This window comes from Capsicum annuum, chromosome 6 (genome assembly GCF_002878395.1).
Source record: "Capsicum annuum cultivar UCD-10X-F1 chromosome 6, UCD10Xv1.1, whole genome shotgun sequence".
Classification (NCBI taxonomy): Eukaryota; Viridiplantae; Streptophyta; class Magnoliopsida; order Solanales; family Solanaceae; genus Capsicum; species Capsicum annuum.
In genome coordinates this window covers 213,652,640-213,724,728 of record NC_061116.1, presented here as the reverse complement: position 1 = coordinate 213,724,728, position 72,089 = coordinate 213,652,640, and the positions used below count along the sequence as shown (strand labels likewise).

At 35.2% G+C, this 72,089-nt stretch overlaps 1 protein-coding gene and 1 pseudogene across 1 annotated transcript; both read right to left on the bottom strand.

Moving 5' to 3' along the window:
* Positions 1 to 18,340, bottom strand: part of LOC107853125 — a 29,496-nt pseudogene extending 11,156 nt beyond the window's left edge.
* Positions 18,341 to 43,060: 24,720 nt separating this feature from the next.
* LOC107853124 lies at positions 43,061 to 65,829 on the bottom strand. Its single transcript, XM_047414562.1, is given in 29 exon segments — positions 43,061 to 43,297; positions 43,386 to 43,446; positions 43,449 to 43,569; positions 43,677 to 43,761; positions 43,871 to 43,992; positions 44,387 to 44,575; positions 49,838 to 49,907; positions 50,010 to 50,103; positions 50,884 to 50,959; positions 51,486 to 51,507; positions 51,509 to 51,573; positions 51,643 to 51,744; positions 52,388 to 52,450; positions 53,116 to 53,186; positions 53,299 to 53,447; positions 53,502 to 53,566; positions 54,300 to 54,434; positions 54,949 to 55,035; positions 55,152 to 55,247; positions 61,130 to 61,193; positions 63,001 to 63,127; positions 63,253 to 63,331; positions 63,424 to 63,597; positions 63,726 to 63,869; positions 64,398 to 64,509; positions 64,600 to 64,673; positions 65,184 to 65,282; positions 65,573 to 65,608; positions 65,728 to 65,829. Coding segments are annotated over 29 exon segments (2,802 nt in total). The 3' UTR covers positions 43,061 to 43,179.
* Positions 65,830 to 72,089: the final 6,260 nt, after the last annotated feature.

Sequence of the window (72,089 nt, the reverse complement as noted above, 5' to 3'; positions counted from 1 at the left end):
GTCCCCTCTTAATACTAAAGCCAAGAAACTACTAAAGCCAAGAAATTTAATCCATAAGAAATTATTATACAGGCCACTTAATACACTGTATATACATTATAACAGGAAAAGATATAATCACAGGCATCTTGTAACACCCAATATTTTCGGGCTAGAGTTTAGACCATCGTTCCTACCTATATAGACCCGAACTAAATTACTCGTATAACGCCTCGCATTTCGTGCAACAATATAGACCATGATTCCGATGCGTTGATAATCCCGAAGCCATAAATCCTATACCAATATGGCATGTTAATTATTTTCATAGTATGTGAATCCATTCAAGCTTTAATTTAGACCATAGAGGTCCTTCAACTCAAGGACGAGTTGAAACTATTTCGATCGATTATGTTTTAGTGGACGTTGTAATTTGTGTCAGCTTCCATCAAATATAACTCTCTGTATATGTCGAATTAGAGAGGCTAATATGTTTCAAATAATAGCTCTTCGAGTTAGCTTTCCAACGATGCTAATTTTTAGACGGCGCCTATGTAAACATAGGCGATAGCCTAGGCGGCGCCTATGTAAACATAGGCAATAGCCTACGCGGCGCCTATCTGAACATAGGCAATAGCATAGGCGGCGCCTATGTAAATGTTTCAAGTGACTTAAACACTTCATTTTTGGGGTAAAATGGTCCTTTTCCACCCTTACTTAGCCCTAAAAATGAAATTCAGTTCCAAAGACCCCAAAATACACCTTTATTCATCAAAAGTGCTCAAAGATTCTCCTTAGGGTTTCAAAATAAAAACCCAAGCTACTCAAGATTCAACCGGGGGTTTTAGAAACTAATTGCATATTTGGAATCTCCAGAACGTAGGCTTCAAGAAGCACCTATAATATTCGTATATAGAGGTACGTGGGGTTATCTTAAGAATATCATGGGCTTTAAGAATTCATGTTTTCAAAATGGTGATTTTAAAATTACGAATATGATTATGTTTTAAACATTTTATGATATTGATTTGCTCTTTAGGCCTAATTTCAATGTCATTTGATATATCATATATGGATATGCATGTGTTTCATAATGATGATAAATTGAGAGCATGATTTACACGTAACCCCTTTCTTGATATGATATTTTTTAAGTTTTCACATAATATGAATCATTTGAAATCATCTTGAAATGCATGTCCTGAAATGTCTTAAAATGCCATGATTTGGATATGGTTTTTGACTTGCAAAGAGAGAGTTGTTTTTGTTCATGTTAAAATATGTTGCATATGACGATTGAATGAAGAGAATGATATGATACTGATGACTTGTAAGTCGGGTACGACGATACGCTACAGAGTATGACATGTGATTGATTTGAACAAAGTTTGAATGCATTGATTTTTATGAGAAAGGTGGATGGCCGAAGAAGGTGTTTGAGTGAAAGAGCTCATTGATGGAAACCGTAGTTGCCGATGCGGGTCATATGATATTGTATCCTACATAGGAGGGTAATAAAATAATTGGGACATCTCACATGGGGGGATTCTCTATGGTGTACTCATATGGGGGTATACCGGCTCCAAATCCTGGTGGCTACTTGGATTGGAGGCTTGGCCGCCGAGTACCAGAGGCAGATTCCACATAGCCGTGAAATTACAATTGTAGGGTATTCCACCTAGTTCAATCGCATTACAATGATACTGAAAACTATTACATTATGCCCATGTGTTTTCAAATAATTTGATATGAAACTGCTTTATAATGGCTCTCACCTATATTGTGTAAAAATATTATATTTTAGTTTTGATTTCTCAACGTACCAGTACTTTTAATGATCCCCTCCCCTCCCAGGTTTGGAGGCATAGTATAGGGGTCCAGACAACCAGTAGATTCCTACCAATAGATCGCAGAATTAAGTGGTGAGCCTTTTATATTTCGGAAGGCCTGATGTTTGCAGTTTAATTTATCATTTATTATTTTTGGGTCTACTGGGGGCCTTGTCCTAGTTTTCAGATAGACATTTGTTTTAGTCATGTAGTAGAGATTTCACAGACATTATAGAAATGTTGTGTTGAGATTGTGGGACATTATTCCCCATTATTGCTTTCATATGATTCCTGACCATGTTTCCATAATATTGTTTATCTTCCGCATTTTTTTTATCATATGAATTATGTGCATGACTACCAGACAGATAGGGGTGTTTCGGGCCTTTATGGTTCGGGATACTCATCACGTCCAGGGCCCCGGTTTGGGTCGTAACAAACTTGGTATCAAAGCATGGTTCATGGTCCCAAGGTATCTGCAAATCGCTTCGGGTAGAGTCTTGTTTATGGGTATGTAGCGCACCATACTTATAAGTAGGAGGCTACAAGGCATTTAGGTGTATCTCTCTTTCTTCATGTTCTAGTTCGTACAATAGAGTCAGAATGTTCCTCCTTCATACTCTAATTCGTGCTATGGTGATGTCCATATGAAAGTAAAATCATCCCAAATTCTTTCCTTACTCAGATGTTCGGAGACCCGTCATATTACTGGGGTGATTAGTATATTTATATTATGTTGCATTCTTCATTGGTGGTAGATGATTGATGCTAGACCATTGGCTTGAATTTAATGTAGGATGTGGATGTAAGAATAGTGGCATGAGATTAATGATGTATGTTTGTGGGAATAAATATTATTAGGCTTGATGTGTTGAAATAGTACGTGCTGTTATTTATATGAAAGTGATCTAATAAGCTTGAATGGTGTATGAATTGTCTTGAGTTTAAATTGATTCGTAATGAAGTATAATGTTGTCGGTATGGTGTAGAAGTATGCCAAGGTGATATGAGGTTGTGGTATTTCTCTAAGACTATTACATGCTGCGTGTGACTAGTGGTACCGTTGAGTTGCTAGTTGGAAAAAAACTAGTTAGATGGTATATGGTGTTCTAGATAGCCAAGTTAAGGAGCCTTGATTGATAGTGTTGATCCTTTTGATGTTATCTTGATTCTCATAGTAGAGGGATATAAATTTGGAGTCGCAATAGTGGTAGGCTATGTCGAAAGTGATATGGTTCATCAAAGGCTTGGTTATATCCATGTTAAGAGTTAGGATCTAAGTTTGAGTTTTGAAGGTTGAACCGATAGAAATAAGTGTGTAAGCATTATACTATGACTATTGGTGGCTATGGAAAAATAGAGTGTATCCCAGAAGGTAGTCATTCGGGTTAAGTTCTACGATACCTAGAGTGCAGTAAGTGTAGTTCAGTTAGAATCTGGTAAGGGATCTCCCAAACTCTTGATGATGACTTGAAGCTAAGGGGGAGATGATAGAACGAATGACCAAGTAAGGCTCTCAGATTCTAGTTGTGATGCAGTATGGTTTAGAACATCAGAAAGTGAGGGTGAATCTTAACCCATTCCTACCTCAGTATTTTTTTTTTAGTTATCCGGATGCTTACTCATACCTTACGATTTATTTCTGTGATCATAGTTCATGATTTCGGTATATGATAGAGAGTCACGTACTCTTCTAGTTCTGAGATAAGGAGTTCTAGTTCATTCAAGTAGTCAGAACCACATTCCTTATGTTATGAACTCTAGTTGAGGTCATGCAACTCATGACGCATGTACTCACTCTTTATAGTGTGCTCAGTCCCGTATAAAAATCTTTTCATGCTTCAGGGTCTTATGTTTTAACCTTCTAGTGACCCACCCTATTCAATGATAGTGGTGATGATGTAAATGTTCTTGGTGATGGAAGATCATAGTATGCTTTCTTAGATAAGGCCATAATTATAAAGTACGAGTTGGGGCCAAGTCTTTCATGCACGTGATGGATAGCGGAAAAGTTTGTATGTATGTCATAGGGTATCGCGTGGGAGTTATATTGACAATAGTTTAGAAACTGTGTGAAGTGTGTATCTATAGGTGGTTGCCTTGAAGTCAACATGTGGTTATAAAATAGGCTTGAATGACATTTTGGGATTGTAGTGGAAGGTCGCAATATGCATTAGCGACTTCATATTAAGAGTTCAGAGTAGTCATTGAAGTGATAAGGCATGTTATACTTAGGATGTGATCTTTAAAGGAGATATAGAAGATTGCATCATATGGTTTAGAATAATAGCGTGGTCTGGCATGTTGTATTTTTTGTGACTTAGAGTTAGGCTTGATCACGGCGAAGGGATTAAGTTATTTCGGACATTAGTAGAAAGATTTGTCAGTGCTCATATGAGAATTTTAAGCTGAGTTGAATGAATATGATATTTATAGGGAATAGTATAGTTAAGGGATATTCGGGAAGTACGCTAAGCCTGAAAGTAAGAAGTTGTATTGCCAAAGGTTTGAAAATTCTATCCTAATTTAGGAGTTATATGTCTATATTCCAGACTGCAAAGTAGTGTCAATGTTGTGATTTCCTCAGTTGGATGTCTTATGTAATCCATACCCAAGATTCATGGCTCTCTATTATAGCTAGAATTTCTTTAGAGAATTGCACTGAAGATATACTCTAGTTAAGTATGAGGGTGTAGTATAATTCACTCTGTATGGCCAATAAGTCAGTTTAGCAGTCAGATTCGCATGACTTGTTTTCTCGTCTTTGCACTTATTCATGCTACTCAAAATCTCAGACATGCTACTATTCCAAGATAGAGTATACCAGTAGTTACGAGTATAGCCCAGTTCATGCATCATGCATTAAATTCAGATTCCAGATGTTCAGTTACTATTCAATTCATAGGTTCCCTGTGCATCGCCTCAGTTTTCCGAGTATCTTAATGAATTGAGCATTCATAGGGGGACATAGGGTCCCAAGGGGGAGATACCCCATTCAGCTGCATGCATAGATTTTTATTACAAGCTTAGAACCAGTTATCATTGCATATTCAGTCATACGTTCATACGTCATTTCAGTCAGATACGCATGTATTAGAAATGCATGTCCAATAGAAAAAGTTCAGCTTATCAGTGTATTCAGTTCTGCTTTCATGAGAACAACTCAGTAAAAAATCCATCCATCAGGTATGCATGTTCATTATGAGAACTAAGCTTATGAGTAGCTTCAGTCGTGTATTTCATGCATCAGATATGCACGTCCGGTATAAGAATTTAGAACATCAATAGTTGCAGTCTTATAGTCATGTTTTAGATCAGTGTATTCTTTCTTAGAGAAATATATCATGTCCACATTATTCCATACCTCTAAGCTTCAATATGTTCCTACCCATCATTCAAGGATGAATGATCCCAAGGGGGAGATAATGTAACACCCCATATTTTCGGGCTAGAGTTTAGACCATTGTTGCTACCTATATAGACCCAAACTGAATTATTCTTGTAACGCCCCGCATTTCGGGCTATAATATAGACCATGATTCCAATGCGTTGATAATCCCGAAGCCATAAATCCTGTGACAATATGGCATGTTAATTATTTTCGTAGTATGTGAATCCATTCAAACTTGAATTTAGACCATAGAGGTCCTTCAACTCAAGGACGAGTTGAAACTATTACGATCGATTAAGTTTTAGTGGACATTGTAATTTGTGTCAGCTTCCATCAACCATAACTCTCTGTATATGTCGAAATAGAGAGGCTAATATGTGTCAAATAATAGGTCTTCGAGTTAGCTTTCCAACGATACCAATTTTACAAAAATCCGGCACCCGAGCAAGAGGTTATTGCCTTTCAAAGCAATATACGTCGCCTAACCAATCGCACATGGCCACTAGAAAGCATAGGCGATAACATAGACAGCGCCTATGTAAACATAGGCGATAGCCTAGGCGGCACCAATCTGAACATAGGCAATAGCATAAGCGGTGCCTATGTAAAGGTTTCAAGTGACTTAAACACTCCGTTTTTTGGGTAAAATGGTCCTTTTCCACCCTTACTTAGCCCTAATCATGAAATTCAGTTCCAAAGACCCCAAAATACACATTTATTCATCAAAAGTGCTCAAAGATTCTCCTTAGGGTTTCAAAATAAAAACCCAAGCTACTCAAGATTCAACCGGGGGTTTTAGAAACTAATTGCATATTTGGAATCCCCAGACGTAGGCTTCAAGAAGCACCTATAATCTTCGCATATAGAGGTACGTGGGGTTATCTTAAAAATCTCATGGGCTTTAAAAATTCATGCTTTCAAAATGGTGGTTTTGAAATTACGAATATGATTATGTTTTAAACATTTTATGATATTGATTTGCTCTTTAGGCCTAATTTCAATGTCATTTGATATATCATATATGGATATGCATGTGTTTCATAATGATGATAAATTGAGAGCATGATTTACACGTAACCCCTTTCTTGATATGATATTTTTGTAAGTTTTTACATGATATGAATCATTTGAAATCATCTTGAAATGCATGTCCTGAAATGTCTTAAAATGTCATGAGTTGGATATGGTTTTTGACTTGCAAAGAGAGGGTTGTTTTTGTTCATGTTTAAATATGTTGCATATGACGATTGAATGAAGAGAATGATATGATACTAATGACTTGTAAGTCGGGTATGACGATACGCTACAGAGTATGGCATGTGATTGATTTGAACAAAGTTTGAATGCTTTGATTTTTATGAGCAAGGTGGATGCCCAAAGAAGGCGTTTGAGTGAAAGGGCTCATCGCTGGAAACCTTAGTTCCCGATGCGGGTCATATGATATTGTATCCTACATGGGAGGCTAGTGAAATAATTGGGACATTCACATGGGGGGACTCCCTGCGGTGTACTCACATGGGGGTATACCAGCTCCAAATCCTGATGGCTACTTGGATTGGAGGCTTGGCCGCCGAGCACCAGAGGCGGATTCCACATAGCCGTGGAATTACAATTGTAGGGTATTCCACCTAGCTCAATCGTATTACAATGATATTGAAAACTATTACATTATGCCCATGTGTTTTCAAACAATTTGATATGAAACTGCTTTATAATGGCTCTCACCTATATTGTGTAAAAATATTATATTTCTGTTTTGATTTCTCTACGTACCAGTAGTTTTGTATTGACCCCCTCCCCTCCCAGGTTCGGAGGCACAGTCTAGGGGTCCAGAAAACCAGTAGATTCCTTCCGACAGATCGCAGAATCAAGTGGTGAGCCTTCTATATTTCAGAAGGCTTGATGTCTGCAGTTTAATTTATCATTTATTAGTTTTGGGTCTACTGAGGGCCTTGTCCCAGTGTTCAGATAGAAATTTATTTTAGTCATGTAGTAGAGATTTTGCAGACGTTATAGAGATGTTGTGTTGAGATTGTGGGACATTATTCCCCATTATTGCTTTCGTATGATTCCTGACCATGTTTCCGTAATATTGTTTATCTTCCGGATTTTTTTTTATCATATGAATTATGTGCATGACTACCAGAAAGATAGGGGTGTTTCGGGCCTTTATGGTTCGGGATACTCGTCACGGCCAGGGCCCCGATTTGGGTCGTGACACATCTATTCTTGGGCATTATGATCTGAAAATACTATCTCCACCTTATGATCATCTGAATGAATGTGAGTCCCATTGATCACAATATTATCTGGAATCTTCTCAAGCCAACTTTTGTACATTGAATATGACACTGAATTTGCTGCCTTAGTCTCCTTAGCATCTTTCATGAACAATATGATTGGGGAATTTCTGCTTTCTCTGATTAGAACCTGAAAAAGTAGAATGAAAGGTAAAGACTAAAGTTTACAAAAAAATACAAAAAGAAAGGAACAGAAATCCCACATATTAGTTTTCAAACGAACTTATTCTTATTTGTTGAAAGAAATCACACCTCAAACAATGTGTTAACGAGTAAATTTTCCAGATCATCCTGTCCAGTGCCTTCTAAGCGCAGTTCATCGACTGAGAGGATGTGATGGAAAAATGCATTGGAAGTAAAACTATGACTGCTTACTTAAGAATGATGTTAACTTAATATATAAACTAAAGGAAAATAGTTAACTGGAATTCAAAAAGTACCTTTGCAAAAGAATCCGTGATCATCTTCGCAAAGACCACCTAAGTTAATGCCATGTGGGATGGATTTATCAAATTGGACGCCAACCTTTGCCGATGGACTATCTTTGAAAGACAATACAATCTTCCCTCTAGTTCCAAATGCTGGGCCCCTGGAACAATGGAACAAGACAGAGAAGGTTAAAAATAAGAGACTCAGATTGTACTAAAACATATGAATGGGCAGTTGCAGAACAAGATGTGGTACAGGAGATGAAGTACAATTCACTGCCTACAAATACAGAAAAATAAAGATTATGTCTTAACTTTATAAACTAAACAAATAAAACAGGAAGTAACAAATACTCCTATCCCAATTTATGTGAAGGTGTTTGACTGGCACAGGAGTTTAAAAATGAAAGGAAGATTTTGAAACTTGTGGTCTAAAACAAATTATAGATATTATTGGCTTTAAACTATCTCATCAACGGTAAAATGAAAAGTTTAATGGTAAATTATTACTCTCAGTTTCAATTTGTTTGTCATAGTTTGACGTGACATGAAGTTTAAGAAAGTAATCTTAATCTAAAGACATGTATAATGTATTTAGAATGCCCTTTATGTTGTGGTATTAACACGTCATGTGAGATGGTGAAACTAAAGAGTTGCCAAATTAGGAAAGACACATTTTTTTGAAACATGCTAAAAAAGATAGTAAAGCAAACAAATTGAAACAAGTGGGAGAACTAAATATAGAAATGCATCATTCTTTTTGGGATGACTAAAAGGATCAAGTGTATATTAATCATAAAACCATTAGTTACTAGCAAATGCATCAAGAGTGATTCTTATTTTTTTCCTGGATAAAGCAGTTTCATCGATGACATTAAGAAATATGGATCAATAATGATTATTTTCTTTTATGAGAAACCGGAAGGACAAAATTACTAGGGACCATCACAAAATAACATCAGAAATTTGTTTAGATATAAGATACAGATCATTTAATAGTGCAGAAGAGTTGGTGTTGAGGTTCGTAGGAAAATTAGAATTTACCTGATGGGAGTCGAGTCAAGTGCAGAAGTAGAACCAATAAATCTGACTCTATCACCTGAACATCTTCAACATCATTTATTAGTACAAAGAACAACAACAACATCACATGCCTAGTGTATTCCCACAGAGTGGGATCTGAAGAGGGTAGGTCCCCAACTTTTATTTCTATATTTTTTTTCTTAGTAAAAATAAAATCTGAAGAAAAAAAAAATGCAACTCCTGAATATTCAAAAACAAGGGACTAACCAAAGGGCATTCAATACCTGTCATAAAGACGGTGTTTTTCGATGGCACGGCTAAAGAGGATATACTGTCATTAGCAGTTGGGGTAGATGATGCTTCAATGCCTTCCATTGGCTCAGCATCCTTGACAGATAGTCTCTGAATGATATGAAAATGTATCCATGATTTGCATCTGAGTCTACCACATCAATAAAAATGTAAGAGCGACAAAGGGAATAACAAAGTCTAAAAAATGACATGAAAGATTTTAATAGGTGACTGACTCTAGATTTAACTGAAAAGAACTCTAACTTGTAGAAATAAGATAGATGACATGCAAAATCAACCCCAGGAAAGAAGAAATTTCATAAATTTCATCTACTGTCTTTGCATCCCCTCAATATGTCTATAGCCCCTTTATAGGTCTATAAGACAAAACTCGAAGTACGTCTTAAATGCTAGGTGGCCACTAGTACTACTTCAAGGGGGGTCAAGAACAACAAAAATGGAAAAACAATTAAGGTTAATTATGCAATGTTCCTCAAAAGCATAGTAAGTAATTTCATCTTACAAAAGTTTCGCTATCAAAAATGAGCAATTTGGCACCATAAAAATGTGCAAGTGCCTTGACCAGAATCTCCTGATATATTTCTGATCCTGGAAAACAAAAGCAGAACTGGTCAGTACCTGTAGATTAATATCGATCAAACGCTCCAATGAGAAAAATGAAATAATAACAATACAAAATTTGTTAAATAATTACTGAGAAAATAACAAACCTGCAGGACTAGAAAGCAAAATTCTTGGGTTGACTGCAGGAAGCTCATTGATATATTTAACTTGCTCATTGTGCTATAGGTGTAAATATGAAGTGGCAATCATCGCATGTTTTGTGTTCTCACTGCAAATTCACAGATACAGACATCTTCACCAAACCAAGGCTTATTTAAAGCACAAAGCTACATACAATATGAGATAGCTATATAACTGTTGAGGAATGAGAATAGAGAAAGAAAAAGGAGGGAAAGTTAGTAAAAGTTTCAAGAAGTTAGTTACATTGTTGAAGCCAGTTATTTAGTTGACACCACACTGTTAAGCTATCATCAAATCTTGTTAGATTCGGACAGAATAAATCAAACCACAAGTACAATAAAAACAAGAACAACACAACAGATTTACGTGGAAACCTTGCGGGAGAAACCACGGGCAGAGGCAGAGAAATTTCACTATAAAAGGAGAGGAGTACAATGTGGAGAATGTGCGTATTTTTTGAATACTCAAAAAACCCCACAAAATGCACTTATATAATACGTGCATACAGATAAGTCCTAGGCCCAAAAACATAAAGGTGCATACTGGCTCCGAGATCAGGCCTATCCTACGCTACCACCACAAACCCCATTAAAAATCACAAACATGAGTCACACCGCGAAACTTTCAGGGCCGAATCAATAAAATTCTGGTCACAACTCTAATAATCTCCACCTTGACACGAATTTTAATTCACAACTCAAATCTATTTCAAGACAAACTCTCTACCTCATCCACAAAAGGCCCTAAGGGTACATCTTAATAGCTAACACCAACCAAGTCCAAGCAATGCTCAAACTCGGCACTTGGTAGTGTCTTGGTCATCATATCAGTAGGGTTATCATGGGTACTAATCTTGCTCACCACAATATCACCACGACCAATAATTTCACGCACAAAATGATATATCGATGTGCTTTGTCCTCTTGTGAAACATCTGATATTTCATAAGGAAGATAGCACTATGACCGTCACAAAAGACCGTAGTAATCTGTAAGTCTTTTCTAAATTCACCAAACAGACCGTTCAACCAAATTTCTTCCTTGAAATCCTCTGTAATAGCTATGTACTCTGCCTCAGTAGTTGACAAAGCAACCGTAGTCTGTAAGGTAGCTTTTCAACTGATAGCACAACCACCAATGGTGAAATCATAGCCTGTAAGGGATCTCCTTTTATCATGGTCTCCTGCAAAATCAGAATCAACATACAAGATTACTCTATCTCTATTTTGCCCAACCTGCAAACAAATATCAGTAGATCCATGCAAGTATCTAAAAATCCACTGAACTGCTTTCGATATTCTTTGCCAGGATTTTTCATGTATCTGCTAGCTGCACTAATGGCATAAGATAAATCTGGTCAAAAACACACCATCGCATACATAAGAGACCCAATGGAACTAGAGTATGGAACTCGAGACATATAGTCATGCTCATCATCTGTCTTTGGAGATAACGTGGCCGAGAGTTTGAAGTCATGAGTTCTAATGGAGTACTTACAGGCTTGGTATTTTGAAAATCACAAACATGAGTCGCACCGCGAAACTTTCAGGGCCTAATCAACATAATTCGGGTCACAACTCTGACGTCTCTATATATAGTCAACTATGTACTACTAACAATAACAAATTTCTAAATACATCAATACAATACAATGATTTACTCTTGTTTCTTCTCTTTTCTTCTCTGATTCTAAGATGGTTGATCATCTCCAATCTCTTCCTCAATTTCTCTCATACAGTGATTTACTGTTAGTGTGAGTTACTGCATTATTCTTCATGGTATTAGAGATTAGTAAATTGAATCAGTGCTCTTGTCGATCCAATAATTTTTGTTTTAAATTTTTGGTGTTCATCTACACATTCAAGAATTTCTGAATTCTGATAATTTCTTGGTTACTCTGAAAGTAACTGCTAGACTAAGTGAGTTGGTCTAAAAGGAACTCTACTTTCATGAAGATGACTTTTGATGCGCAAAGAATTGGATCAATTTCAAACAATAGTGGATCAATCCCACGGCCACTACAGCCTCCATTAAATTATAATCATCCTCGGTTCTTATCTACGACAGATGTATCAAGTACTTCTCTGGTGTCTTTTCAATTAAAGGGAAGTGAAAAATATGTTGTATGGAGTAAGGTTGTTTGAATTGCACTACCAGGGAGTAACAAATTTGATATAGTTGACCTGGGAAACGAATGGGAAAGAGTCAATGCCATAGTACTTTCTTGGCTTATGAATGCAGTTTCTACTGAACTGCTTGGAGGGGTACTGGTCTATGTCTCGACTACATATTTTGTATGGTTAGATCTTAAGGAAAGATTTGATAAAATAGATAGTTCAAAAACTTAGAATTTGCACCAAGAAATTGTAACCATGACTCAGGGAGTTCAATCTGTGTCTGTATATTTAACTAAGCTGAAAGATTTATGGGATAAGTTTGAATCTTTTGAGCCTACGAAAAATCAAGAGAGTTCTTGCCTTATCTTCAAAGACAAAAGTTATATCAGTTTCAAATGGGCTTAAATGACACATACTCCAAAGTAAGAAGCCAAATTTTGTTGATGACACTACTACCAACTATCAACATGGCCTACTCTATGATCATAAGTTATGAGAATCAAAAACTTATGGATCTGTTTGTGCATGCGATGTGTCTTCTTGGTCCTGCTCCTAATACAGCTGATACAGTTGCCATGTACTCTAAGAATAGCTATCAAGGTGGTAGTTATCAAGGTAACTATCAAAAGGAGAAGAGAAACTATGTGTCAACATATAATCCTAGTGGTGTGTGTGATTACTGTAAAATAAAAAGTCATTACAAGATAGATTGCTACAAACTTGTTGGTTACCCTCCAGGACATCCTTGACATAGAGAACAAAAGATTCAAAATGAAGCTAGAACTGGCTATGATCACAGTACAAGTAGAGGAAAGTTGCTTCTAGTGCTCACTATGTTGTAGTTGAGGATTGGGTCGGCACTATCAAAACCAAAGTCCTGTACTTCTATCTTTGCCCCCAAGGTTCACACCTGAGCAATATTCTTAGATTTGCAAGATGCTGGAACAACACAATCAAGTGACATCTTCCATGCCATCTGCTAGTGCAGCAAATATATCAGGTAGTGGCAGTGACTTAATGGTTTGCATAGTGGGTTATTGACACAGGTGCTACAAACCATATGACTGCAGATATTGATCTTCTAAAATAAATTCAATATCTCAATCCAAAAAGAGTAATACTACCCAATGGTAATGTGTCACTAGTGACACACATGCAATGTAGTGATATATCTAAAAATAGTACTATCCAGAATGTTTTTCATCTACCTCAGTTTAAATACAATCTGTTATTAGTCTCAAAGTTTACTAAGCAACTTAGCTACTCAGCTACATTCTTCCCTAACTTTTGTTGTTTCAGGATCTTTAATTTGGAGTGGGAAGGTGAAGGAATTGACATAGAGAAAAATGGACTATACTTCTTATTGAGATAAAAGCTTCCAGGACATGGCAAAGTTGCAGGCTGTGTGTTCAATACTCAAAGTACAAAATCTAATATAAGGTTATAGTGTAGTAGGCTTGGACATGTTCCTTTTAGGATACTATCTCACATGTTTTGTGTTTGAAAAACTCATGTAAATGACAATATAAATAAGTGTGAAGTCTGTCCATTTGATAAACAAACTAGGCTAGCCTTTCTGGCAGTACATCTAGTGTTAAATCTTTTGACTTAGTACATATGGATCTCTGGGGTCCTTATAAGGTTCCTACTTGTGATGGACACAAGTACTTCTTAACTGTTGTGGATGATTTTACTAGAATGACATGGGTGTTTTTACTCAAGCTGATGTCATTATTGTTCTTAAGTATTTTTTGTCTTACATGCAAACCCAGTTTAATACTTGTGTAAAAGTGATTAGAATTGATAATGGTACTGAATTTGTCAATCATATATGTTCTGAACTCTTGGCAAATCTAGGCATAACTCATCAAACTTCTTACTCATATACACCTCTGTAAAATGGTGTAGCTGAGAGGAAACATAGGCATTTGCTAGAAATAACAAGAGCTATTAGGTTTCATGCTAATATACCTTTAAAGTTTTGGGGACACTGTGTGAAAGCTTCTACATATCTAATAAACAGGCTTCCTTCTTCTATATTAAGATATATCACACCTTATGAAAAACTGTACAACAAGAAACCTGCACTAGATCATCTAAAGGTCTTAGGTTGTGCTAAGGTAGTACATGAATTGGATAAACTTAAGCCTAGATCAATAAAAGCTATTCATATGGGTTATTCAGAAATAGAGAAAGGTTATATCCTTTATGATCTTACTGACAAGATATTCTTTGTTATCAAAGGATGTCATTTTCTTAGAAGATATATTTCCATTCAAGGATACTATGATAAGCTTCACAATCGTTATTTCCTATATGTGACTTGACAGCAGGAAGTAGTAATGAGTTAGCTATTGATATGATAGGAGTTGAGACCGGTTCACAGTCACAAGCACCTGCTGGTAACAACTCACAACCACAACCAACAATTGAGAATGACTCATAATCACAATCTCATGCTGAACAACTATAACATACAATTAATACTACCCTAGTCTAGTCAACTACAGTTCCTGTTGCATAAATTCCTGCTATAACAAGATACTACACAAGAAGAATAACTAGACAAAATGCTGCTGAATTGACTCAACAAGATGCTACGTACCCTAATCAAAGAAAATCCACCAGGGGCACACATCCACCTAGATGGATGAAAGACTTTCTATCATTAACTATAAATGACAACATCTTATATCCTCTCTCAAACTATGTTTCTTTAATTTTTCTGATAAGTATCAACGCTACTTATGTAACTTCTCAAACCTTATTGAACCAACCACTTATGCAGAGGCAGTCAAAGATGCTAGGTGGGTAGATGCTATTCAATTTGAGATAGCTGCTCTTGAAACAAAAATACTTGGCAGGTGCTCACTCTTCTGGAAGGCAAGTATCCTATAGGGTGCAAATGGATTGACAAAATCAAGTGCAAAGCTTCAGGACAAATAGAACGATTCAAAGCAAGGTTGGTATCAAAAGGGTTCAGTCAAAAGGAAGGGATAGACTATCAAGAAACCTTTAGCCCAATGGTAAAAATGGTTACTCAGAGGACTGTCTTGGCTATTTTGCAGCACCTAGGAATTGGCATATCCATCAAATGAATGTATACAATGCCTTTTTACAAGGTGTTCTGGAAGATGAGACTATATGAAACTTCCACAAGGTTTTAAATGTCAGGGGGAGAGACAGGTGTTCAGACTTTCAAAATCCTTATATGGATTGAAGAAAGCACCAAGACAATAGAATGAAAAACTGCATCAAGCCTTGATTAGATATAACTTCAGACAGAGTTAGAATGATCATTCTCTTTACATCAAAGATACAAGTGAAGGAATAGTTGTTGTACTAGTTTGTGTAGATGACATACTAGTGACTGGTAGCAAACTTGATCAAATAAGTGAAACCAAAGAGGTTCTTCACAAAGCTTTTAAGATAAAGGATCTTGAGAACTAAAGTACTTCCTAGGCATTGAATTTACAAGGTCTAAACAAGGAATTGTGATGCATCAGAGGAAGTATGTAGTGGAATTAATCTCAGAAACAGGTCTCAGTGCTGCTAAACCACCACCTACTCCACTTGATACTATAGACAAATTAACAACTACAAAATATGATCAACATACTTCAGATGATGCAAGGTCAAAAGATAAAGTATTAGCTGATCAAGGATGTAACAAAGGATAATAGGTAAGTTGTTATACCTCACAGTAATAAGACCAAACATAGCACATAGTGTATAGATATTGAGTAAGTTCTTGCAGCGTCCAAAACAGTCTCACATGAATGCATCACCTAGAATAATCAAATATATAAAAGGAAAATTGGAATAAGGTTTTCTCATGTTTAGCTCAAAAGAAGATGTTTTTATAGCTCATTGTGATGCAGATTGGGTTGCATGTGCTTTCTCTAGGAAGTCTATTACAGGCTTTACTATTAAACTAGGTGAATCTGTAATTTCTTGGAAGTCAAAGAAACAATGAACTGTTTCTAGGAGTTCAGCTGAATCAGAGTATAGAAGCTTTCCTTCAACAGTTGTAGAACTTACATAGCTAGTTGGTTTGATCAAGGATCTAGGTGTTCAACTAAAACTACCTCTGACCATCTTCAGTGACAGTAAAGCAGCTTCGTAAATAGATAAAAATCCTGTAGCTACCATGAGGAGACAAAACATATAGAAATAGACTGCTACTTTGTGAGGAAAAAGATCCAACAAGGGCTGATCAAGACTGAATATATATTCACTCATGCCCAACCCGCAAATTCATTCAATAAAGGCTTAACCAAGGTTCAACAAAAATACTTAATATCCAAACTTGACCTTGTCAATCTCTTTGCAGTGCCAAGTTTGAGGATGTGTGTTGAGGAATGAGAGTAAAGAAAGAAAAAGAAAGGAAAGTAAGTTAAAGTGTCAATAAGTTAGTTACATTGTTGAAGTCAGTTAGTTAGTTGACACCGCACTATTAAGCTATCATCTATTATATATGTACTACTAGCAAGAACAAAATTCTGAATACAAAAATACAACACAATGATTTACTCTTCTTCTTCTCTTTTCTTCCCTGATTCTAAGATAGTTGATCTTTTCCTATCTCTTCCTTCATTTCTCTCTGCTTACACTAATTTACTCTTAGTGTGAGTTACTGCATTATTCTTCAATAACCATCAAAACAAGATGAGGCATGGCTAACCCTGGGTAAACGGCAACATCTAATAAAAGAGTAATGTCCATTGTATGAACCAATGTGATCCATTCAATACCCTGTTGCACATCTAAAATTGGATATCTAGTGTGTCGACAATACAACAAGGGGGCCTTGCATTGTTTAAATCAAGAACGAGAACGAGTATGGCTCCGATACTAAGTTGAAATGTGTAATCTATCTCATCTAAAAATTTAAATTGTTAAAATGAACACACTTTTAATTCATTGATTAATTAATTTTTTTATGACCGAGAAACTCATCTAAGGCCAACCCTTAACCAACTGTAGCTGTGAAATTTGAGAATAATGGGACCGCGCCTCTACTCTTCTCTATGTAAATACCAATACAAGGCTTAGTTTGCATGGCGCAAGGTTCAAATATGTGACCTGAGTATAGAAAGAAAGTAATAACCTAAAACCAAAATTACACATATCATACAGAAACAAGATTATCTTAGATAAAAACATAGAAGTAGTCAGTTGGAACTGGATTAGAGACCCTTCCACATTCACAAGTGATTATTTTTCTTATATAGAAATGGATCGGGGAGACCACTTTTTCTTCATCCCACAGTTGTGGAACTTAACATTTACATTTAACCACTTGAAAAAATATTGTAACTCACTTGAAAAATTCGAACCTATTTGACTACTTTATCCTTTGCTTACATCATGGTCATGTTTTGTCTAAGGGATAACACTTACTATAGACCCCATTTTCAATTTTGGAAAGAAAAAGAATAGTTAATTCAATAAACCAAGTACTTGCACTATTTAATGATAATTTATATTTCCTAGCACTTCAACAAATTCTTAGACTAAAGCACAGGGGAACGTTTTCATAATACTATATAGAATTTGTGAATGTTCTTATATATATCTTACTATTTCAATAAAGTTTGTCTTGCATTTTAGGTAATAGTTGGGAGTTGGGACCAACAAAATTACTATATTCTTTTCCTTTTTATGAAGTCACTATTTAAATTGATCTGCATTAGCTCAAAGGTCTCAAATTTTTTTGTCTAACATAAATATTACATACCAACTTCTTTTTTCTTTTTGCAAAATTAATTAATTCACTAATAAGTTAACATGAACAAAAATTAAAACCTGTCTAACATATAGTGAAAATATTTTTATAATGAAAAGAAAATATTTTTATTTCTTAACTAGAATATAAGAAAATATAAGAAGTATCAGGAAATGCCCGAAAGACCAAAGAACTCAAGAGAAAAAAATAAAGGAAACTAAATAGATTTCCAGATATACAATGGTAATTGGATTATGCTATGTGATCTAGTTGCCTACTTGACTAACTTAAGTAATATGGAAAGTCATCGAATGATACTTCTATATTTTGTCCGTCAATGATTGGAGCATAAAGTTTTTCCATAACTGCAGCAGATTTTGAAGACATCTCTGAAGTTGAAGCAGGCATTAATCCTGTAATCCACCATCTTTCCTCCAACGTCTGTTAATAAATAAGTTTTTTAGTTATGTATGGATCAGTTTGCGAGCTCATAGCAAGAAGGCCAAAAGAAATGGTTCAGCGAATTACTTAGCATTGCCTGTACCAATGGATAATTCAAAATCAGAATATCATGACTAACAAGGGAAGGAGGCATGCAGCTCATTTCTTTGGTGTTTTTTACCACTAACCTGAGATGTCGGTTTCAAAGAAAATAGATCTCGACATTGGTTTGAAAATACCAACAAATCAAAAGCACGAGCAATAGATAAAGCATCTTCTACCTGGTTTTCGATAGTCAACAGTTTTCCTTTTCCGGCACTGGTCCCAACATCTGAAGGCGACTCCAATAGTAACTAAATAATCTATATAGAACAATGTCAAGGATATGCAATCATATAGATGACAAATAGTAAAGAATCACAAAAACCGTAAGGATTGAGCAAATACAAATGGAATCACAATAGCTCCTACAGCAACATGTAGAGGATGCGTAAGCATTATTTTTTGCTTGACTTAAGATAACTTCATCGCTTGAATTGAGAAAGCAAAAAAAATATTTGCTGATGGTCTTTCCATTGACTTGCACATGGCCGCTTCCTTTTCTATCAAGCAAAGCCACCCACTTGCCTTGATGCTGATCATGTCCACAAACAATGAGTAATCTATATACATTATGAAGTTCACAACCTTAGCAAATAGTCAAACAAATGTCATGCAGTCCATCGATATGCGACCGGGCCAGTCATTGGAACGGGCGGTAAAAAATTATATTATTTATATATTATTAAAATTATATTTTACGTATATATAATAGATGTCAACCTCTTCGATTATTGTTTCTTCAAATTTTGAACCCTTTTCGTTGAAATCCTGACTTCGCCTCAGTATACAACATGTTCATATTTAAATTTCTATATATGATAATCTCTCAGGAAGAAAAGTGCCTAAAGATAGTTTGCTCCAACTGCCTGAAGAAATTCCAATAAATATAACAGTGCCCAAAGAGAATTTTTGAAGATACTACAGATAATTCTAATCCAGAAAAGATCTGTGCATCAGCATTGAAAAGAAAAAATCATTTCTTTTAATTTGTTTCGAAAAGCATCTTCATACTAAAATTTTCACTAGCAGACAGCGTGTTTCGAATTATGGCAAACAGGCTTAAACTGTTGAACAAACAGGAAAGTCAAGGCAGTCCAAATTTAGAGCACTATATTTACAAGCCTTATAAAGCACGTCATCGTAGTAACAGGAGTGTCTTTGTTCGCACTAACCGCCAAAAGTCTTATTTAGAGGAAACAGGAAAGTCAAGGAAGTCCAAATTTAGAGCACTACATTTACAAGCCTTATAAAGCACGACATCGCAGCAGCAGGAGTGTCTTTATTCGCACCAACCGCCAAAAATGTCTTATTAACCTCTACTGTTGGGTTCTGCAGGGTTCTGCAGAATATACATTCTATTAGATATCAAATCTATAAACCAATATTCAACAGAAAAATAGTTAAAGGAAAACAAATACTACTAATATAAAATCTCCGGATACTCTGATGTGAGTCGGTACCAAGGCTTGTCTGATACAAAACCTGAATGACATCAAAGACTCTCCTAAGAAAATAGAAAAGATAAATAGAGTGTTTCCTACATCCATTTTTTGTTTGTCCATTATTGATTTGACATCAAAGACAATTTTATTATCACCTTTTTCAATATAATAAATCTAATAAATATATTGTGAAGTGATTATAAATAATAACAAGGGTAAATTAGGAATTAAAAAGATAAATTATTTTTAACCTAATAAGAACAAATTACGGATAAATAGATGAATTATTTTTAAACTGGATATGTAAAAAAGTTGACGTTATATTTGTAATATACCTTGCCTTTTGTAAGGTGTGACTAAAGTGGAGGGACTAAGGAAGTAAAAAACAAAAAAATACTTGCCTACTGGGGCAGGTGTGAAAACTCTACCGTCCACTGCAGCTTCACCTTTTTCGTCAGTCGCAGCATCAACTTTTTTGTCAGCTGCAGCCTCGATTTTTCCGTTAGCCGCGGCCTCAGCCTTTGCGTCAGGGCTGTCGTTAAAGTTTTTGTCAGCTACGTTGCCAGCTTCAAGTTCTGGTTGATCAGTTGAGTGTAACTCCTTTGAATTCTCAGATGGCAGCATCGATTTTTTTCCAAAGTATCCACATTGTCATCTCCCTAAAAAATCAATTCACACCAATCAAAAAGAACCAAAAATGAATCAATTTACTCATCAAACGCTTAACAAAAACCCCAAGAAAAAAAAAAGATAAGTAGAATTTTGAGTGAATCCTTAGACGTTTTAGAAAAGGAGGTATATCACCTACCAAAAATATTAATTTACTAACCAAACACTTAACAAAAACCAAAAAAAAAATGAATGAAGTAGAAATTTGAGTTCACCTTTAGACGCTTCGCAGAAGGAGGTGCATCATCCACCTTAAAAAATTAAATTTGATACCATCAAGGAAGTGAAAAAAAGAATCAATACTCATCCAATGCTTGACAAAAAAACTAAAATAAAATAACTGAATGAAGTGAAAATTTATATGAACCTCTGGATGCTTCGAAAATGGAGGTACATCATCAGACGACGATGATGGCCTCTTGTTTCCGGTGGACGGTAAGGAACCAGTCGGTTGTTTTGGCGATACCATTTTTGTTGAGTGAAAGAGAGGAACTTCTTCATTTTTTGGCTTGTTGCTTTGTTCAACTTTGCTGTTGATACTTCAGTAGTGTTGGTTTTTTGAAAGCTATTAGAGTATAGACAGGTAAGCACAGTTGGGCAGAAGAGTAATTAACCAAAAAAAAAATATTTGACTTTTTATATTTCAATGATTACATTAATACGGAGTATTCTACTGCATAAGTCATTTATTATTGTATGAAAAAACATAAATATCCTTAAAGGACCCGTTTGATAATGAAAATTTTTTCTCTTTTTTCCGGAATTGAACTTCAGAAATGTTTGGTCATAAAATTTGGAAAATTATATTTTTAATTTTTGAGACTTTTTAAAATTCCAAAAACAATAATAAAGCTATCACTTTGTTCACTCCAAATTACCCATTAGAATTCAAAAATAACTCAAATTTATTTAATTGCCAAGCACAACTTTAATTTTCAAATATCATTGTTCACTTTGAAAATAAAAATTATTTTTTTCTATTTTCACAATGAAACATGATTAAACGCTAACTTTTTTTTTGGAGGGGGAGGGGGAGGGGTTATTTATTGTTTATTAATCAAGTCAAAAGCTTGTCCTAACAAGGTTAAGTGATTGTTGTAATTATAATTTGGTTTTTAAGACCGGAGTCAAATTCTACAGTGAACTAAGATTCGTTGTTCAGTATCGCAAAGAAAATAAATTGGAACAATTATTTGATTTTCATGATTAAGATTTTGGTTTTAAACTATATAACCAATAAATCAAACTAACTATAAAATGGGTTGATACCATGATTAAGAAGCCTAAAGTTATGATTTCTTTATTTGCCGGATTCATTCTAACTATGTTATATAATCTAGCCAAATTAATCTCTACCAGTCATGAATCTTTTTTTACCACAGATAACTAGTCTGGACCAATAAGTTTAGTAATTTTCGAGTGTTATTCACTCGAACTAACCCTAGCAAAACCAATTAATCTATTCACTTAGATTGCATCAAAGCTTCGTTATCCTTAACCTCCACTTTTACCAACATGGGTTGTGGTGCAGCGGATGATGTTGCTTCACCCTGAACCAGAGATCGAGGGTTCGACCCTGGGCATGGAGAAAACTTTGTTGGGAGCGCTACTCCCGAATAGGGCCCTACCCGGCGCGAATCCGGATTAGTTGGACTCCAATGAGGGTACCGGACACCGGATGGAAAACCAAAAAAAAAAAAAAGAAACCTTCACTTTTAAATCCCAATCATTAAACTATTAAGGGAAAAAGCTCAAATATGTCATTGAACTATTAGAAATGGTTCATCTATGTCATCCGTTAAAAGTTTGGTCTCGTTTATGCCATTACCGTTACAAAACAGGCCCATTTATGTCATTATTTTGTAACGGTGATTTTGTAAAACCACCTTTGCTATATGGACTCTTATTAGAGGTTGACATCACCAAACTAGACACACTGAAAATATTACTCAGTTAAAAATTTAAATAGCATAGCCATATTTGATGATATCAATCAAATCAAATAATCAAAAAATTGAAAAAAAAAAGTTTGAAAATCCAATGAAAATCGTTTATAAAAAAAATCCCCAGATACTGAAGGGATGAAATTGAAATCTGCAAGTATTGCTACGTTTTGCATATTGTTCATTATCATTGATGAATAACTTGTTTTTTTCTTTTTCACAACAAAGCGATTAATAGGTTGAAGATTCTGCCATTCAAAACAAAAAAGAAGGCAAGATAAGTAAGTAAACATAACAAGTGAAAGTAAATCATCCCCAAAACCTAAGTTCAACCCTTGAACAATGTATCCTTGTCATAAGCCAAATTGTTCATAGAAACAAACTCGTGTTGACTAAACTCCAACATGCAGGCTCTATAGAAGCCATTAGGCCATGCACATCCCTTCAATTACACAATATACACTTCTGATATATTGAACAATAATTAATCAATGATATGAGCAATATGCAAAACAATCACAATACTTGCAGTTTTCACTTTCATCGAAATCAACCCCCACCCCACCCACCTACACAGAAAACAAAGCAGTATTTGTAGTATTTTTATAAACGATTTCGTTGCATTTTCAAACTTTCATTTTTTTAAAGAAAAATCGGTTATTGAATTTGATTGATATAGGATAGAATAATATGGAATATGGTTATGTTATTTAAAATGAGTCTTTTTTAAAATGAGTAATACTTTTACTAGGTCTAATTTGGTGATGTGAACCACATAGCAAAGGTTATTTTACAATACCATCGTTAAAAAATAATGGCACAAATGAGCCTGTTTTGTAACAACAATGACATAAACGAGCCAAACTTTTAACGAATCGCATAGATAAACCATTTCTAACAGTTCAATGCTTCAAAGTGACATTGTTCAACTAACACCTAATCTCAGAGTCGCTTTCGAGAACAACAAAATATGATAGCATTGTTAGCCGGCGGCCAGTCAATTAACTAGCTAGTATCATTGTGTAGTTGAACAAATAAAAATAAACAGAATGACTCAATAATATAAGAAGATAAGAAGAATTGACATCCTACAAAAGGCACGTCAAACTCTAGATAAGGAACCAAGCTACTCATAATATTGTTTAAGAACATGCATAGTATAGAATTCCATAACAACAAGTAAAAGAAAGGAGAAAGTGAAACACTAAGTCAAATATCTCTTCGCTTCCACCTCTCTCCGTGTTCTTGCCTCCCAAAGAATCTTTGGCGTTTTTTGTTCCCCACCTCCTCAACATGCTTTCTAGCCTTTTTTTATGACCTAAGATGTGTGGAAATTCAAAATTCACAGGATCAATTTTTTTTGACTCCTCTAAGCTCACGCTTTGTGGGGATTGCAGAAGAGCCTGATCAGCTCTAAAGTTGCTCTTTTTTTCTGGCTCTTCTTTTAGTCTCACTTCATGAGGTCGTGGTCCTTAGACGAGTACGGCAATTCTTATTCCTTCTTTTGCTTCAAATCAAGCCAAGATCACTTTAGTTTGATCGTGTTCATCTAATGCATTTTCTATACACATAAAACTCTTATAAATAACATTCCATAGAAGACAAACAACTTAGCAAGGTTAATATACACTATTCTTTTTTTCTAAGATCATGATGTCTGAATCAACTTTTGTGCACCTCAAGATATTTCACGGGATACCTGTAATAGATGGTTCACAAAGTGCTGAAAGTTGGAAAGTACTTAATAGGCCCCTATTCATAAGTGTCTATGCATGTTGAAATCAGTTCTTCATTAGTCAAATGTATGTATGAGAGATTGTTAAACATCTTTCCCAATAATTTGTAACAACTTAGCCTATTCCAAATGGTTATTTTAGTATCCCATGAAAGACTATACTAACTAGCTGTCCCATTTGTAACTACATGCTTTCAGTTTCCAAAAAAAAAAAAAATAATTAATTAATTAATTGTGTCAAACTTTTCAGTTTTAGAATAGTTATGAAATCTCTACAAATAGATTCAAATTTTATTCCATGTTGTTTACATGAGGATGTTCCTCTTATTCCATTATATGTGTTTCATATTTGACTAGTTTAGACGGCTACTTTACACGCTTGCCTTCTGTGACAGGTGTGACAACTTTTCCATCAGCGGCATCATCAAATTTTCCATCATCAGCCCCACGTTCAGCGTTATTCAGGGGTGGCTCAAAGGTATGGCTGTCAACTGGGCCGGGCCAGCCCGGTCCTACACGGCCCACTTAAATAAACCAGCCCGATAAGCCCTAGGGATTTAGGGTTCCGGGTCCTGGGCCGGTTATTTTTTTAATTTGGGCCCGGTTAACCCGGCCTGGACCTAGCCTGGTCCAGGCCCGCCGGCTAACCGGCCCTGCCCGGCCTGGAATCTTTTTTGTTTTGAATAATTTATTTTTGTGTATAAATTAGTATATAACTATACAAATATATATTGTAATGTATATATATTATAGTAAATTTCATTTAAAGTATTACATATACATAGAATGGGGTGTATATATATGAATAATTCTTCTATAGACGTGTATATTTAACGTATACATGAGTACATATTTATAAATTAGTATATAACTATACAAATATATATTGTAATGTATATATATTGTAGTATATTTCATTTAAAGTATTACATATAAATAGAATAGAGTGTAGATATTGGAATAGATCTTCTATAGATGTGTATATTTAACGTATACATGTGTATATGTTTTATAAATTAGTATATAACTACACAAATATATATTGTAATGTATATATATATATTATAGTATATTTCATTTAAAGTATTACATATGCATAGAATAGAGTGTATATATGTGAATAGATCTTCTACAAACGTGTATATTTAATGTATACATTTATATATCTTTTATAAATTTGTATATAACTATAAAAATATATATTGTAATGTATATATATTGTAGTATATCTCATTTAAAGTATTACATATACATAGAATAGAGTGTATATATGTGAATAGATCTTCTATAGACGTGTATATTTAAAGTATACATGTGTATATATTTTATAAATTAGTATATAACTATACAAATATATATTGTAATGTATATATATTGTATTATATCTCATTTAAAGTCTTACATATACAAAGAATAGAGTGTATATATGTGAATAGATCTTCTATAGGCGTGTATATTTAATGTATACATGAGTATATGTTTTATAAATTAGTATAGAACTATACAAATATATATTGTAATGTATATATATTATAGTATATTTCATTTAAAGTATTACATATACATAGATTAGAGTTTATATATGTGAATATACATATACATAGATTAGAGTGTATATATGTGAATAGATCTTCTATAGACGTGTATATTTGACGTATACATGTGTATATATTTTATAAATTAGTATATAACTATACAAATAGATATTGTAATGTATATATATTATAGTATATTTCATTTAAAGTATTACATATACATAGAATAGAGTGTATATAATTATATATATATATATATATATATATATATATATATATATATATATATATTGTGGTATATTTTATTTAAAGTTTAAAGTTTAAAGTAGTACATATATATTTGGATGGTGCGTATATATGTATAATTGTGTATATGTGTTTATATTTTTTAAATTCTAAATGTAGTATATACTATATATATAGTGTATGTATATTGTTTAACGTATTTATAAGGTATATAGGTGGGTATATATAATGTCTATTAAAATTTATTTTTTTTAATATTTTTTGACCGGGTTTGACCGGTTTTTGAATCGGGTTTGACCGGGTTTAGGTGGGTTGGACCGGGTTGGGTTAAGTGGGCCGGGTTAGGATGGTTTTTGATTTTTTTACTGTTGGGCCCGGACCGGCCCGACGCACTTAGACCCCAACCCAGACCCGGCCTAGCCCTCAACTCGGTTAAATAACACGGGCCGGTTCCGGATTGGCCTGGCCCGGCCCACTTGACAGCCATGGTCAAAGGTGAGGCTAATAAAACATTTACGTTAGGCCCATAAAATTTTGAGGCTACAAAATTTTTAATAGTAATTTTATGATTTCAACTTCAGTTGGAATAATAACAAAAATTCTGAAATTTAAAAAGATTATCTAAAAAAAAAAAGAAAGAAAAAGGTTTCTAATTTTTACCATAAATATTTTAGAACTTTGAATTAAACAACTCAAACTTTATATTAATAAATAAAGTTTTAAAAAGAACATCCAAGTTAATGCATTGCAAGTAAAACATTAACATCTTATTAGCTAGAACTAATCCTTACTTTTATTAAAATCATATTATTACGTGAATTTGAAGGTTATGTATCTTTTTAAAATATAGAAGAAGAAAAAAAGATAACTCTAAATTATTATGCTATTATTTTTATATATGCTATTATTTTTATATTAATATAGATATATATATATATATATATATATATATATATATATATATATATATATATATATTTAGACGTTTTATTAATGGTTAGCTACTTTTATTGAGACATCTCTGGCCGAATTCTGGTTGATCAATTGAGCATAACTCCTTTGGCTTCTCTTATGACGGCACCAATTTTTTTTTCCGATGCCGCATTGTCATCTACCCAAAAAAATTTAATTCACACCAATCAAAAAATCTATTTACTAATTGACCGCTTAAACAAAGCAAAAAAGAAATAAATGAATGAATAAAGTGGAAATTTGAGTGAATGTTTGACGCTTTAGACCATATACTTAAAAGATCAATTCACATCATCAAAATCAATTCACTCACAAAACACTTAATAAAAAACAAAACAAAATAAATGAATGATCGAAGTGAAAAGCGCTGAACCTATGGACGATCATTGACGATATGATGATGTATGATGATGGTATCGTCTTTGACAGTAGGAAACTGGTCGTTCGTTTTGGCAATACCATTTTTTTTGTTAGAGTGAAAGAGAGGAGCAGTTTTTTGGCTTCTTGCTTTGTTCAACTTTGCTATTATACTTCACAAGTAGTAATTAACCCAACAAAAATTGATTTTTTATATTTCAATCAAATTACATTAATAATGAGTATCCCTAGGGAAGTTTGGCAAAAGTCCACTTCCCAAACCTTTTTTGACATTTATCCACCAAGTTTTTTTAATTTGAAGAATGGACACTTTTATGGGACCACAAAAATAAAATACAAATCTAACACTCAACTTATAAAATCTACATTTTAGCCCCTTTTTCCATTTCAGCCCTAATTTTGTTAAAACTACACTTTAGTCCATCTTGAAAAATATAAATATTGGATAAATAATTTTTAAAAAAATACCAAATCTACTCAACCAATCCACTAGCAACCACCCTATTTTGGCGCCATTTCCTCAATTTTTTGACCATTTTTCGGCCATTTTTCGTCGAATTGTCCGACATCCATCGGAAAGTGACATTATCTCCATTGTTATAAATCTTTTTTGATTATTTTTAGCTCCAATTTTTCTTCCATTTTCATACAAAATGCTCAAAATTCAACCCCACTTTCGAAATTGATTCTTCGATCAATAACAACATTACAATACTCCTTAGGTTGTTTGTAAGCTAAAATTCGTTGAATTATTCCGGTGGTCGTCAGAAAAAGGTCAATCGTGCACTATACAGCCAGTAGCTAGGAAGAAGACGTCTTCATTCTATTAAGTCTAGGTGCATAAACCACTATTCAAGTCTATTGAATACTATTATTGAGGTATATTATATCTATTATAGATTACGTGGTTGTTGGAGGTATATTTTCTAGTGAATGGGAGGAGAGTCCTAAATGTTGTGTTTGGAAAACTACGTATAAGGATACAGTGTCCATTACCCTTCGTCGCAACAGTACATATGCCGACATGGTTAAAAGCGTAATGGAGTGAATTAAGTTGTGATCAAAACGAGGTGTTAATTAGTTACTTAATGAACGGGAGGGAGAAAATCCATCCAACATTCATAAGGAATGATAGACACATGAAATCATATATGCTTTACGTTGATTCTGATAAATCTAGACCTATATTGAGGGTTAAATTTTTTGAAAGATCCTGGAAAGAAGATTCCACATCAGCCCTACCCCCGCCCTCACCCCCACCCTACCACCAAATATGGATGATGCGTCAATGGAATACGATTTTGTGGGTTGAGATGAATGGGATAATAGTAAAGATTATAAAGAAGAGGAGTGTGGATGAGGTGAGGATGGGCAGCTTGAACCACAAAGAAGCCACTCTTTCTCGAACGGCACCAATCTTTTTTTAGGACAAACGTTCAAGGATAAGGAAGCATTAAAACTTTTGTTAAAGCAGGCGTCGATGAAAATGTCATTCAATTACACAACTCTGGAGAGTAGTAAGAAATACTTGAGGGTGAGGTGCGTAAATCGTACTTGCCGGTGGATGGTGCGCGCATGTGCTATCGAAGAATCGGGTTGGTTTCATGTCCACGAGTACGTGGGAGAGCATACTTGTGGCGTTGATCATGTCACGGGAAAGCACAAGAATGTCACTGTGGAGGTCATTGCCTCACATATTTTAAACTTTTTCATCATATTTAGGGAGCTACATTGCAGTCCGAGCTATTGGAAGTATTGGATGGTAGGTGTCATTGCGAAGAACATAGTTCGAGGTACGCTCGAGCATGGATACGAAGTGCTTCCCGCATTTTCATATATTTTCAACAGCCTCAACCTTGGGTCTATTAATTTTCTCATGGTCGATGAGGATTTACTACTTTATGGCGTTTGGGGCTTCCATCCGTGGAAATGTACACATAAGAAAGGTTGTTGCCGTTGATGGCACGTATTTTTTCAGCAAGTACGAGGGTGTGTTACTGTCCACTATCGCTCAAGATACGCAGAATCATATCTATCCCTTAGCGTATTATATGGTGGATAAGGAGAGTGATGCGTCGTGGGGCTTCTTCTTTGATAAGCTTAAGGCCTTTGCCTCCGAAGAACCAGAGCTGTGCGTTATCTTTGACAGACATGTAAGCATAGCCAACGGCCTTGCAAGTCATTATCCACTTGTGCATCACGGTGTTTGTATGAGGCATCTGGGTGAAAATCTTTGAATTAAATCACCATTGTTCCGATTCTCTCTATTTATACTACCATGCGGCCAAGGCATACACGTTGGAAGAATTTAATTACTACTTCAACACCCTTAAATAAAGACACCCAGTGCAGCAGCTTGCCTCAAGCATGAAGTAGGATTTGAAAAATAGAGCTGGGCTCACTTTCCAGGTAATCGATTCAACGTCATGACCTCGAAGATCGCCGAGTCACTCGACTCAATGTTGGGTGATGAAAGATAGTATCCAGTGGCGGCCATTTTCAATTCAATTGCAAATATATTTGGAGAAATATTGAGGAAAAGGTATGCGGAGGTGGACAATTCAAAGACAACCTTCGTTCCCGTAGTGTAACACCCCGCATTTTGGGCTACAATAAAAAAATGATTTTGATGCTTTGATAATCCCGAAGCCATAAATCCTATGCCAATATGGAATGTTAATTAATTGCGTAGTAAGTGAATCCATTCAATCTTGAATTTAGACCAGCGAGGTCCTTAAACTCAAGGACGTGTTGAAACTATTTCGATCGAGTAAGTTTTAGTGGACGTTGTAAAGTGTGTCAGCTTCCATTGACCATAAATCTATGTATATGTCAAATTAGAGAGACTACTATGTGTTAAATGATAGGTCTTCGAGTTAGCTTTCCAACGATACCAATTTTGCTAAAATCCGACACCCGAGCAAGAAGTTATGGACTTTCAAAGTAGTAGGCGGCGCCTAAGTAAACATAGGTGATAGCATAGGCACCGCCTATGTAGAGGTTTTAGGTGACTTAAACACTCCGTTTTTGGGGAAAAATGGTCCTTTTCCACCCTTATTTAGCCATAAACACGAAATTCAGTTCCCAAAGACCCCAAAATACACCTTCATTCATTTAAATTGTTCAAGAACTCTCTCTAGAGTTACAAAATAAAAACCTAAATAGTTCAAGATTCAACCATGGGTTTTCAAAATAAATTGAAGATTTGGAATCTCCGCAACATAGGTTTCAAAAAAAACCTATCATATTCGCATATAGAGGTATGCGGGGTTATCCAAAAATCTCATGGGTATATTTTTTATGAACATGCATGCTTTTAAATGGGGCTTTTCAATAAAATGCTAATAACTTGCTTTCAATATGATTTCTAAGTCATTTTCTTTATGTCATGGGAATTTGTTTGCCTATATACTTCAATGGTTGAAACCACACATATGTGATTTGAGATTTTTCATGGAATTTTGATAAATACGAATGATAAAAAAATTTCAAATTCCCATGATAATATTTCGATACTCCATATTATATTGTGATCAACAAAAGAGAGTATGAATTTGAAATAAATATTGTTCACCGTTTGTAAATGATGAAGAACCTTGGTTTTTACATGATTATGCATATGTGGATGTGATATTGATGAATTGCAAGTCGGGTATGACGATACCCTTCAGAATACAATATGTGATTGAATAAGATGGAATTTGAATGCATTGATTTTACATGAGAAAAGTGGATGCCCGAAGAAGGCGTTTGAGACACAAGGGCTCATCGCTAGAAAAAAATGTATTTGCCGACACAGAATATTGGTACCAGGCTAAGTGATGTTGTGAACTTGACTTCATGTCATTCCTAAATTGGGACTATAGGTAGGAGCCCAGGCTAAGTGATCTTGGGCACTACCATTAGATCGAGACACTATGCTTGTGATCTTGTGTGTCTTCCCCTCACGTATACTCTAATCTCGGCGGTAACCAGGCTTTGACAGTTGGTGTAAATTATGTAGGGTATTCCACCTATCTTAGTTGCATTTCATTGTTGTCGAGAAACTATTGCATTACACCCATGAGCTTTCAAATGATTTGATACGAAATTGCTTTATAATGGCTCTCAACTATATTTTGTAAAAATATTATGTTTTGCTTTGATATCTCTGCGTGCCAGTACTTTTGTGCTGACCCCCTCCCCTCTCCAACCTCTCAGGTTCAGAGGCCCAGTCTAGGGGTCAAGAGAATCGATAGATTATTCAGATAGAGTTGCAGAGACAAGTGGTGAGCCTTCTATGTTTCGGAAGGTCTTATGTCCTGCAGTTCTTTTATCTTATATTCAGTTTTGGGGGTCTGCTGGGGGCCTTATCTCATTTTTCAGATAGACATTGTTTCAGTCATATAGTAGAGATTTCGCAGACGGTTTTAGAGATATTGATTTAGATTGTGGGATACTATTCCCCATTTTCGTTTTCATATGATTCTTGACCATGTTTCCATTCTATTGTGTTTCTTCCGCATTACTTTGATCATATGAATTCGGTGCATTATTACCAGACAGTAGGGGTGTTTTGGGCCTCCATGGTTCGAAATGCTTGTCACGGCCAGGCCCAGGTTCGGGTCATGACAAATTTGATATCAAAGCACGGTTCATGGTCCCAGGGTGTCTGCGAAATCACGTCGAGGAGAGTCTTGTTTATGGGTGTGTAGCGCGCCACACTTATAAGCAGGAGGCTACAAGACGTTTAGGAGTGCCTCTCTTTCTTCATGTTCTAGTTCATGTAACAGAGTCAGAATGTTCCTCCTTCATACTCTAATTCATGCTATGGTGGAATCCATGCTAAAGTAAAATCATCCCAAATTCTTTCCTTACTCGGATGTTCTCAGACCCATCACATTACTGGGGTGATTCAAGTGCAGAAGTTTATAGTCTAAATGGTATTGTCCCTTTGGATCGCGTCATATAAAATCTTAAAATTTTGCAAGGACTTGAGAAGAGTCCTTTATTGCTTCAGAATGTATGGGTTCTAGTGTGAACCTTGATCTTGACAAAATCGTGCTTTTCATCCTTCTGTATTGAATATATTTGGCCCTTTTCAGAAATTTATGTTGCAGATGTCATGCTTAAGGGAAAAGATGTGTAGTAGGAGTGTTGGAACTATATTTCCACCCAAATAGTAGTATAAGTTAAAGTATCAGTGTCATGACCTATTGGTAGCTAGTAGCGGGTGTGGATTGTATCATAATCTGTGGGGGAAATATTTGACTCAGATTTTTATCTATACAAAGATGTGTATTCTCAGATTATGGAATATTGTGTAACAGGTTTCTATCTCTTAAAAATATTTTATCATTGTGTTGATGAAACTAAAGAGTCTAGTGAAGCCGTGTGGGGATCTTTTGATTCACTAGCATAGTTGACTTGTCATTCATCCCATTTTCTTATTCAAAGTACAAAACCAAAGTCTAGTGAAGCCGTGTGAGGCCTGTTTTGATTCACTAGCAACTTGTTGTCCAACTTGTTGTTCTTTCGTTGGCTTAATATATGTATGGCGGAATCTGTTTGCATGAGATAGAGTTGGTAATGAAGTGATTCGTCCTTGTGTATTATTGGTAGAAGGTAGAGAAGGAGTTGTTGGTCAGGGTGATTTGTTGGTTTCTTGAATTTGAAAATGGCTATATTAGCGAGTAAGTTATGATGATAGACTCATGGTTGTTTGAGGAATTTGAAGGTAGTGTAAATGTATGCTTGGGTAAGTAATTGTAAAGCGAGAAAGCAGTATAAGTAGATACGATTGTACGGGGTTATAATATAAGGATAAGGTTGACCATGTCTATTATGAGGCTTTAACCTCCTTGACCCCCTTTTCATTGGTAGTTGTAAACTAGTGCTACTTGTGAGAAGGTATGTAGTAGATTTTTGAGATATTTGGGTAGAATGTCCCAATTTGATGGATTAGTATATTTATATTATGTTGCATTCTTCATTGGTGGTAAATGATTGATACTAAACTATAGGCTTGAATTTAAATGGTGTGGTGGTAAATAGTGACAAGAGTTTAATGATGCATGTTTTGTGGGATTAAATTAGTAGGCTTGAGGTGCTGAAATAGTACATGCTAATGGATTATGATAAGGAAAACCGTTAGGTCATGATCGATTATTGTGGTTATGAAGTTCTAATGCACTAGTGTTTCGTGATGTTTATTTATAGTTTCCAAGTGAAAATTTTGTGTAAGGTTGGGTTGTAAATCATGCATAGCACTAGATATTAAGTTTGAATACTTGATGTCCATGAAGTTGGATGTGACGATTTCTTGATCAATGATGTTAGTTATATGAAAGTGGTCTAATAGGCTTGAACGGTGTCTAAAATGGCTTAAGTTTAACTTGATTCATAATGAAGTATAATGTTGTAGGTATGGTGCGTAAGTATGCCCAAGGCAATATGGAGTTGTGGCATTTCTCTAAGACTATTACTTGTTGTGTGTGACTAGTGGTACCATGGAGTTGCTAGTTGGAAAAAGACTAGTTAGATGGTAGATGGTGTTCTAGATAGCTAAGTTAACGAGCCTTGATTGATAGTGTTGATCCTTTTGATATGATCTCGATTCTCATGGTAGAGAGATATAAGTTTGGAGTAGCAATATTGGTATGCTAGGACGGAAGTGGTATGGTACATCAAAGGCTTGGTCATATCCATGTTAAGAGTTAGAATCTAAGTTTGAGTTTTGAAGGTTGAACCGATAGAAATAAGCGTGCAAGCATTATACTATGACTATTGGTGGCTATGGAAAGATAGAGTGTATCCCGGAAGGTAGTCATTCGGGTTAAGTTCTATGGTATGCGTGTACTGTCATTTTTTTTCCAGACCCTAGAGTGCAGTAAGTGCAGTTCAGTTAGAATCTGGTAAAGGATCTCCTAAACTCTAGATGATGACTTGAAGCCAAGGGGGAGATGATAGAACGAATGACCAAGTAAGGCTCTCAGATTTTAGTAGTGATGCAGTATGATTTAGAATATCAAAAAGTGAGGGTGAATCTCAACCCATTCCTACCTCAGTATTTTTTTTGTTATCCGGATGCTTACTCATGCCTTACGATTCAGTTCCGTGATAATAGTTCATGATTCCGGTATATGATAGAGAGTCACGTACTCTTCCAGTTCCAACATAATGAGTTCTAGTTCATTCAAGTAGTCGGAATCACATTCGTTATGTTATGAACTCCAGTTGAGGTCATGCAACTCATGACGCATGTACTCACTCTTTATAATGTGCTCAGTCCCGTATAAAGATCTTTTCACGCTTGAGGGTCTTAAGTTTTAACCTTTTAGTGACCCTTCCTATGCAATGATAGTGGTGATGATGTAAATGTTCTTGTTGATGGAAGATCATAGTATGCTTGTTTAGATAAGGCCATAAGTATGAAGTAAGATTTGGGGCCAAGTCTTTGATACATGTGATGGTTAGTGGAAAAGTTTGTCTGTGTATATCTTAGGGTAGTGCGTGGGAGTTATATTGACAATAGTTTAGAAACCATGTGAAGTATGTATTTATGTGTGGTTGCCTTGAAGTTAACATGTGGTTATAAATTAGTCTTAAATGACATTTTGGGATTGTAGCAGAAGGTCGCAATATGCATTAGCAACTTCATATTAAGAGTTCAGAGTAGTCATTGAAGTGGTAAGGTATGTTATACTTATGATGTGATCTTTAAAGGAGATATAAAAGGTGGCATCATATGGTTTAGAATAATAGCGTGGTCTGGCATGTTGTATTTTTTTTGTGACTTAGAGTTATGCTTGATCACGGCGAAGGGATTAACTTATTTCCGACATTAGTAGAAAGATTTGTCAATGCTCATATGAGAATTTTAAGCTGAGTTGAAAGAATATGATATTTATAGGGAATAGTATAGTTAAGGGATATTTGGGAAGTGCTTTAAATATGAAAGTAAGAAGTTGTATTGCCAAAGGTTTGAAAATTCTATCCTAATTTAGGAGTTATACGTCTATATTCCAGACTACAGAGTAGTGTCAATGTTGTGATTTCCTCAGTTGGATGTCTTGTGTAATCCGTACCTAATATGCATGGCTCCCTATTACTGCTAGAGCTTCCTTAGAGAGAGTGTTGAAGATAATACTCCAGTTAAGTATGAGGGTGTAGTATAATTCAGTCTGTATGGCCAATAAGTCAGTTTAGCAGTCAGATTCCCATGACTTGTTTTCTCGTCTTTGCAGTTGTTCATGCTACTCGAAATCTCAGACATGCTACTATTCCAAGATAGAGTATACCAGTAGTTACGAGTATAGCCCAGTTCATGCATCATGCATTAAATTCAGATTCCAAAAGTTCAGTTATGATTCAATTCGTAGGTGCCCTGTGCATCGCCTTAGTTTTCCGAGTATCTTAGTGAATTGAACATTCATAGAGGGACATAAGGTCCCAAGGGGGAGATACCCCATTCAACTGCATGCATAGATTCTTATTACAAGCTCCGCACCAGTTGTCATTGCGTATTCAGTCATACATTCATATGTCAGTTCAGTCAGATATGCATGCATTAGAAATGCATGTTCAATAGAAAAAGTTCAACTTATCAGTGTATTCAGTTCCGCATCCATGAGAACAACTTAGTGACAAATCCATGCATCAGGTATGCATGTTCATTATGAGAACTAAGCTTATGAGTAGCTTTAGTCGTGTATTCCATGCATCAAATATGCATGTCCGGTATAAGAATTCAGAACATCACTAGTTCCAGCAATATGGTCATGTTGCAGATCAGTGTATTCTTCATTAGAGGACACGTCGTATCCACGTTATTCCATACCTCTAATCTTCAATATGTCCTTACCCATTAGTTGAGGACGAATGATCCCAAGGGGGAGATAATGTAACACTCCACATTTTGGGCTAGAATAAAAATCATGATTTCGGTGCATTGATAATCCCGAAGCCATAAATCCTATACCAATATGGCATATTAATTAATTGCGTAGTATGTGAATCCATTCAATCTTGAATTTAGACTATAGAGGTCCTTCAACTCAAGGACGAGTTGAAACTATTTTGATCGACTAAGTTTTAGTGGACGTTGTAAAGTGTGTTAGCTTCCATCGACCATAACTCTCAGTATATGTCAAATTAGAGAGCCTACGATGTGTCAAATTATAGGTCTTCGAGTTAGCTTTTCAACGATACCAATTTTGCTAAAATCCGACACCCGAGCAAGAAGTTATGGCCTTTCAAAGTAGTAGGCAGCACCTATGTAAACATAGGCGATAGCACAGGCACCACCTATGTAAAACATAGGAGATAGCATAGGCACCACCTATGTAAACATAGGCGATAGCATAGGCACCGCCTATGTAAAGGTTTCAGGTGACTTAAACACTCCGTTTTTGGGATAAAATGGTCCTTTTCCACCCTTATTTAGCCATAAACACGAAATTTAGTTCCCAAAGACCCCAATATACACCTTCATTCATCCAAATTGTTCAAGAACTCTCTCTAGGGTTTCAAAATAAAAACCCAAATAGTTCAAGATTCAACCATGGGTTTTCGAAACAAATTGAAGATTTGGAATCTCCGCAACGTAGGCTTCAAAAAGCACCTATCATATTCGCATATAGAGGTACGTGGGGTTATCCAAAAATCTCATGGGTGTAGTTTTTAGCATGCATGCTTTTAAATGGGGGTTTTCAATCAAATGCTAATAACTTGCTTTCAATATGATTTCTAAGTCATTTTCTTTATGTCATGGGAATTTGTTTGCCTATATACTTCAATGGTTGAAACCATGCATATGTGATTTGAGATTTTTCATGGAAGTTTGATAAATATGAATGATAAATTGTTTTCAAATTCCCATGATAATGTTTTGATACTCCATATTATATTGTGATCAACAAAAGAGAGCATGAATTTGAAATAAATATTGTTCACCGCTTGTAAATGATGAAGCACCTTGGTTTTTACATGATTATGCATTTGTGGATGTGATATTGAAGACTTGCAAGTCAGGTATGACGATACCCTTCAGAATATGATATATGATTGAATAAGATAGAATTTGAATGCATTAATTTTACATGAGAAAGATGGATGCCCGAAGAAGGCGTTTAAGACACAAGGGCTCATCGCTGAAAAAATGTGTTTACCAATACGGAATATTGGTACCAGGCTAAGTGATGTTGTGTACTTGACTTTATGTCATTCCCAAGTTGGGACTATAGGTAGGAGCCCGGGCTAAGTGATCTTGGGCACTACCATTGGATCGAGACACCATGCTGTGTGATCTTGTAAACCTCACGTATGCTCTAATCTCGGCGGCAACCAGGGTTTGACAGTTGGTGTAAATTATGTAGGTTATTCCACCTAGCTTAGTTGCATTTCATTGTTGTTGAGAAACTATTGCATTGCGCCTATGAGCTTTCAAATGATTATATACGAAATTGCTTTATAATGGCTCTCAACTATATTTTGTAAAAATATTATGTTTTGCTTTGATATCTCTGCGTGACAGTACTTTTGTGCTAACCCCTTCCCCTCTCCAACCTCTCAGGTTCAGAGGCCCAGTCTAGGGGTCAAGAGAATCAGTAGATCATTCAGACAGAGTTGTAGAGACAAGTGGTGAGCCTTCTATGTTTCGGAAGGTCTTATGTCCTGCAGTCCTTTTATCTTATTTTCAGTTTTGGGGGTCTACTGGGTGCCTTCTCCCAGTTTTCAAATAGACATTGTTTCAGTCATGTAGTAGAGATTTCGCAGACGGTTTTAGAGATGTTGATTTATATTGTGGGACACTATTCCTCATTTTCGTTTTCATATGATTCTTGACCATGTTTCTGTTATATTGTGTTTCTTCCGCATTACTTTGATCATATGAATTAGGTGCATGATTACCAGACAGATAGGGATGTTTTGGGCCTCCATGGTTTGAAATACTCGTCATGGCCAGACCTTGGTTTGAGTCGTGACACGTAGCCGAGATGATCTTGAGGGAAAACATGACCTAGGGGGACAAATTATATGTGAACAACGTAAATGGAAGCACCCACGAATTCACCGTGCTTGGCTACGGTCGTTTCGCAAAAGTTAATCTTTCGAGACGGTCATGTTCTTGTGGAAAGTACGACTTGGTGTAATTTTCATGAGCTCATGCAATGGCAGCATTGCGTTAGAAGAACGGGAACGAATACGGCAATAGCATTTACAACTACTCTTCGCAAATATATTCGAAAGAATCATACCTCCTTGCATACTTGGAACCTATTTGTGCAGCACCACTTGAGTGGGAGTGGAGTGTGGCACAAGAGTATCTTGAAATGCAAGTTCTTCCACCCGACTTCGATCCCAAACTCGGATGGAGGAAGGTGAAACGCGTTAAGAGTATGTTGGAGCCTTCAAGATACAAGAAAAAAACCAAGTGCTCCAAGTCCAAAAGGCCATGACATAAGAGAACAACATGCAGCCTTAACGTAGGATAATATGATTGGCATTGTATTGAATGTTTTTGTTTGTTCAAATGCACTGGACAGTATGTAATGTGTATTCTATTTTGAAAACTACTGAACTGTAGTTACAATCAATTTTTTTTGTTGTGCATTATCGATTCCTGTTCATACATTATATACTACGTACTAAATAGATTCTAGACTTAATTAATTGACAAGACTCATAATATATAATATATCAGTGTTTGGTCTACTAGGTAAATGTTCAGTACGCAGTGTATAATAAACCTACCTGGTTGTCTATTGAACAAACTTTTTTCTTCAAACAATGTTGAATTATAAATAATTACGATGCATTGGAATGGGTGGCAATTCAAAAACTGTCTTTTCAAGTTTAGAAATCGACTATACACATTACACATCGACTAGACTTAAAATATATAATACATTGATGCATTGTCTAGGGGTATAGTGTAAAATACATAGTCTATCATCGATCAGTCGTGTAGTCTATTACAGAAACCCAATTCCTCATACATTGAACCTTTCAATGTAATTATTACACTTTACAAAACGACAGGATTTTAAATGCCTCGAATGCCACAACCGCCGCGACTTTTCGTATCTTATTCTCACACGCCTTCTCCCCTTCAATCAACATGTGTAAAGCTTCTATTGGTCGATTTTCTCATGGTCTGGTCTATTTAAAGAGACAATGGTCAATTTTGAACACAATTTCAGAAGAAAAAAGACTTAAGGGAGAACAAGATGGCTAGGAGGATGCACCCACTACGGCCATTGCACAGAATGTCAACAATAAACAACATAGAGTTGCTAAGGCTTCGGAGTTACTTGAATTTCCTTTTTGAGGGTCTTGCCACTGATCAACGATGGCTGGATAGAGAGCTTCACCGGATCGCTTATTTTCTTCGAGCCATAGCCGAGAGGCTCAACCTGGACCTCCGTGAACTCATCACCCCCCCCTTCGTCCCCCTAGTGTAGTGTTATTTTTTTGTTCGATTTGTAGTTCATTGCTTAATGAAGCTTTCATGGTAGGTTTATGTAAATGAAAGTTTCATTTTTGACTTTTTTTGGGGATTTTTTTCCCAAAAATTGTAAATATAGATGCAATGAACATTTATATATCTATAAACAAGTTTCAAGTTTCAGTATTCATGATGTTATCTTTATCTATAGTGATTTGTTACTGTTTCTTCAGTAGTCCCTGTTTAAGATTTGCAAACTTTATTTACACTCTGAGTACAGTAGGAATAAATAATCGACTACGATAAATACACATTCTATAATCGACTGTGTTACGGGTGAATTGTAGAATGAAATCAGTGTCCGTGATCCGGTATATTGACAGATTATCAACTTATAAACGAGTCTATTACTGAACACTCATATAGTCTATGATCAAATTACTGAATCTATTGACGGCTTAAAATAATGGTAAAAAAAGGAGAAATTAAATAAAATAAAATTAGAGTATGTCAATTAACACCATTAAAACATTGTAAAGAAATTTGATGCATCAATTGTGACTCCCAATTACTTTTGGACGTGATCAAGTGTTATCTTAGACACGGCATAGTCATAGATCATTGAGATGAAATAAAAAGGAGAAGAAATAAAATAAATATTAATCATCCAAGCACTAATGAACGACCACTTATCATGACAAGAGATTAGACTTGTGTGATGACCATAAGGATGAGTGGTGGTTGTTACTTGTGAGTGTTCAATGGACAAGTAGTGTATGAGAAAAAGGAGTCTTTCTCAACAAAGACGCTTGTTCTAGGTAATTGGTTATTACTACCATTTCCCTCCACTATACCCATTTGATTGTAATCTTATATTATGATATTTAGTCATTTTACGTTGCGTGAGTGATGTTAATTTAGTTTATTTTATTTTATTTCTCCTTTTTATAATCTAACCTATTTTGAAAATAGACTTGTTATGATATCTTGAGTATATTATAGATAAATAGTTTTATCTATACCATAATTTATTATTAGTCATGTATCAATCAAAGAAGTCTATTTTCAAATGATGTGAAATTAAAAAAAGGGGGAGAAATAAAATAAAATAAAATAAATTAAAATCACTCACACAATGTAAGATTACAAATCAATTGGACACTCGATCAAATTGGTATAGGGGAGGGCAATGGTAGTAACAACCAATTACCTAGAACAAGTGTCTTTGTTGAGAAGGACTCCTTGTTCTCATACACTACTTGTCCATTGAACACACACAAGTAACAACCACCACTCATCCTTATGGTCATCACACAAGTCTAATCTCTTGTCATATTAAGTGGTCGTTCATTAGTGCTTGGATGATTAATATTTATTTTATTTTATTTAATTTTTTCTCCTTTTTATGTCATCTCAATGATCTACGACTACGTCGTGTCTAAGATAACACTTGATCACATCCAAAAGTGATTGGGAGTCACAATTGACGCATCAAAATTTCTTTACAGTGTTTTAATGGTGTTAATTGACATACTCTAATTTTATTTTATTTAATTTCTCCTTTTTTGTCCCATTATTTTAAGCCGTCCATATATTTAGCAAGTTGATCATAGACAGTATAAAAGGTCATAATCGACCGTAGTCTTAATCGATAATATTCTAATACACAGGATAATCAATACTGACCTTAGTATATAAGTCGTAAGTCACCCAGTCGATAATAGAAGACATATACATTCGTTAGAGAACCTTTGAAGTAAAAGATAATCTATTTAAATTTTCTCCAACAGGTAGAATTTTCCAACGGTCAGATTTTGTTAGCCTTACTATATTAATTAAAGGGACCCTTTTGGACTCCTCCATGTTTATTTTTTCATGACTTTCTAGTTTTGCATCAACAATAACAATGTCGCAGTCATCTCAAACTTCTAAAAGTTCTTATATTTGCCGTAGTGGTAATCCTGCGGTGTTGAAAACATCACGCACCGACAGAAATCTGGGGCAAAAATTCTACAGTTGTGCAATTGGAAAGGTTTATTTTTGTTTAAATAAAAATTTATTTGTGTTCATCTCATAATTAAATTTACTAATTTATCCTCGTTATTTTAGGATAATGGTGGATACTCTTATTTCAAGTGGATTTCCTCCGATTTCGAGGTGTCAAAATTTCAAGGCATTGCAAAGTTTGAAATGTTTGAAAAGCTTAGAGATTCCGAAGAAAATAGGGATCTTCTAATGACATTATATTGAGAATCGGAATACAAGATTGATCACTTAAAGGGATTGTTGAAAGATGTCAAAATTGAGATGATCAACTTAAGCATAAGTTGGCTATGGCTGAAGAAAAAGAAAAGGGCATGAAATTTATGGTCTATGATTTACTATTAGTTTTAGCTTTTTGGAAAGGTGTAATGGGGGTGTAGTGGGATTGAATGTATTCTGAATGTTTTATAAATCGACTACTTGTTAATTATATTATAAATGGTTTACCTTTTTCATTCATCGGCTACACATCGCTCTACTGTATATGCTTTACCTTTTAATCAGAGTCTATAATCAACGATGACAATTCATGTAAAAGCAATGATACGTTGATTATATAAAATGAAAAATATTTATCATAAACTATAAAGGCAGTTTAGAAAATAAAATTGTTCAGTTCTACGCATCCCGAGCTGAAAGTTAGAAGTTAACATTATCTAGTCAAATAAAAATAATCATCAGCCACAAATTAAAATTTAATAGTTGTCTAAAGATTCAACATTTTCGGTTTCCACCATCATCTTGTCGATTTCCTGACTAACTTCATTAAGAAATTCATCCAAGTTTGGAAATTCATTCTCGTTATCCTTCTCTGCGATGCCTCCTTTTTCTGGTGTATCACTTTTTCCTTGTTCGTTATGTTATTCTTTCTCTACTTCTTGTGCATTCTTCTCTTCTGTTTTCTGTCCATCTCCTTCATTATTTTCTTCTTCACAACCACTTTTTTTTTTATCATCTTCATCCTGTCCGCCTTTGTCATGATCCTCCTTCTCCACACTAGCTGATCCATTAGCTTTATTTTCTTCTTCACAAACAACTTTTACATTTTTTTCTTCTTCATCTCCTTCATCCAGATTTGCCTTCTCTACAATAGCTGCAACTTAGGGATCATCACCTCATCAACATTGATGGAGTCATGTTCCAAAGCTGCCACCTCAAGGAGAGCTTCTTTGATGCCACTGTCATTTTTAAGGCCCCTTGACTTTGAGAATTTTTTAAAATTGGTCTTCCTGACTCCAAGATGTTGGTTTTTGAGTTAATTCATGTTCAGGGATGTAAGGAGCATGTCTCGGAGAAATTTTGAATTTTTCGAATCAGGATTGGGTCATGTTTGGTTCACGATTCCAGCAGCTCATCTCGGCAGCGTCGCATCGCAGTGGGTATAGCGATGGAGTCCTCATCGCGTCATACTTGCAACTGATTCCAGATCAACATCCTGAGACAAGTCTTCTTTTGCGAGTATCACTTTTAGAATTTTTGCTCTGTTTGGAGCATCTGGTAAATTGACCATCAACCTGTACAGAAAAGGCATGAAAAGGGCATTAAGCAAGTGTTAAAAGAATTTCTTCAATAATATCTGCAAATTAGTCATTCCTCTTTTACCTGCGTAGCAGTCGCCTTATAACAGCTTCATCAAGGTCAAATGGCCTGTTTGTTGCTGCAGTACCAGAACTCGTTCAGTATCCTTTGTGCGTAACCCATCCCAATTCAGCATGAATTCATTTTTCAATCTGCACATTGCCTGATGTTCTTCTGGATTTTCCCTTCTTCTCAGCATACTATCAACCTTGAGAAAGCCGCATAAACAAACAGGAGACTAAATGGATCAGAAAAAGGATCGAATTTTAAAGCATGAAGGATGAAAGAAACATGCTAACGTCTAAGGAATCATACTTCATCTACAAAAATAATGCTGGGATCAATTTTATTAGCCAGCGAGAAGATAGCTTTTATGCATTTCTCACCCTCGCCAGACCACCGCGGCATTGGAAAAGAAAAATATTAAGGTTGTTCTAATGCTAAGAAACTAGTATGAACAACATCACCTATACTCAATAGACCACAAATAAGCTCCAACAAAACGAACCTTTGAACTGATACTTGACATTGAAATATTAATAAAATTTGCTCCCGCTTCAGTGGCAACGACTTTTGCCAGCATGGTTTTCCCAGTTCCAGGAGTACCAAACAAAAGTATTCCTTTGCAGGGCTGCGAATGAAATTGAAGAGCAATATTTTCTTAAATAATCACAAATCTCTAGATAATGCTTGAAAATTCAAGTCCCAAAAGGTGAAACAACAGTTGGAGTAACATTTTTCATCAAGCACAAACTTCTTGTCAAACTGCTCAGATGAAACAAACCCAAGAGTAAGAAATATAAGTAACTATCTTTATCTTCAAGTTTAACTGTGGAAGTAATGTGGTCAAACTTAAACCAACATTATTAGGTAATACTAATACTCTTATTTTAGTGGGAAAAGAAAATGGATAATAACAACGCTGGAGTAATTGATTCTTGAACAAAAAGGTCAAATACTTCCAAACTTTTATACAAGCTAATCTACTTAGACGAGTAAAATATGGATAAATTGCAGATGTAAACCTTGGTTAGTTGATTCTTGGAGAAAAGTTCAGGTCTTTGTAATGGAAGCATGATCAGCTCTTTTAATGTATCCTTGACACTTTCAAGTGCAACGATATCATCAAATGTCACCCCAATATCACTGGGGGGGGGGGGGGGAATGACATCAGCTAAAAGTGCCTTCTCAAACCCATTGTCTGTCTCAACATCCTACGTTGGACAAAAACTAGTTCATCAGTTCCTAAGTCAGTATCTGCCATATCAAATCAAGGAGCTTTTTATACAAATTTCGCAAAGCATCTGTTGAGAGTCAGCAACAAGCAAGGGTAGTTTAGTAATTATCTCAATTATACAGTCACTGTATTAGCAGTTAGTTAAGGGGTTGATCAAGATTAGTTAAGGCAGTTAGAAGTAGTTACTCATTGAACTAGTGTATAAATACCTTCCGAGTGTACAGTTCAATCAAGATAATCAATACATTCTACATGCTTTCTCTTAATTCTCTTCTTCTTCACTATTTCCTACTATACTTTCTTCATCAGTTATCCCTTATAGGGAGTACATAATCTACAGATTACACAGATTACAACATGGTATCAGAGCCTACTAGGCGAAGCTAGTCGATTCTGCTCAACTAATTTCTGTGACGATGCTACTGATTCTTTCCATCTCTTCTCTTCGCTGAAGCTTTGTTGAAAATTCTAGCAGATAACAATAGCGCCTCCTGGATTCAAAAATGCCTCATGTTCTAGTAGTGATCAAGCCTCTACCATGGATTACAATCACCCACCGTTCCTTCAACCCTCAGATGTAAGTGGCTCTCAGATAATTTTATTTCAATTAACTGGGGTTGAGAATTATGCAATATGGTATAGATCTATGAGAATTGCATTGTTGGGTACAAAAAAGCTAGGGTTGGAGGATGGTTCATGCCTAAAAGAAAGATTCTAGAATTGGGAAATCATTGGGAAAGGGTAAATGCCATAGTTCTATCTTGTCTTATGAATTCTGTGTCAAAGGGTCTGTTAGGAGGTATAATGTATGCTTCAAATGCTCAATCCATTTGGGAAGAATTGAATGAAAGGTTTCACAACATTATTGGGGCAAAAACTTTTAACATTCATAAAGAAATAGATACCTTGAGTCAAGGAACTACTTCGGTGACTGTGTATTATTCAACGCTAAAGGATCTTTGGGAAGAATTTGAGTCACAAGTTCCTGCTCCAGCCTGTAATTGTGGAAAGTCAAAAGAATATGTGCAACACATGCAGAAGATGAAATTGTTCCAGTTTTTGATGGGGCTAAACGATTCTTATATTCAGGCTAGAAGCCAAATCTTTTTAATGAACCCTATGCAATCAGTTAACCAGGCTTACTCTATGATCATCAGTGATGAGAGTCAAAAAACCATGAGTGCTAGTTCTGAGATATTAGGTTCTAATCCTACTGTAATTCAAGGGTCTTATGATGCTGTCATGTACTCAAGAACTGGAACTAGTGTTAATCACCACACCAAGAGGAATTATAATCGTGTGTGCGATTTCTGTAAAATGAAAGGGCATACCAAGGATGTTTGCTACAAACTGGTTGGGTATCCTCAAGATTCAAGAAAAAAAAGGAAGAAGTCATCTAATACAGCCTATAGTGTTCAAACTGAGGAGCCTGAATTTGAACTTCTGAAGAGACAAAATTGGTCTAGTGGTAGCCAGGCTACAGAACAAGCTGGTACACTCACGCAAGGCTCTCAACTAACTCAGAATCAGAAACACCAACTGGAAAACTGCACTATTTCTAAAGATCAATATCAGCATTTCCTCCAGTTCCTGAATCACATAAACAAATCAAAAGACATCTCATGTTCAGCTAATACTGCAGGTATTTGCACTGCATCAACGACATGTAACACCACCAAGAAGTGGATAGTGGACACAGGAGCCACTAACCACATGGTGTCTGAGTTGAGCATGCTTGACGCTCAGTCAATCTCAAAATCTAATCATCCAAGAAAGGTGTTTCTTCCAAATGGAGATATATCTATAGTAACACATACAGGAGCAAGCACTTTAACCAAAGGACACACCATCACTAATGTTTTGCATTTACCTCAGTTTAACTATAGCTTACTATCTGTTGCAAAATTAACTAATGAACTCCAATGCTCTGCTTCCTTTTTCCCTAACATCTTTGTATTTCAGGAGCGCTACAGTGGAAAGGTGAAGATAATTGGTTGACAAGAAGATGGCCTTTACTTCCTAACAAATAACTCTGCTATAGATGACAAAGACTTACATACTGCATCTAATGATTTAGCTGCTAAGTTTTCTGGTTATGTTACTGCTGATTTAGATATAGATACTTGGCATAAAATTTTTGGCCATGTCTTATCTACTGTTTTGAAGAAAATTCTAGTTGTAAAGACTAATGATATTGCCAACATACTGAATAAATGCCAAATTTGTCCCTGTGCTAAACAAATTAGACTCCCATTTCCTGCAAGAAGTATTAAAAGCATGTCTGTATTTGATCTCATCCACGTGGATTTGTGGGGACCTTACAAAGAACCTACATTTGCTGGAAATAGATTTTTCTTAATCATTGTTGATGATTTTTCAAGAATGACATGGACTTTTCTGCTTAAAGTCAAATCTAATGTATAGGAAGTCCTCAAAAAATTTCTTGTGTATGTTCACACTCAGTTTAACAAAATGGTGAAAGCAATTAGGACTGATAATGGGAATAAATTTGTAAATTCTGTTTGCACCAACCTATTCTCTTCTTTGGGAATCATACACCAAAGAACATGTGCTTACACCCCTCAGCAAAATAGTGTTGCTGAGAGGAAACACAGACACATTCTTGAACTAACTAGAGCTATAAAGTTTCAAGCATATATTCCCATACAGTTTTGGGGCTGTTGTGTACAAGCTGCAACCTATATTATAAACAGATTACCTAGTTTTATTATCAACAATAAAACTCCTTTTGAAAGATTATATGATAGAAAACCTTCTATAAGTCATCTCAGGGTTATAGGATGTCTTTTCTATGCTAAAATAGTTCAAGAACTAGATAAGCTTAAGTCTAGAGCAAGGCCTGCTGTACTTATGGGATACTCAGAAGTACAAAAGGGCTACATTCTTTATGATATTAAAACTAACTCTTTCTTTATCAACAGATATGTTATTTTCAAGGAAGATGTGTTTCCATTCACACTAGTGAAGCAAGATGCTAATCCAAGCATATTTCAATAAATTGAATTGAGCTATGAGGAATTGGAAGCCGGTGAAGATTAAATCCACCTCTATCATCTACAATTCCTCCACCACATCCCCCAGAAGTTGATCACCAAAGAAATGGTCATTCAATACCTCACACTGACCATATAGATAATATTCAGGAGCATAAAAGATTAGAAAGGGAAAGGAGGCCACCCCTGTTGATGAAAGATTTTGTGTCACTAAGTGTTCAAGATGGGCCCTATGCTATGGCCAACTACATAGCATATGATCAGTTTTCTTCTTCCTATTAGACATATTTCAGACATATTTAGCTAATATGTCCAATATGACTGAACCAAAAACCTTCAATGAGGCTGCTGCCGATCTAAGATGGATGGAAGCCATACAATCAGAAATTTCTGCACTTGAAGGTAATCAGACCTGGGAAATTGTTAAACTAGCTGAAGGGGAAAAGGCTATAGGATGTAAGTGGATTTATAAGATTAAATACAAGTCAATGGGTGAAATTGAAAGAGTAAAGGCTAGACTTGTAGCTAAGGGGTATAGTCAAAAGGAAGGGATTGACTATCAAGAGACTTTTTCCCCCGTAGTTAAGATGAAAACTGTCAGGACAATCTTACCCGTTGCTGCTCAAAATCAGTGGCATATACATCAGATGGATGTATTTAATGCCTTCTAGGGTGATTTGTTTGATGAGATTTATATGGAAATGCCTCAGGGATTTCAAAGTCAGGGGGAGAAGACAGTGTGCAGACTTAGAAAATCCCTCTATAGTTTCAAACAAGCTCCAAGACAATGGAATGATAAGTTGTCGGAAGCTTTGATCAATCTTCAGTTCAAAAAAAGTGAGTTGGATCACTCTTTATTCATCAAGAAATCAAAAGTTGGGGTTGTGATAGTTCTCATATATGTTGATGATATGCTCATAACGGGAGACAGTATCAATGCCATAGAAAAGACTAAAGCAGATTTAAAGAAGGTGTTCAAGATGAAGGATCTAGGAGAGTTAAAATACTTCCTAGGAATTGAATTTGCTAGATCTAAGCATGGAATCTTAATGCACCAAAGGAAATATTCCTTGGAACTCATTACAGAAACAGCACTAAGTGGTGCAAAACCTGCAACAATACCTGTAGATACAAACACAAAGCTGACAACCAAAGAGTTTGATGACTATATCAAAAACACTGAATCTTCTGTAGTAAATGATTCTTTAGCTAACCAAGGAAAGTATCAAAGGTTAATAGGTAAACTTCTATATCTTACCATGACAAGACCTGATATAGCATTTGCAGTACAAACTCTAAGTCAGTACTTACAACAGCCAAAATAGTCTCACATGGAAACTGCTATGAGAGTTGAGAGGTACATCAACAATCATCCAGGTCAAGGTGTACTTTTATCAAGTAAGAGCAACACTGATATCACAGCATACTATGATGCTGACTAGGCAGTATGTCCTCACACTAGAAAGTCAGTTTTAGGCTACTTTGTGAAACTAGGTGACTCACTGGTGTCATGGAAATTAAAGAAACAAAACACCGTATCTAGAAGCTCTGCAGAATTTGAATACAGGAGCATGGCTACAACAGTAACTAAATTAGTTTGGATCTTGGGATTGATGAAAGAGCTTGGCATTAAGGTAAAGCAACCTGTTCAAATATTCACAGACAGTAAAGCAGCAATGCAAATAGCAGCTAATCAAGTTTACCATGAAAGAACCAAACACATTGAAATAGATTGCCATTGCATTCGGGAGAAGATCAATCAAGGAATGGTGAAAACCAGATATGTTTCAATAAGGGATCAACCAGCTGACTTACTAACCAAAGGACTTACAAAAGTTCAACAGCACTATCTCAGCTCTAAGCTTGGATTGCAGGACATCTTCACTACTCCTAGCTTGAGGGGGAGTGTTGAGAGTAAGCAACAAGCAAGGGTAGTTTAGTAATTGTCTCAATGCTACAGTCACTGTATTAGCAGTTAGTTAAGGGGTTGATCAAGATTAGTTAAGGCAGTTAGAAGTAGTTACTCATTAAATTAGTATATAAATACCTACCAAGTGTATAGATTAATCAAGATAATCAATACATTCTACATGCTTTCTCTGAATTCTCTTCTTCTTCTTCACTATTTCCTACTATACTTTCTTCATCAGTTATCCCTATAGGGAGTACATAATCTGCAGATTACACAGATTACAACAACATCAGATAAGGAATGTTATAATCACCTTGAGTGACTTCTTCAAGCTCTTGGTATCATTTTGCTTTGCTTGTAAGAGTTCCAACTCATACCGAATGCTGTTAAATCGCAAAAGATTCCTGCAATTGTTCAATTCAACAATCATTACAGTCAGAGAAAATCATGGATAGGAGAATATCAAATGCTGCTTGTTCTATTACCTAACGGGAGATAAGACAAGCCTCATGTCAACATCTGCTTGAGTGTTCCGCATCAAATGATGGCTCAACGCCCATCCAACAACCTTCTCTGCACCTTCAAGCACCCAATAATTCAGCTTTTTTTTGCGAAAAAAAAAGCCACCTGGTTGACATAATTGTCTTTTCTTACTTTTTTTTTTGGTAATGAAGGATGTTATGATTCGGATAGAATAAGCAAACTACAAGTAAAATAAAGACAAGAACAACAACTTATGATAACCAGGGGCAGACCTAGGTGGTTCACAGGGGGTTCACCCGAACCCCCTCGGCAAAAAATTACGTTGTATATAGAAAGTAGAAAATCTATATTTATGTACATATATTAATGTTGAACCACATGAAACAAGACACTTAGATAGCCCAGTGGTGTTATTTTCACTGCCATCTCTTATTATAACAATTAAATGTACTGTACAACTCTTATTATGAAAAAAAAAACGCTAGGTGCTACAGCTATATAAATAAATAAATAAAATATTTTACATCCCTTGAAATTGTAAATTTTATTGGCTTTTTCACACATTTATATTTTTATTTTTCGAACCTCCTGAAGAAAATTCCTGGATCCACCAATAACACATAATATCCAATCAACCTATGATCTTAGCCTATAGTATAGTCAAAGCACATAAGTTAGCTCGATCAAATACTGTATAGATCCTACACCCTCACCCAAATCGTGTCGTATTGACACGGATGTGATAGAGATTTTGAATGATCTAAAAGACATAGTGATGTATATAATAGTGAAAATCTAAAGTATCCCACACATCCCTCAACCCCCTTCCCACAACTATATGAAGAAAAAGGAAGAATAGTGAAAGCAGCAGCTTACTTTTAACAGAAAAATTATGGTCTTTGATGCACAATGTCTCGAGTCCGTTGCATTCTAACCCAATCCGGCTTAGAACCTATATAAGAACGACAATCATATAGCAATAAGTAGTTAAAGACAGAATTCATGTCATTAATCTATTGAATTCATAAATCAATCATTCAACTTGTTCACACAATTTTAAAAAAAAAAAGAATATCAGAGAACAGTAACCTAGTCTTAGAATGCTGGAAATACATTGACAGAATTCTTGGGGAAATCAGGAATATATTGAGTCAACGAGGGTGGAATTTCAGTTTCAGAGGGATACTAAGCAGCTAAGAAATTGACTGAGCTACTCAACTTCTGCAGCAGCTGGAGTTGTTCCAGAGGGACAACAGGCAGTGAAGATTACTTACTTAACATGGAAAGGCTACACTAAGACGATCTTTACAGTAAGGTCAACTTATTGTTTTTACACAGGGGTTCAAATGGCCTTGGAAACATATTTGAGAAGTCAAGTCTCCATTTTAAGTTGGAAACATATCGTACTTTCTGAGGGGATTTACAAATGTGAGGTGAAAAATTGGTCATTCATAACTTTAAAGGTCAGAAAGCCTTACTGTTTTCAAGCTATTAAAATTTTCTCACTGTTAGGGTTTCAGCATCTTGATCCAGTTGTTGTTTCCAAGTAGACAGAAGTGCTTCATCCTGCAATACTCAAAGCCACTCAGTGATTTGCTAAAGAATTTAAAATTCTATAGAATGTAAAAAACAGACCTGCGGCATGTAGATAACCACTTTATTTGGGAAAAGTTTTGTCAAAAATTTATTTGTGCTTGCAACCTGTTTCCCCTTGTCTTGCATCTTCCCAAAACTATCCTAAACACGTTAAAATTCAGTACTATTTTAAAAAGACAATTAAGTTGTCATATGGCTGTGTTTATGCAACGGTAATACAACACAAGGGCAAATTCATATCCAGGTTTTTCGAATGTAAATGACACTATTTTGGAAAAGATAAATTTCTTTTAACAATGTAAACTACACCAAAGTTGGTGAAGTGGAAAAAGCACCTAAAATGAAGAGGAAAGGAACCGAAAGACAACGAAGAATTAGAAAAATTACTTAAAAAAAAACTGAGGACAATAAAGGCCTAATTCACGGCCATAAGTAAGAGGAACTTAGTTAGAATTAGAATATTTTTGTGGTTTGGTTTTATAAAATATTGGTTGAGACATTTATCAAAGAAGTAGCTGTTTTAGAAAATAAGCCTAGTTTCCAAACAAACAAGTAGTAATTTGTATCCAAATGCCTTAGTTTAATATCAAAGACATATCGTTATTCCAAAATTAATCCCCCCAAAATGCTCAACAGGACCCAAAAAAAAAAAGGTGAAAAAGAACACAGGCGGCCTACATGTAAAGCTGGGTTCTTTTCCCGTTATTTATAATTCGACATCCTCATTTACAAGATATTTTCAGCACTAACTGAAAGTTCTTAAAAAAAACTGAAGAGCTTATACCGGGAAGGCGAGCTCATATAAAGTGCTGCCCAATTTGGTGAAGAGAGATCCTTTAGGTTGTGACTGCAAAGAGTAAAATAGAAAAAGCATGTTTAGGCCTTATTTTGTCAAGCAATTGAAAGGATATATGTGTAAAAATATGGCATTGGGCATAACTTGACCCGAAGGGCTAGCTAGCTCATTAGGGAGTATTTACCCAAGTCCATATAAACAAACCACCACTCCAATACCCAACTAATGTGGGATTGTATCATCCCCTATGTACCTTAGAGCTTTTTTGTGCTTCTCGCTTTTAAGAAAGTTGGTTATTCTTTCAAATTGTTTTGCTTTGTAATGCTTTTACTTGCGCCGAGGATCCATCAGAACCAGTCTCTCTACCTTGTAGGGGTAAGGTCCCCATACTCTACTTGTGGGATTACATTGGGTATGTCATTGTTGTTGTTGTCATTGAGAGTGTGGGTGTATGCCACACTATGTAGTGTTCATATGTGTGTGTGTGTGAAAATGATTTGTGTGTTTGTGTCTGTGTTTGTGTATGCTGCATGTGCATGTATGCATTGATATATATAGCAAAACTAATGTCTCTTTTGTGATGCAAAGTTGATATTTTGAACTTTTTGCTATAATAAGAGTCCCCTCTCATCCTCTCGATCAAGCATCGGTCTCACAGAAATCCCACATATTAGTTTTCAAACGAACTTATTCTTATTTGTTGAAAGAAATCACACCTCAAACAATGTGTTAACTAGTAAATTTTCCAGATCATCCTGTCCAGTGCCTTCTAAGCGCAGTTCATCGACTGAGAGGAAGTGATGGAAAAATGCATTGGAAGTAAAACTATGACTGTGTACTTAAGAATGATGTTAATATATAAACTAAAGGTAAATAGTTAACTGGCATTCCAAAAGTACCTTTGCAAAAGAATCCGTGAGCATCTTCGCAAAGACCACCTAAATTAATGCCACATGGGATGGGTTTATCAAATTGGACGCCAACCTTTGCCGATGGACTATCTTTGAAAGACAATACAATCTTCCCTCTAGTTCCAAATGCTGGGCCCCTGGAACAATGGAACAAGATAGAGAAGGTTAAAAATAACAGACTCGGATTGTACGAAAACATATGAATGGGCGGTTGCAGAACAAGATGTGGTACAGGAGATAAAGTACAATTCACTGGCTACAAATGCAGAAAAATAACGATTATGTGTTAACTTTATAAACTAAACAAATAAAATATGAAGTAACAAATACTCCTATCCCAATTATGTGAAGGTGTTTGACTGACACAGTAATACATAAATATGACCCTAAACTTGACACCAAATTTTAACTTTGACCTTAAACTTTGATAGTGCACAAATAAGACCTTTAACTATTCAAAACCTGAACAAATATGACCTCCGATTTTTCAACCTGCATGCGTGAGTTTCACTCGCGCCTACGTGGAAAGCTCATCAAATCACACGGTGCCACATCGTTAAAAGGGTTGACTTGGAGGAAGTTCATATTTGTGCAGTTTCGAATAGTTAAAGGTCATATTTGTGCACGGTCAGAAATTTGTTTAGATATAAGATACAGATCATTTAATAGTGCAGAAGAGTTGTTGTTGAGGTTTGTAGGAAAATTAGAATTTACATGATGGGAGTCGAGTCAAGTGCAGAAGTAGAACCAATAAATCTGACTCTATCACCTGAACATCTTCAACATCAGTTATTAGTACAAAGAAAAACAACAACATCAACATGCCTAGTGTATTCCCACAGAGTGGGATCTGAGGAGGGTAGGTGAAGTAGAGTGGTTGTTTCCAATAGACCCCCAACTTTTTTTTCTATATTCTTTTTTCTTAGTAAAAATAAAATATGAAGAAAAAAAAATGCAAACTCCTGAATATTCAAAAACAAGGGACTAACCAAAGGGCAGTCAATACCTGTCATAAAGATGGTGTTTTTTGATGGCCCGGCTAAAGAGGATATACTGTCATTAGCAGTTGGGCTAGATGATGCTTCAGTGCCTTCGATTGGCTCAGCATCCTTCACAGATAGTCTCTAAATGATATGAAAATGTATCCATGATTTGCATCTGAGTCTGACCACATCAATAAAAATGCAAGAGCCACAAAGGGAATAACAAAGTCTAGAAAATGACATGAATAATTTTAAAAGGTATCCATGATTTGCATCTGAGTCTGACCACATCAATAAAAATGCAAGAGCGACAAAGGGAATAACAAAGTCTAGAAAATGACATGAATGATTTTAATAGGCCACTGACTCTAGATTTAACTGAAAAGAACTCTAACTCGTAGAAATAAGATCGATGACATGCAAAATCAACCCCAGGAAAGAAGAAATTTCATAAATTTCATCTACTGTCTTTGCATCCCCTCAATATGTCTATAGCCCCTTTATAGGTCTATAAGACGGAACTCAAAGTACGTCTTAAATGCTAGGTGGCCCACTAGTACTACTTCAAGGGGGGTCAAGAACAACAAAAATGGAAAAACAATTAAGGTTAATTATGCAATGTTCCTCAAAAGCATAATAAGTAATTTCATCTTACAAAAGTTTCGCTATCAAAAATGAGCAATTTGGCTCCATAAAAATGTGCAAGTGCCTTCACCAGAATCTCCTGGATATATTTCTGATCCTAGAAAACTAAAGCAGAACTGGTCAGTAGATTAATATCGATCAAGCACTCCAATGAGAAAAATGAAATAATAACAATACAAAATAAGTTAAATAATTACAGAGAAAATAACAAACCTGCAGGACTAGAAAGCAAAATTCTTGGGTTGACTGCAGGAAGCTCATTGTTAAGCTATCATCTACTCTTGTTAGATTCGGACAGAATAAAGCAAACTACAAGTAAGAGAAAAACAAGAATAACACAATAGATTTACGTGGAAACCCTTGCGGGGGAAACCTTGGGCAGAGCCAGAGAAATTTACCTATAAAAGGAGAGGAGTACAATGTATATAATGTGCGTATTTTCTAAATACTCAAAAAAACCCACTAAATGCACTTATATAATACGTGCATACAGATAAGTCCTAGGCCCAAAAACATAAAGGTGCATACTGGCTCCGGGATGAGGCCTATCCTACGCTACCACCACAGAACCCATTAAAAATCACAAACATGAGTCACACCGCGAAACTTTCAGGGCCGAATCAATAAAATTCTGGTCACAGCTCTAATAATTTCAACCTTGACACGAATTTTAATTCACAACTCAAATCCATCTCAAGACAAACTCTCTACCTCATCCACAAAAGCCCCTAAGGGCACATCTTAACAGCTAACAACAACCAAGTCCAAGCAATGCTTAAACTCGGCACTTGGTAGTGTCTTGGTCATTATAGCAGTAGGGTTATCATGGGTACTAATCTTACTCACCACAATATCACCACAACCAATAATTTCACGCACAAAATGATACTGAATATCGATGTGCTTTGTCCTCTCATGAAACATCTGATCTTTCATAAGGAAGATAGCACTCTGACTGTCACAAAAGATCGTAGTAATCTGTAAGTCTTTTCTAAGTTCACCAAACCGACCCTTCAACCAAATAGCTTCCTTGAAAGCCTCTGTAATAGCTATATACTCTCCTCAATAGTTGACAAAGCAACCATAGTCTGTAAGGTAGCTTTTCAACTGATAGAACAACCACCAATGGTGAAATCATAGCCACCTTTTATCATGGTCTCCTGCAAAATCAGAATCAACTTACTCGATTACTCCATCTCTATTTTGCCCAAATTGCAACAAATATCAGCAGATCCATGCAAGTATCTAAATATCCACTGAACTGCTTCTAATGTTCTTTGCTAGGATTTTCCATGTATCTGCTAGCTGCACTAATAGTATTAGATAAATCTGGTCGAAAACACACCATCGCATACATAAGAGACCCGATGGCACTAGAGTATGGAACTCGAGACATATAGTCACGCTTATTGTCTGTCTTTGGAGATAACGTGGCCAAAAGTTTGAAGTCATGAGCTTCTAATGGAGTACTTACATGCTTGGTATTTTGAAAATCACAAACATGAGTCGCACCGCGAAACTTTCAGGGCCGGATCAACAAAGTTCAAGTCACAACTCTAACATCTCTATATATAGTTGACTATGTACTACTAACAAGAACAAAATTCTAAATACATCAATACAACACAATGATTTAATCTTCTTTCTTCTCTTTTCTTCTCTGATTCAAAGATGGTTGATCTACTCCAATCTCTTCCTCTATTTCTCTGGTACAGTGATTTACTCTTAGTGTGAGTTACTGCATTATTCTTCATGGTATTAGAGCTTACTAAATTGAATTAGTGCTCTTGTCGATTCAAAAATTTTTGTTTTAAATTTTTGGTGTTCATCTACACATTTAAGAATTTTTGAATTCTGGTAATTTCTTGGTTACTCTGAAAGTAACTGCTTGACTAAGTGAGTTGCTCTGAAAGGAACTCTACTCTATTGAAGATGAATTTTGATGTGCAAAGAATTGGATCAGTTTCCAACAATAGTGGATCAATCCCACGGCCACTGCAGCCTCCATTAGATTATAATCATCCTCGGTTCTTATCTATGGCAGATGTATCAAGTACTTCTCTTGTGTTTTTTCAATTAAAGGGGATTGAAAACTATGTTGTATGGAGTAAGGCTATTTGAATTGCACTACGAGGGAGTAACAAATTTGATATAGTTGATGTCTCTTGTAAGAGAAAAATTCTTTACTGGCCCGGGAAACGAATAGGAAAGAGTCAATGCTATAGTACTTTCTTGGCTTATGAATGCAGTTTCTACTGAACTGCTTGGAGGGGTACTGGTCCATGCCTCGACTGCATATTTTGTATGGTTAGATCTTAAGGAAAGATTTGATAAAATAGATGGTTCAAGAACTTAGAATTTGCATCAAGAAATTGCAACCATGACTCGGGGAGCTGAAAGATTTATAGGATGGGTTTGAACCTTTTGAGCCTGTGAAAAATCAAGAGAGTTCTTGGCTTATCTTCAAAGACAAAAGTTATATCAGTTTCAAATGGGCTTAAATGATACATATTCCCAAGTATGAAGCCAAATTTTGTTGATGACACTACTACCAACTGTCAACATGGCCTACTCTATGATCATAATTGATGAGAATCAAAAAATTGTGGCTCAATTTATGCATGCGATGAGTCTTCTTGGTCCTGCTCCTAATGCAATTGATGCAGTTGCCATGTACTCTAAGACTAGCTATCAAGGTGTTAGTTATCAAGGTAACTATCAAAAGGAGAAAAGAAACTATGTGTCAACATAGAATCCTCGTGTTGTGTGTGATTACTGTAAAATAAAAAGTCATTACAAGATAGATTGCTACAAACTTGTTGGTTACCCTCCTAGACATCCTAAACATGGAGAGCACAAGATTCAAAATGAAGCTAGAACTGGCTATGATCACAGTACAAGCAGAGGAAAGTTGCTTCAAGTGCTCACAATGTTGTGGCTGAGGATTGGGTAAGCATTATCAAAACCAAAGTCCTGTACTGCTATCTTTGCCCCCAAGGTTCACACATGAGAAATATACTTAGATTTGCAAGATGCTGGAACAACACAATCAAGTGACATCTTCCATATCATCTGTTAGTGCATCAAATATGTCAGGTATTGGCAGTGACGTGATGGTTTGTAGTAATCCACTTAAGTGGGTTATTGACACAGGTGCTACAAACCATATGACTGCAAATATTGATCTTCTAAAAAAAATTCAATATCTCAATCCAAAAAGAGTAATACTACCCAATGGAGATGTGTCACTAGTGACACACATGGGGTGTAGTGATATATCTAAAAATAGTACTATCCAGAATGTTTTTCATCTACCTCAGTTTAAATACAATTTATTATCAGTCTCAAAGGTTACTAAGCAACTTAACTATTCTACTACATTCTTCCCTAACTTTTCTGTGTTTCAGGATCTTTAATTTGGAGTGGGAAGGTAAAGGAATTGGCAGAGAGAAAAATGGACTATACTTATTGAGATAAAAGCTTCCGGGACATGGCAAAGTAGCAGTGTGTTCAATACTCAAAATACAAATAAATCTAATATAAGGCTATGGCGTAGTAGGCTTGGACATGTTCCTTTTAGGATACTATCTCACATATTTTCTATTTAAAAAATTCTTGTAAATGACAATATAAATAAATGTTAAGTCTGTCCATTTGATAAACAAACTAGGCTAGCCTTTCCTTCTAGCAGTACATCTAGTGTTAAAGCTTTTGACTTAGTACATATGGATCTCTGGGGTCCTTATAAGGTTCCTACTTATGATGGACATAAGTACTTCTTAACTGTTGTGGATGATTTTACTAGAATGACATGGGTGTTTTTACTCAAGCTGATGTCATTATTGTTCTTAAGTATTTTTTGTCTTACATTCAAACCCAGATTAATACTTGTGTAAAAGTGATTAGAACTGATAATGGTACTTAATTTGTCAATCACATATGTTCTGAACTCTTTGTAATTCTAGGCATAACTCATCAAACTTCTTGCTCATATACACCTCAGCAAAATGGTGTAGCTGAGAGGAAACATAGGCATTTGCTAGAAATAACAAGAGCTATTAGGTTTCATGCTAATATACCTTTAAAGTTTTGGGGACACTGTGTGAAAGCTTCTTCATATCTAATAAAGAGGCTTCCTTCTTCTATATTAAGATATATCACACCTTATGAAAAACTGTACAACAAGAAACCTGCACTAGATCATCTAAAGGTCTTAAGTTGTGCTAAGGTAGTACATGAATTAGATAAACTTAAGCCTAGATCAAGTAAAGCTATTCACATGGGTTATTCGGATACAAAGAAAGGTTATATCCTTTATGAACTTACTGACAAGATATTCTTTGTTAACAAGGATGTCATTCTCTTAGAAGATATATTTACATTCAAGGATACTATGACTTAAGCTTCACAATCGTTATTTCCTATATGTGACTTGACAGTAGGAAGTAGTGATGAGTTAGATATTGATATGATAGGAGTTGAGCCCGGTTCACAGTCATAAGCACCTGTTGGTAACAACTCACAACCTCAACCAACTATTGAGAATGACTCATAATCATAATCTTATGCTGAACAACTATAAAATACAACTAGTACTACTCTAGTCCAGTCAACTATAGTTCCTGTTGCATAAATTCTTGCTATAACAAGATACTCCACAAGAAGAATAACAAGACAAAATGCTGCTAAACTGCCTCAACAAGCTACTACATACCCTGATCAAAGAAAATCCACCAGGGGCACACATCCACCTAGATGGATGAAAGACTTTGTGTCATTAACTATAAATGACAACATCTTATATTCTCACTCAAACTATGTTTCTTTAATCTTTCTGATAAGTATCAATGCTACTTATCTAACTTCTCAAACCTTATTGAACCAACCACTTATGCAGAGGCAGTCAAAGATGCTAGGTGGGTAGATGCTATACAATTTGAAATAGCTGCTTTTGAAACAACAATACTTGGCAGGTGGTCACTCTTCTGGAAGGAAAGTATCCTATAGGGTGTAAATGGATTGACAAAATCAAGTGCAAAGCTTCAGGACAAATAGAACGATTCAAGGAAAGGTTGGTATCAAAAGGGTTCAGTCAAAATAAAGGGATAGACTATCAAGAAACCTTTAGCCCAATGGTAAAAATGGTTACTCAGAGGACTGTCTTGGCTATTTTGCAGTAGCTAGGAATTGACATATCCTTCAAATGAATAAATACAATGCCTTTTTACAAGGTGATTTGGAAGATGAGACTATATGAAACTTCCACAAGGTTTTAAAAGTCAGGGGAGAGACTGGTGTGCAGACTTTCAAAATCCTTGTATGGATTGAAGCAAGCACCAAGACAATAGAATGCAAAACTGCATCAAGCCTTGATTAGATATAACTTCAAACAGAGTCAGTATGATCATTCTCTTTACATTAAAGAGACAAGTGAAGGAATAGTTGTTGTACTAGTTTATGTAGATGACATACTAGTGACTGGTAGCAAACTTGATCAAATAAGTGAAAACAAAGAGGTTCTTCACAAAGCTTTTAAGATAAAGGATCTTGGAGAACTAAAGTACTTCCTAGGCATTGAATTTACAAGGTCTAAACAAGGAATTGTGATGCATCAATGGAAGTGTGTAGTGGAATTAATCTCAAAAACAGGTCTCAACTGCTAAACCACCACCTACTCCACTTGCTACTATAGACAAATTAACAACTACAAAATATGATCAACATACTTCAGATGATGCAAGGTCAAAAGATAAAGTATTAGCTGATCAAGGATATACAAGGTAAGTTGTTATGCTCACAGTAATAAGACCAAACATAGCATATAGTGTGTAGATCTTGAGTAAGTTCTTGCAGCGTCCAAAATAGTCTCACATGAATGCAGAACTTAGAATCATCAAATATATAAAAGGAAAATTAGAATAAGGTATTCTCATGTTTAGATCAAAAGAAGATGTTTTTATAGCTCATTGTGATACAGATTGGGTTGCATGTGCTTTCTCTAGGAAGTCTATTACAGGCTTTACTATTAAACTAGGTGAATCTCTAATTTCTTGAGAGTCAAAGAAACAATGAACTGTTTCTAGGTTTTTAGCTGAATCAGAGTATAGAAGCCTTGCTTCAACAGTTGCAGAACTTACATAGCTAGTTGGTTTGATCAAGGATCTAGGTGTTCAACTACAACTACCTCTGACCATCTTCAGTGATAGCAAAGCAGCTTTGTAAATAGATACAAATCCTGCAGCTACCATGAGGAGACTAAACATATAGAAATAGACTGCTACTTTGTAAGGAAAAAGATCCAACAAGGGCTGATCAAGATTGAATATATATTCACTCATGCCCAACCCGCAAATGCTTTCACTAAAGGCTTAACCAAGGTTCAACATAAATACTTAATGTCCAAACTTGAGCTTGTCAATCTCTTTGCAGTGCCAAGTTTGAGGAGTAGTGTCAATAAGTTTGTTACATTGTTGAATTCAGTTAGTTAGTTGACACCGCACTATTAAGCTATCATCTACTCTATATATTGTCGACTATGTACTACTAGCAAGAACAAAATTCTTAATACATCAATACAACACAATGATTTACTCTTCTTCTCTTTTCTTCCCTGATTCTAAGATAGTTGATCTTCTCCTATCTCTTCCTCCATCTCTCTCTCTGCTTACACTAATTTACTCTTAGTGTGAGTTACTGCATTATTCTTCAATAACCATCAAAATAAGATGAGGCAGGGATAACCTTGGGTAAACGGCAACATCTAATAAAAGAGTAATGTCCATTGTATGAACCAATGTGATCCATTCAATACCCTATTGCACGTCTAAAATTTGATATCTAGTACGTCGACAATATAAAAAGGGGGCCTTGCATTGTTTAAGTCAAGAACGAGAACGAGTATGGCTCTGATACTAAGTTGAAATATGTAATCTATCTCATCTAAAAATTTCAATTGTTAAAATGAACACACTTTTAATTCATTGATTAATTAATTTTTTTTATGACCGAGAAATTCATCTAAGGCCAACCCTTAACCAACCGTAGCTTTGAAATTTGAGAATAATGGGACCGCGCCTCTACCCTTCTCTATGTAAATACCAATACAAGGCTTAGTTTGCATGGCGCGAGGTTCAAATATGTGACCTAAGTATTGAAAGAAAGTAATACCCTAAAACCATATCATATAGAAACAAGATTGTCTTAGATAAAAACATAGAAGTAGTCAATTGGAACAGGATTAGAGACCTTTCCACATTCACAAGTGATTATTTTTCTTATATAGAAATGGATCTGGGAGACCACTTTTTATTCATCCCACAGTTGTGGAACTTAACATTTATATTTAACCACTTGAAAAAATATTGTAACTCACTTGAAAAATTCAAACCAATTTGACTACTTTATCCTTTGCTTACATCATGGTCATGCTTTGTCTAAGGGATAACACTTAGTATAGACCCCATTTTCAATTTGGGAAAGAAAAAGAACAGTTAATTCAATAAACCAAGTACTTGCACTATTTAATGATAATTTATATTTCCTAGCACTTCAACAAATTCTTAGACAAAAGCACCGGTGAACGTTTTCATAATACTATATAGAATTTGTGAATGTTCTTATATATATCTTACTATTTTATTAAAGTTTATCTTGCATTTTAGGTAATAGTTGGGAGTTGGGACCAACAAAATTACTATATTCTTTTCCTTTTTATGAAGTCACTATTTAAATTGATCTGCATTAGCTCAAAGGTCTCAAATTTTTTTGTCTAACATAAATATTACATACCAACTTCTTTTTTCTTTTTGCAAAATTAATTAATTCACTAATAAGTTAACATGAACAAAAATTAAAACCTGTCTAACATATAGTGAAAATATTTTTATAATGAAAAGAAAATATTTTTATTTCTTAACTAGAATATAAGAAAATATAAGAAGTATCAGGAAATGCCCGAAAGACCAAAGAACTCAAGAGAAAAAAATAAAGGAAACTAAATAGATTTCCAGCTATACAATGGTAATTGGATTATGCTATGTGATCTGGTTGCCTACTTGACTACCTTAAGTAATACGGAAAGTCATCGAATGATACTTCTATATTTTGTCCGTCAATGATTGCAGCATAAAGTTTTTCAATAACTGCAGCAGATTTTGAAGACATCTCTGAAGTTGAAGCAAGCATTAATCCTGTAATCCACCATCTTTTCTCCAACATCTGTTAATAAATAAGTTTTTTAGTTATGTATGGATCAGTTTGCGAGCTCATAGCAACTAGGCCAAAAGAAATGGTTCAGCGAATGACTTAGCATTGCCTGTACCAATGGATAATTCAAAATCAGCAGCATTATTGCTGCCGATATTTGCAGCTGATTCTAATTCAAGGCCATCAAGCTTGTACCAATGGATAATTCAAAATCAGAATATCATGACTAACAACGGAAGGAGGCATGCAGCACATTTCTTGGGTGTTTTTTACCACTAACCTGAGATGTCGGTTTCAAGGAAAATAGATCTCGACATGGGTTTGGAAATACCGACAAATCAAAAGCACGAGCAATAGCTAAAGCATCTTCTACCTGGTTTTCGATATTCAACAGTTTTCCTTTTCCGGAACTGGTCCCAACATCTGATGGCGACTCCAATAGTAACTGAACAATCTATATAGAACAATGTCAAGGATATTCAATCATATAGATGAGAAATAGTAAAGAATCACAAAAACCGTAAGGACTGAGCAAATACAAATGGAATCAGAATAGCTCCTACAGCAATATGTAGAGGATACGTAAACATTATTTTCTGCTTGACTTAAGACAACTTCATCGCCTGAATTGAGAAAGCAAAAATAATATTTGCTGATGGTCTTTCCATTGACTTGCACATGGCCGCTTCCTTTTCTATCAAGCAAAGCCACCCACTTGCCTTGATGCTGATCATGTGCACAAACAATGAGTAATCTATATAGATTATGAAGTTCACAACCTTAGAAAATAGTCAAACAAATGTCAAGTAATGGAGTCCATCGTTATGCGACCGGGCCAGTCATTGGAACGGGCGATAAAAAATTATATTATTTATATATTATTAAAATTATATTTTATGTATATACAATAAATGTTAACCTCTTCGATTATTTTTTCTTCAAATTTTGAACCCTTTTCGTCGAAATCCTGACTTCACCTCAGTATGCGACATGTTCATATTTAAATTTCTATATATGGTAATCTCTCAAGAAGAAAAGTGCCTAAAGATAGTTTTCTCCAACTGCCTGAAGAGATTCCAATAAATGTAACAGTGCCCAAAGAGAATTTTTGAAGATACTACAGATAATTCTGATCCAGAAAAGATCTGTGCATTAGCATTGAAAAGAAAAAATCATTTCTTTTAATTTATTTTGAAAAGCAACTTCATACTAAAATTTTCACTAGTAGACAGTGTGTTTCAAATTATGGCAAACAGACTTAAACTGTTGAACAATCAGGAAAGTCAAGGCAGTCCAAATGTAGAGCACTACATCTACAAGCCATATAAAGCACGTCATCGCAGCAGCAGGAGTGTCTTGGTTCGCACTAACCACCAAAAAAGTCTTATTTAGAGGAAACAGGAAAGTCAAGGAAGTCCAAATTTAGAGCACTACATTTACAAGCTTTATAAAGCACGTCATCACAGCAGCAGGAGTGTCTTTGTTCGCACCAACCGCCAAAAAAGTCTTATTAACCTCTACTGTTGGGTTCTGCACAATATACATTCTATTAGATATCAAATCTATAAACCACTATTCAACAAAAAACTAGTTAAAGAAAAACAAATACTACTAATATAAAACGTCCGGATACTCTAATATGAGTCGGTACCAAGGCTTGTCCGATACAAAACCTGAATGACATCAAAGACTCTCCTAAGAAAATAGAAAAGATAAATAAAGTGTTTCCTACGTCCATTTTTTGTTTGTCCATTATTGACTTGACATCAAAGACAATTTTATTATATCACCTTTTTCAATATAATAAATCTAATAAATATATTGTTAAATGATTATAAATAATAACAAGGGTAAATTAGGAATTAAAAAGATAAATTATTTTTAAACTTATAAGAAAAAATTAGCAATAAATAGATAAATTATTTTTAAACTGGATATGTAAAAAAGTTGACGTTATATTTGCAGTATACCTTGCCTTCTGTAAGGTGTGACTAAAGTGGAGGGACTAAGGAAGTAAAAAACAAAAAAATACTTGCCTACGTTAGCCGCGGCCTCAGCCTTTTCATCAGCTATGTCGTTAACTTTTTGGTCAGCTACGTTGCCAGCTTCAAGTTCTGGTTGATCAGTTGAGTGTAACTCCTTTGAATTCTCAGATGGCAGCATCAATTTTTTTTTCCAAAGTATCCACATTGTCATCCCCCTAAAAAATCAATTCACACCAATCAAAAAGAACCAAAAATGAATCAACTTACTCATCAAAAGCTTAACAAAAACCCCAAAAAAAAATAAGATAAGTAGAATTTTGAGTGAATCCTTAGACGTTTCAGAAAAGGAGGTATATCACCTACCAAAAATATTAATTTACTAACCAAACACTTAACAAAAAGCAAAAAAAAAAAAAAATGAATGAAGTAGAAATTTGAGTTCACCTTTAGACGCTTCACAGAAGGAGGTGCATCATCCACCTTAAAAAAATTGAATTTGATACAATCAAGGAAGAGAAAAAAAAAAGAATCAATACTCATCGAATGCTTAACAAAAAACTAAAATAAAATAACTGAATGAAGTGAAAATTTATATGAACGTCTGGATGCTTCGAAAATGGAGGTACATCATCAGATGAAGATGATGGCCTCTTGTTTCCGGTAGACGGTAAGGAACCAGTCGGTTGTTTTGGTGATACCATTTTTGTTGAGTGAAAGAGAGGAACTTCTTGATTTTTTGGCTTGTTGCTTTGTTCAACTTTGCTATTGATACTTCAGTAGTGTTGGATTTTTGAAAGATATTAGAGTTTAGACAGGTAAGCACAGTTGGGCAGAAGAGTAATTAACCAAAAAAAAAATATTTGAATTTTTATATTTCAATGAGATTACATTAATACGGAGTATTCTACCGTATAAGTCATTTATTATTGTAAGAAAAAGCATAAATATCATTAAAGGACCCGTTTGATAACGAATTTTTTTCTCTTTTTTCCGGAATTGAACTTCAGAAATGATTGGTCATAAAATTTGGAAAATTATATTTTTACGTTTCGAGAATTTTTAAAATTCCAAAAACAATAAAAAAGCTGTCACTTTTTCACTCCCAATTACCGATTAAAATTCAAAAATAACTCAAATTCATTTAATTGCCAAGCAGAACTTTCATTTTCAAATATCATTGTTCAGTTTGAAAGTAAAAATTATTTTTTTTTCTATTTTCACAATGAAACATGGTTAAACGCTAACTTTTTTTTTGGAGGGGGAGGGGGGTATTTATTGTTTATTAATCAAGTCAAAAGCTTGTCCTAAAAAGGTTAAGTGATTGTTGTAAATATAATTTGGTTTTTAAGACCGGAATCAAATTCTACAGTGAACTAAGATTCGTTGTTCAGTATCGCAAAGAAAATAAGTTGGAACAATTATTTGATTTTCATGATTAAGATTTTTGTTTTAAACTATATAACCAATAAATCAAACTAACTAGAAAATGGGTTGATATCATGATTAAGAAGCCTAAAGTTATGATTTCTTTATTTGCCGGATTCATTCTCACTATGTTATATAATCTAGCCAAATTAATCTCTACCGATCATGAATCTTTTTTTACCACAGAAATCTCTGGACCAATATGTTTAGTAATTTTCTACTGTTATTCAGTCGAACTTATAACCCTAGCAAAACCAATTAATCTATTCACTTAAATTGCATCAAAGCTTCGTTATCCTTAACCTCCACTTTTACCAACATGGGTTGTGGTGCAGTGGATGGAGCTGCTCCACCCTGAACCAGAGGTTGAGAGTTCGACCCTGGGCATGGAGAAAACTCTGTTGGGAGCGCTACCCCCGAATGGGGCCCTACCCGGCGCTAATCCGGATTAGTTGGACTCCAATGTGGGTACCGGACACCGGATGGGAAACCAAAAAAAAAAAAACCATTCACTTTTAAATCCCAATCATTAAACTATTAAGGGAAAAAACTCAAATATGTCATTGAACTATTAGAAATGGTTCATCTATGTCATCCGTTAAAATTTTGATCTCGTTTATGTCATTACTGTTACAAAATAGGCCCATTTATGTCATTATTTTGTAACGGTGATTTTGTAAAACCACCTTTGCTATATGGACTCTTATTAGAGGTCCACATCACCAAACTACACACACTGAAAATATTACTCATTTAAAAATTTTAAATAGTATAACCATATTTGATTTTACTCTATCCAATATCAATTAAATCAAATAATCAAAAAATTTAAAAAAAAAAAGTTTGAAAATCCAATGAAAATCGTTTATAAAAAAAACCCGCAGATACAGGAGGGATGAAATTGAAATCTACAAGTATTGCTACTGTTTTGCGTATTGTTCATTATCATTGATGAATAAGTTGTTTTTTTTCTTTTTCACAACCAAGCGATTAATGGGTTGAAGATTCTGCCATTCAAAACAAAAAAGAAGGCAAGATAAATAAGTAAACATAATAAGTGAAAGTAAATCATCCCCAAAAACTAAGTTCAACCCTTGAACAATGTATCCTTGGCATAAGCCAAGTTGTTCATAGAAACAAACTCGTGTTGACTAAACTCCAACATGCAGGCTCTGTAGAAGCCATTAGGCCATGCACATCCCTTCAATTACACAATATACACTTCTGATATATTTAACAATAATTCATCAATGAGACGAGCAATATGCAAAACCATCACAATATTTGCAGTTTTCAGTTTCATCGAAATCAACCCCCACCCCCCCCACCCACTCACACACAACAAAGCAGTATTTTCAGTTTTTTTGTAAACGATTTCATTGCATTTTCAAACTTTCTTTTTTAAAAAAAAAAACCGGTTATTGAATTTGATTGATATAGGATAGAATAATATGAAAAATGGTTATGTTATTTAAAATGAGTCTTTTTTAAAATGAGTAATACTTTTACTAGGTCTAATTTGGTGATGTGAACCACATAGCAAAGGTTACTTTACAATACCACCGTTAAAAAATAATGGCACGAATGAGCCTGTTTTGTAACAACAATGACATAAACGAGCCAAACTTTTAACGGATCGCATATATAAACCATTTCTAATAGTTCAATGCTTCGAAGTGACATTGTTCAACAAACACCTAATCTTAGAGTCGCTCTCGAGAACAACAAAATATGATAGCATTGTTAGCCGGCGGCCAGTCAATTAACTAGCTAGTATCATTGTGTAGTTAAACAAATAGTAATAAACAGAATGACTCAATTATATAAAAACATAAGAAGAACTGACATTCTACAAAAGGCCCGTCAAACTATAGATAAGGAACCAAGATACTCATAATATTGTTTAAGAACATGCATAGTATAGAATTCCATAACATCAAGTAAAAGAAAGGAGAAAGTGAAACACTAAGTTGATTATCTCTTCGCTTCCACCTCTCTCCGTGTTCTTGCCTCCCAAAGAATCTTTGGCGTTTTTTGTTGCCCGCCTCTTCAATATGTTTTCTAGCATGTTTTTATGACCTAAGATGTGTGGGAATTCAAAATTCACAGGATCAATTTTTTCTGCCTTGTCTAAGCTCACGCTTTGTGGGGATTGCAGACGATCCTGAATAGTAATAAAGTTGCTCTTTTTTTCTGGCTCTTCTGTCAGTCTCACTTCATGAGGTCCGAGGTCCTTAGATGAGTCCGGCAATTCTTCTTCCGTCTTTTGCTTCAAATCAATTAAAAATCATTTTAGTTTGATAGTGTTCATCTAATGCATTTTCTATACACATAAAACTATTATAACTAACATTCCATAGAAGACAAACAACTTAGCAAGGTTAATATACAATATTCTTTTTTTAAGATCGTGATGTCTGGATCAACTTTTGTGCACCTCATGATATTTCACGGGGTACCTGTAATAGATGGTTCATAAAGTGCTGAAAGTTGGAAAGTACTTAATAGGCCCCTACTCATAAGTGTCTATGCATGTTGAAATCAGTTCTTAATTAATCAAATGTATGTATCAGAGATTGTTAAACATCTTTCCCAATAATTTGTAACAACCTAGCCTATTCCAAATGGTTATTTTAGTAGCCCATGAAAGACTATACTAACAAGTTGTCCCATTTGTAACTACATGCTTTAAGTTTCCCAAAAAAAAAGAAAGATAATTAATTAATTAATTGTGTTAAAATTTTCAGTTTTAGAATAGTTACGAAATCTCCACAAATAGATTCAAATTTTATTCCATGTTGTTTACATGAGGACGTTCCTCTTATTCGATGATATGTGTTTCATATCTAACTAGTTTAGACGGCTACTTTTCACGCTTGCCTTCTGTGACGGGTGTGACAACTTTTCCATCAGCCGCATCATCAAATTTTCCATCATCAGCCCCGCCCTCAGCGTCATTCAGGGGTGGCTCAAAGGTAAGTCTAATAAAGCATTTATTTTAGGCCCCCAAAAGTTTGAGGCTTCAAAATTTTTAATAGTAATTTTATGATTTCAACTTCAGTTGAAATAATAACGAAAATTCTGAAATTTAAAATGATTATCTAAAAAAAAAAGAAAGAAAAAGGTTTCTAATTTTTACCATAGATATTTTAGAACTTTGAATTAAACAACTCAAACTTTATATTAATAAAAAAAGTTTTAAAAACAACATCCAAGTTAATGCATTGCAAGAAAAACACTAACATCTTATTAGCTAGAACTAATCCTTACTTTTATTAAAATCATATTAATATCTGAATTTGAAGGTTATGTATCTTTTAAAAATATAGAAGAAGAAAAAAAGATAACTCTTAATTATTATGCTATTATTTTTAAATATGCTATTATTTTATCTTAACATATATATATATATATATATATATATATATATATATTTAGACATTTTATTAAAGTTTAGCTACTTTTATTGAGACATCTCTGGCCAAATTCTGGTTGATCAATTGAGCATAACTCCTTTGGCTTCTTTTATGGCGTCACCAATTTTTTTTTCCGATGCCGCATTGTCATCTACCCAAAAAAATTCAATTCACACCAATCATAAACATTAATTTACTAATTGACCGCATAAACAAAGCAAAAAAGAAATAAATGAATGAATAAAGTGGAAATTTGACTGAATGTTTAACGCTTTAGACCATATACTTAAAAGATCAATTCACATTATCAAAATCAATTCACTCACAAAACACTTAACAAAAAACAAAATAAAATAAATGAATGATCGAAGTGAAAATTTCTGAACCTATGGACGATCATGGACGATATGATGATGTATGATACTGGTCTCGTCTTTGATAGTAGAGAACTAGTCGTTCATTTTGGCGATACCATTTTTTTTGTTAGAGTGAATGAGAGGAGCAGTTTTTTGGCTTCTTGCTTTGTTCAACTTTGCTATTATACTTCACAAGTAGTAATTAACCCAACAAAAATTGACTTTTTATATTTCAATCAAATTACATTAATAATGAGTATCCTAGAGAAGTTTGGCAAAAGTCCACTTCCCAAACCTTTTTTGACATTTATCCACCAAGTTTTTTTTTTAATTTGAAGAATGGACACTTTTATGGGACCACAAAAATAAAATACAAACCTAACACTCAACTTACAAAATCTACACTTTAGCCCCTTTTCCCATTTCAGCCCTATTTTGTTAAGACTACACTTTAGTCCATCTTGAAAAATATAAATATTGAATAAATAATTAAAAAAAAATTCCAAATCTTCTCAACCAATCCACTAGCAACCACCCTATTTTGGCGCCATTTCCTCAATTTTTCAACCATTTTTCGGCTATTTTTCGTCGAATTTTCTGGCATCCATCGGAAAGTTACATTATCTCCTTTGTTATAAATCTTTTTCGATTATTTTTAGCTCCAATTTTTCTTTCATTTTCATACAAAAAGCTCAAAATTCAGCCCCACATTTTGAAATTGTTTCTTGGGTCAATAGCAACATTCCAATACTCCTTATGTTATTTGTAAGCTGAAATTCGTCGGATTATTTCGGTGGTCGTCAGAAAAAGGTCAATCGTGCACTGTACAGCCAACGGCTAGGAAGAAGACGACTTCAGTCTATTAAGTCTAGGTGTATAAACCACTATTCAAGTCTATTGAATACTATTATCGAGGTATATTATATCTATTATAGATTACGTGGTTGTTGGTGGTATATTTTCTGGTGAATGGGAGGAGAGTTCTAAATGTTGTGTTTGGAAAACCGCATATAAGGAGACAGCGTCCATTACCCTTCGTCGTAACGGTACATACGCTGACATGGTTAAAAGTGTAATGGAGAGCGGTGAATTTAGTTGTGATCAAAGTGAGGTGTTAATTAGTTACTTGATGAACGGGAGGGAGAAAATCCATCCAACGTTCATAAGGAATGATAAACTCGTGAAATTATATATGCTTTGCGTTGATTCTGATAACTCCAGATCTATATTGCGAGTTAAAGATTTTGAAAGGACCCGGAAAGAAGCTTCCATATCACCCCACCCTCACCCTCACCCCCACCCCCAAATGTGGATGATACGTCAATGGAATACGATTTCGTGGGTTGTGATGAATGGGATAATAGTGAAGATTATGAAGAAGAGGAGTATGGATGCGGTGAGGACGGGAAGCTCAAACCACAAAGAAGCTACTCTTTCTCGAACGACACCAATCTTTTAGGACAAACATTCAAGCATAAGAAAACATTAAAACTTTTGTTGAAGTAGGCGTCAGTGAAAAATTCGTTCAATTACACAACTTTGAAGAGTAGTAAGAAATACTTAAGGGTGAGGTGCGTAAATCGTACTTGCCGGTGGATGGTGCGCGCATGTGCTATTAAAGAATTAGGTTGGTTTCACGTCCATGAGTACGTGGGAGAGCATACTTGTGGCGTTGTTCATGTCATGGGAAAGCACAAGAATGCCACTGTGGAGATCATTGCCTCACATATTTTGAACTTTTTCATCGACAACAAAGGTCCAAGC